The sequence below is a fragment of the Triticum dicoccoides genome, chromosome 3B (assembly GCF_002162155.2).
Source record: "Triticum dicoccoides isolate Atlit2015 ecotype Zavitan chromosome 3B, WEW_v2.0, whole genome shotgun sequence".
In the NCBI taxonomy this organism is placed as follows: Eukaryota; Viridiplantae; Streptophyta; class Magnoliopsida; order Poales; family Poaceae; genus Triticum; species Triticum dicoccoides.
In genome coordinates this window covers 423516564-423588652 of record NC_041385.1, presented here as the reverse complement: position 1 = coordinate 423588652, position 72089 = coordinate 423516564, and the positions used below count along the sequence as shown (strand labels likewise).

Genomic DNA, 72089 nt, shown 5'->3' with positions numbered 1-72089 from the left:
ACTCCGTGTACCCCCTGCAGAAGTCGACCGCGTCCTCGTCCTCGTCCTCGGCGCCGCCCTCAAGGTTATAGTACTCGTAGTAGTGGCTGCGCCAGAGCTCGCGTTGGTACTCCACCGCCAATTCCTCGACGGAGAAACTCTTTTCTACCTCGACCTCGGCCACGCGCAACTCCTCCTCCCAGCGCTCCTCGATCTCCGCCGCCTCCTGCATCTCCAGCTCCCACCCGGTGACCTCATGAGGAAGCAGGTGCCCATGGCCACCGCCGCCTTTTCGGACGTGGGTTGCATGCTGGATTCTGAGGTGGCCTGGAATATCTTGGCGTGTGCATCCTCGATCTTGGCGTGGATGGCCTCGACCTGGGCCAGGGCGACATTGGCAGTACAGACGGCAGCTCGGGTGCTCTCGGCGTTCGCAGCCGCCGTCGCAGCAGCAGCTGCAGCCGTCTCGGGTACTGCAGCTGCCCTGTCGGCTACCGCAGATGCCCTCTCGGTGGAACCAGTCGCACTCAATGCGTATGCGTCGGCACTCTTGGCGTAGGCGGACGCGCCCAGGGGGGACGTGGCCATCATACGGGCCTTCACAAAGCGTTTCCACGGCATCATCTTTGCAAGAAGGGGGTGCAGGAATGGGGATTGAGATTCGAGGATTCGGGAGTTGCCGGCACTAGAACAGACGAGCCGACGAAGCTTAGGGAGGAAGACTTAAATAGAACCAGATATTTTCATAGCAAATAGTTCCTACAAAACAACTGTGTGTGATGTTGTAGATATTTTTTATTAGCTGTGAAAGACGAATTTGGAGTAAAGTGGCAACGGATGGTGTTTTAAATGTACAAGAAATTATTTAGTACTAATACAACTACCATGTCAAATTTTGGAAAATTTCAGGGGTCATTTGACCTTTTAAGAAATTTAAGTGATTTTCTAGCCATTTAATGACCGTAATTGAAATTTGAACTACATGTACATGCAATAGCTAACCATAACGGTTTGAAAAGTCATATTTTGTGTACTCATATGCGGTTTAATTCCATCTGCAGTAAATTGGAAGGAATTTTCAGACATATTGGTCTCACGGCTATGACACAATTAAGCATGGAGTGCCATGGCATTTACATTCCAAAAAATAAAAAAATATCAGAAACACATGAAACCTTGGTTGATGTAATGTCATGCCACCAAGACGACGTGGTAAAAAATTTGGCATGTATGACGAAAGTTTGGACACACACCCCTCACAAACCGGAGCAACTCACTAGAAGGCTCGTGGTTCCGAGAGGGAACAATGCATGTTTGATGACGAATGGGAGATAACTTCCTCTTACGGCCTTCAATTTTTTTCTACGTGTAACATGCACTAAGACAACTGTCGTGTGAAAATTTGGAAAATTTCAGGGGTCATTTGACCTTTTGAAGACATTTAAGTGATTTTCTAGCCATTTAATGACCGTAATTCAAATTTGAACTACATGTACATGCAACGGCTAACCATAACGGTTTGAAAAATCATATTTGTGTACTTGTGTGCGAGTTAATTCCATGTGCAGTAAATTAGAAGGAATTTTCAAACATATTGGTCTCGCGACATGGACACATGGATATGTATGCATGGAGTGCCATGGCATCTTAATTCCAAAAAATTAAAAAAATGATCAGAAAACAAGAAACCTTGCTTGATGTAATGCCATGCCATCAAGATGATGTGGTAACAAAATTGGCATATTTGACGAAAGTTTGGACATACACCCCTCACAAACCGGAGCAACTCACTAGAAGGCTCGTGGTTCCGAGAGGGAACAATGCATGTTTGATGACGAACAAGAGATAGCTTCCTCTTACGGCCTTCAAATTTTTTCTACGTTTAACGTGCACTACTGCAACTGTCATGTGAAAATTTGGAAAATTCTAGGGGTCATTTGATCTTTTAAAGACATTTAAGTGATTTTCTAGCCATTTAATGACCGTAATTCAAATTTGAACTACATCTACATGCAATGGCTAACCATAACGGTTTTAAAAAATCATATTTGTTTACTTGTTTGCGAGTTAATTCCATGTAGTAAATTAGGAGTTTTCAAACATATTGGTCTTACGGCTTGGACACATGCATGGAGTGCCATGGCATTCTAATTCCAAAAAATTAAAAAATGATCAGAAAAACATGAAACCTTGCTTGATGTAATGTCATGCCATCAAGATGATGTGTGGTAAAAAATTGGGCTGTTTGATGAAAGTTTGGACACACACCCCACACAAACCAGAGCAACTCACTAGAAGGCTCGTGGTTCCGAGAGGGAACAATGCATGTTTGATGACGAACGGGAGATAGCTTCTTCTTATGGTCTTCAAACTTTTTCTACGTTTAACGTGCACTACTGCAACTGTCAGGTGAAAATTTGGAAAATTCTAGGGGTCATTTGATCTTTTAAAGACATTTAAGCGATTTTCTAGCCATTTAATGACCGTAATTCAAATTTGAGCCAGATCTACATGAAACGGCTAACCATAACGGTTTGGAAAATCATATTTGTGTACTTGTTTGTGAGTTAATTCCATGTGCAGTAAATTAGAAGGAATTTTCAAACATATTGGTCTCACGGCATGGACACGTGCATGGAGTGCCACGACATTTTAATTCCAAAAAATTAAAAAATGATCAGAAGAACATGAAACCTTGCTTGATGTAATGTCATGCCACCAAGATGATGTGGTAAAATATTGGCATGTTTGACGAAAGTTTGGACACCCCCCCCCCTCACAAACCGGAGCAACTCACTAGAAGGCTCGTGGTTCCGAGAGGGAACAATGCATGTTTGATGACGAATAGGAGATAACTTCCTCTTACGGCCTTTAATTTTTTTCTACATTTAACGTGCACTGATACGTCTCCAGGGTATCTATAATTTTTGATTGTTTCATGCTATTATATTACCCGTTTTGGATGTTTATGGGCTTTACTTAACACTTCTATATCATTTTTGGGACTAACCTACTAACCGGAGGCCCAACCCGAATTGCTGTTTTTTGCCTATTTCAGTGTTTCGAAGAAAAGGAATATCAAACGGAGTCCAAACGCGATGAAACCTTCGGGAGCGATCTTTTTGGAATAAATGCAAACCTGGAGACTTGGAGTGGAAGTCAAGCAACAAGCAAGGCGGCCACGAGGGTGCCCGGCGCGCCCCCTACAGGTGGGCGCGCCCCTCACCCTCATGGGCCCCTCGGGCATCTACCGACCTACTTCTTCCTCCTATATATACCCACGTACCCCGAGAACATCAGAATAGACCACGAAAACCTAATTCCACCGCCGCAACCTTCTGTATCTGCGAGATCCCATCTTGGAGCCTTCGTCGGCGCTCCGCCGGAGCGGGAATCGACCACGGAGGGCCTCTACATCATCTCCAAGGCCCTTCCAATGAGTTCTGAGTAGTTTACCACAGACCCTTCGGGTCCATAGTTATTAGCTAGATGGCTTCTTCTCTCTCTTTGATTCTCAATACCAAGTTCTCCTTGATCTTCTTGGAGATCAATGATACGTCTCCAACGTATCTATAATTTATGAAGCATTCATGCTATTTTATTATCTGTTTTGAATGATTACGGGCTTTATTATACAGTTTCATATTGCTTTTAGGACTAACCTATTAACCGGAGGCCCAACCCATATTGTTGTTTTATTGCCTATTTCAGTGTTTCGAGGAAAAGGAATATCAAATGAGTCCAAACGGAATGAAACTTTGGGAGCATAATTTTTGGAAATGTGATTCGGGAGACTTGGAGTTGAAGTAAAGGAAGCTTCTAGGTGGCCATGAGGGTGCCCCCCCTACTAGGCACGCCCCCTATCTCGTGGGCCCCTCGAGGCTCCCCTGACCGACTTCTTTTGCCTATATATTCCCATATACCCTAAAAACATCAAAACACACAATAGATCGGGAGTTCCGCTGCCGCAAGCCTCTGTAGCCACCAAAAACCTCTCGGGAGCCCGTTCCGGCACCCTGCCGGAGGGGGATCTCCCACCGGTGGCCATCTTCATCATCCCGGCGCTCTCCATGACGAGGAGGGAGTAGTTCACCCTCGAGGCTGAGGGTATGTACCAATAGCTATGTGTTTGATCTCTCTCTCTCTCTCTCTCTCTCTCTCGTGTTCTCTCTATGGCACGATCTTGATGTATCGCGAGCTTTGCTATTATAGTTGGATCTTATGATGTTTCTCCCCCTCTACTCTCTTGTGATGAATTGAGTTTTCCTCTTGAAGTTATCTTATCAGATTGAGTTTTTAAGGATTTGAGAACACTTTATGTATGTCTTGATGTGCTTATCTGTGGTGACAATGGGATATCACGTGAACCACTTGATGTTGTTTGGTGATCAACTTGCGGGTTCCGCCCATGAACCTATGCATAGGGGTTGGCACATGTTTTCATCTTGACTCTCCGATAGAAACTTTGGGGCACTCTTTGAAGTACTTTGTGTTGGTTGAATAGGTGAATCTGAGATTGTGTGATGCATATCGTATAATCATGCCCGTGGATACTTGAGGTGACAATGGAGTATCTAGGTGACTTTAGGGTTTTGGTTGATTTGTGTCTTAAGGTGTTATTCTAGTATGAACTCTATGATAGATTGAACGAAAAGAATAGCTTCATGTTATTTTACTACGAACTCTTGAATAGACAGAGCAGGAATGATAACTTTGAGGTGGTTTCGTACCCTACCATAATCTCTTCATTTGTTCTCCGCTATTAGTGGCTTTGGAGTGACTCTTTGTTGCATGTCGAGGGATAGTTATATGATCCAAGTATGTTATTATTGTTGAGAGAACTTGCACTAGTGAAAGTATGAACCCTATGCCTTGTTTCCAACCATTGCAATATCATTTACGCTCACTTTTATCATCAGTTACCTTGCTGTTTTTATAATTTCAGATTATAAAAACATATATCTACTATCCATATTGCACTTGTATCACCATCTCTTCGCCGAACTAGTGCACCTATACAATTTACCATTGTATTGGGTGTGTTGGGGACACAAGAGACTCTTTGTTATTTGGTTGCAGTGTTGCTTGAGAGAGACCATCTTCATCCTACGCCTCCCACGGGTTGATAAACCTTAGGTCATCCACTTGAGGGAAATTTGCTACTGTCCTACAAACCTCTGCACTTGGAGGCCCAACAACGTCTACAAGAAGAAGGTTGTGTAGTAGACATCAAGCCCTTTTCTGGCGCCATTGCCGGGGAGGTGAGTGCTTGAAGGTATATCTTTAGATCTTGCAATCGAGTCTTTTTGTTTCTAGTTTTATCACTAGTTTAGTCTATAAAATAAAACTACAAAAGAAATGGATTTGAGTTTGTCTCATACGCTTCATCTTTTTAATATCTTTCGTGAGTATGATGAGAAGGAAAATTGTGCTCAAGTGCTAGAAGAAGAATTACATAGAATGCTTGGCATGAAATATGTGAATGATGAGCATGATTCCAATGTTGTTAGTATGAATTCCTTGAATATCCATGATGCTAATGATATGCAAAGCCACAAGCTTGGGGAAGCTATGTTTGATAAAGATGATATTTTTCGTCCCCCAAGTTTTGATGAGCAAATTTATTATGATGTTAGCATGCCTCTTACCTATGATGATTATATTGATGAAAGTGGGTTTGGAAGAGTGTCGACTTTAGGAAGTAGTTATCCCACTATTTTGGAGGATGTTGAATCTTATTATGATGAATATGAAAGTGGATTTGGAAGAGTGTCAACTTTATTTAGTGATGATTCCACTATCTTGGAAGAGGTTCCAATTGATTATGAGAACAAAGTTGCTATCTATGATGATTATTGTGATGACTTGTATGCTACTAGGAATAATGATAACCATGAAACTTGTCATCATGATTTTAGTTTTCAATTGGGTTATGCCTCACATGATAATTTTTTTGTTGAGTTTGCTCCAACTACTATTCATGAGAAGAAATTTGCTTATGTGAAGAGTAGTAAATTTTCTATGCTTGTAGATCATGAAAAGAATGCTTTAGGTGCTGGTTATATTGTTGAGTTCATTCATGATGCTATTGAAAATTATTATGAGGGAGGAACATATGCTTGTAGGAATTGCAATAATGTCAAGTTTTCTCTCTATGTGCTCTTGAAGTTATGCTTGTTACCTTCCTATGCTAGTTGATTATTGTTCCCATAAGTTGTTTGCTCATAAAATCCCTATGCATAGGAAGTGGGTTAGGCTTGAATGTGCTAGTAATATGCTTCATGATGCTCCCGTTATGTTTCAATTCTTATCTTTTATGTGAGCATCATTGTCATCATCATACCTAGCTAGAAAGGCATTAAAGAAAAGCGCTTGTTGGGAGACAACCCAATATTTATCCCTACTATTTTCGTGTGTTCACATGATTAAGCTACTGTAGTAATCATGTTTTATAGCTTTTGTTTCAATAAAGTGCCAAGTAAGCCTTTAGGATGTTGGGGAACGTAGCAGAAATTCAAAATTTTCCTACGTGTCACCAAGATCTATCTATGGAGAGACCAGCAACGAGTAGAAAGAGAGTGCATCTACATACCCTTGTAGATCGCTAAGCGGAAGCGTTCAAGTGAACGGGGTTGATGGAGTCGTACTCGTCGTGATTCAAATCACCGATGATCAAGTGCCGAACGCACGGCACCTCCGCGTTCAACACACATACAGCCCGGTGACGTCTCCCAAGCCTTGATCCAGCAAGGAGAGAGGGAGAGGTTGAGGAAGACTCCATCCAGTAGCAGCACAACGGCGTGGTGGTGGTGGAGGAGCGTGGCAATCCTGTAGGGCTTCGCCAAGCACCGCGGGAGAGGAGGAGTACTTGTGAGAGGGGGAGGGCTGCGCCAGAACTTCGTCTATAGCTCCCATGCACCTCCCCACTATATATAGGGGTGGAGGGGCTGGTTTCTTGCCCTCCAAGTCCATTGGGGCGTTGGCCAAGGTGGGAGGAAAGAAATCTCATTATTTCCTTCCCCACCGATTGTTATCCCCCCTTTTTAGGGATCTTGATCTTATCCCTTCGGGATATGATCTTATTCCTTCTAAGGGGGGATCTTAGTGCGCCTTGACCAGGGGTGTGGGGCCTTGCCCCCACTACCCACGTCCATGTGGGTCCCCCCATGCAGGTGGGCCCCACTCCGGAACCTTCTAGAACCTTCCCGGTACAATACCGAAAAATCCTGAACATTTTCCGGTGGCCAAAATAGGACTTCCCATATATAAATCTTTACCTCCGGACCATTCCGGAACTCCTCGTGACGTCCGGGATCTCATCCGGGACTCCGAACAACATTCGGTAACCACATACAAACTTCCTTTATAACCCTAGCGTCATCGAACCTTAAGTGTGTAGACCCTACGGGTTCGGGAGACATGTAGACATGACCGAGACGTTCTCCGGTCAATAACCAACAGCGGGATCTGGATACCCATGATGGCTCCCACATGTTCCACGATGATCTCATCGGATGAACCACGATGTCAAGGACTTAATCAATCCCGTATTCAATTCCCTTTGTCTATTGGTATGTTACTTGCCCGAGATTCGATCGTCGGTATCCAATACCTTGTTCAATCTCGTTACCGGCAAGTCACTTTACTCGTTCCGTAACACATCATCCCGTGATCAACTCCTTGGTCACATTGCGCATATGATGATGTCCTACCGAGTGGGCCCAGAGATACCTCTCCGTTTACATGGAGTGACAAATCCCAGTCTCGATCCGCATAAAACAATAGATACTTTCGGAGATACCTGTAGTGCACCTTTATAGTCACCCAGTTACGTTGTGACGTTTGATACACCCAAAGCACTCCTACGGTATCCAGGAGTTACACGATCTCATGGTCGAAGGAAGAGATACTTGACATTGGCAAAGCTCTAGCAAATGAACTACACGATCTATTGTGCTAGTCTTAGGATTGGGTCTTGTCCATCACATCATTCTCCTAATGATGTGATCCCGTTATCAACGACATCCAATGTCCATAGCCAGGAAACCATGACTATCTGTTGATCACAACGAGCTAGTCAACTAGAGGCTCACTAGGGACATATTGTGGTCTATGTATTCACACGTGTATTACGATTTCCGGATAATACAGTTATAGCATGAATAAAGGACAATTATCATGAACAAGGAAATATAATAATAATACTTTTATTATTGCCTCTAGGGCATATTTCCAACAGTCTCCCACTTGCACTAGAGTCAATAATCCAGTTCACATCGCCATGTGATTAACACTCACAGGTCACATCGCCATGTGACTAATACCCAAGAGTTTACTAGAGTCAGTAGTCTAGTTCACATCACTATGTGATTAACACTCAATGAGTTTTATGTTTGATCATGTTGCTTGTGAGAGAGGTTTTAGTCAACGGGTCTGAACCTTTCAGATCCGTGTGTGCTTTACAAATCTCTATGTCATCTCCTAGATGCAGCTACCACGCTCTATTTGGAGCTATTCCAAACAACTGTTCTACTTGGAGCTATTCTAAATTATTGCTCCATTATATGTATCCGGTCTCTCTACTCAGAGCTATCCGGATAGGTGTCAAGCTTGCATTGTCGTAACCTTTACGACGAACTCTTTTACCACCTCCATAATCGAGAAAATTCCTTAGTCCACTAGTTACTAAGGATAACTTTGACCGTTGTCATGTGAGCCATTCTTGGATCACTCTTGTACCCCTTGACTGACTCATGGCAAGGCACACTTCAGGTGCGGTACACAGCATAGCATACTGAAGAGCCTACGTCTTAAGCATAGGGGACGACCTTCGTCCTTTCTCTCTATTCTGCCGTGGTCGAGCTTTAAGTCTTAACTTCGTACCTTACAACTCAGGCAAGAACTCCTTCTTTGACTGGTCCATCTTGAACACCTTCAAGATCATGTCAAGGTATGTGCTCATTTGAAAGTATTATTAAGCATTTTGATCTATCCTTATAGATCTTGATGCTCAATGTTCAAGTAGCTTAATCCAGGCTTTCCATTGAAAAACACTTTCAAAATAACCCTATATGCTTTCCAGAAATTCTACGTCATTTCTGATCAACAATATGTCAACAACATATACTCATCAGAAATTCTATAGTGCTCCCACTCACTTCTTTGGAAATACAAGTTTCTCATAAACTTTGTACAAACCCAAAATTTTTGATCATCATCAAAGCATACATTCCAACTCCGAGATGCTCACTCTAGTCATTAGAAGGATTGCTGGAGCTTTGCATACTTATTAGCATCTTTCGGGATTGACAAAACCTTCCGGTTGTATCACATACAACCTTTCCTCATTAAAATCGTCGAGGAAACAATGTTTTGACATCCTATCTGCAAGATTTCATAAATAATGCAGTAATCGCTAATATAATTCCAACAGACTCTTAGCATCGCTACGAGTGAGAAAATCTCATCGTAGTCAACTCCTTGAACTTGTCGGAAAACATCTTAACGACAAGTCGAGCTTTCTTAATGGTGACATTTACCATCATTGTCCGTCTTCCTTTTGAAATCCATCTGTACTCATTAGCCTTACGACCATCGAGCCGTTCTGCCAAAGTCTACACTTTGTTTTCATACATGGATCCTCTCTCGGATTTTATGGCTTCAAGCCATTTATCGGAATCCGGGCCCACCATCGCTTCTCCATAGCTCGTAGGTTCATTGTTGTCTAGCAACATGACCTTCAAGACAGGATTACGTACCACTCTGAAGTAGTACGCATCCTTGTCATCCTACGAGGTTTGGGAGTGACTTGATCCGAAGTTTCATGATCAATATCATAAGCTTCCACTTCAATTGGTGTAGGTGCCACAGGAACAACTCCCTGTGCCCTGTCACACACTAGTTGAAGAGACGGTTCAATAACCTCATCAAGTCTCCACCATCCTCCCACTCAATTCTTTCGAGAGAAACTTTTCCTTGAGAAAGGACCCGATTCTAGAAACAATCCATATTGCTTTCGGATCTGAATTAGGAGGTATACCCAACTGTTTTGGGTTTCCTATGAAGATGCATTTTATCCGCTTTGGGTTCGAGCTTATCAACCTGAAACTTTTTCATATAAGCGTCGCAGCCCCAAACTTTTAAGAAACGACAACTTAGGTTTCTCTAAACCATAATTCATACGGTGTCATCTCATCGGAATTACGTGGTGCCCTATTTAAAGTTAATGTGGTTGTCTCTAATGCCTAACCCATGAACGATAGTGGTAATTCGATAAGAGACATCATGGTACGCACCATATCCAATAGGGTGCAACTATGATGTTCGGACACACCATCACATTATGGTGTTCCAGGCGGTATTAATTGCGAAACAATTTCCACAATGTCTTAATTGTGTGCCAAAACTCGTAACTCAGATATTCATCTCTATGATCATATCATAGACATTTTATCCTCTTGTCACAATGATCTGCTACTTCACTCTGAAATTACTTGAACCATTCAATAATTCAGACTTGTGTTTCATCAAGTAAATATACTCAACATTTACTCGAATCATCTGTGAAGTAAGAACATAATGATATTCACTGCATGCCTCAGCACTCATTCGACTGCACACATCAAAATGTGTTACTTCCAACAAGTTGCTATCTTGTTCCATCTTACTGAAAATGAGGCTTTTCAGTCATCTTGCCCATGTGGTATGATTTGCATATCTCAAGTGATTCAAAATCAAGTGAGTCCGAACGATCCATTTGCATGGAGTTTCTTCATGCATATACACCAATAGACATGGTTCGCATGTCTCAAACTTTTCAAAAACAAGTGAGTCCAAAGATCCATCAACATGGAGCTTCTTCATGCGTTTTATACCATTATGACTTACATGGCAGTGCCACAAGTAAGTGGTACTATCATTACTATCTTATATCTTTTGGCATGAAAATGTGTATCACTACGACCGAGATCCAATAAACCATTCCTTTAGGTGCAAGACCATTGAAGGTATTATTCAAAAATAGAGTAACCATTATTCTCCTTAAATGAATAACCGTATTGCGATAGTCATAATCCAATCATGTCTATGCTCAACGCAAACACCAATCTCGGTGGTAGAGGGAGCGTGCGATGCTTGATCATATCAACCTTGGAAACACTTCCAACATATATCGTCAGCTCACCTTTAGCTAGTCTCCGTTTATTCCGTAGCTTTTATTTCGAGTTACTAACACTTAGCAACCGAACCGGTATCCAATACCCTGGTGCTACTAGGAGTACTAGTAAAGTACACATTAACATAATGTATATCCAATATACTTCTATCGACCTTGCCAGCCTTCTCATCTACCAAGTATCTAGGGTAATGCTGCTCCAGTGGTTGTTCCCCTTATTACAGAAGCACTTAGTCTCGGGTTTGGGTTCAACCTTGGGTTTCTTCACTAGAGCAGCAGCTGAATTGCCGTTTCATGAAGTATCCCTTTGTTCCCTTGCCCTTCTTGAAACTAGTGGTTTCACCAACCATCAACAATTGATGCTCCTTCTTGATTTCTACTTTCACGGTGTCAAACATCATGAATATTTCAAGGATCATCATATCTATCCCTGATATGTTATAGTTAATCACGAAGCTCTAGCAGCTTCGTGGCAATGACTTTGGGGAAACATCACTATCTCATCTGGAGGATCAACTCCCACTCGATTCAAGTGATTGTTGTGCTCAGACAATCTGAGCACAAGCTCAACGATTGAGCTTTTCTCCCTTAGTTTGCAGGCTAAGAAAATCGTCGGAGGTCTTATACCTCTTGACGTGGGCACGAGCCTGAAATCCCAATTTCAGCCCTCGAAACATCTCATATGTTCCGCGATGTTTCGAAAACGTCTTTGGTGCCTCTACTTAAACCATTTAATTGAACTATCACGTAGTTATCAAAACGTGTATGTCCGATGTTCGCAACATCGACAAACGACGTTGGGGTTCAGCACACTGAGCGGTGCATTAAGGACATAAGCTTTCTACTGATCGCATAATCGCTACTATCAACTTTCAACTATATTTTCTCTAGGAACATATCTAAACAGTAGAACTATAGCGCGAGCTACGACATAATTTGCAAAAGGTCTTTTGACTATGTTCAGGATAATTAAGTTCATCTTATGAACTCCCACTCAGATAGACATCCCTCTAGTCATCTAAGTGATTACATGATCCGAGTCAACTAGCCCGTGTCCGATCATCACGTGAGACGGACTAGTTAACGTCGGTGAACATCTTCATGTTGATCGTATCTACCATACGACTCATGCTCGACCTTTCGGTCTCCGTGTTCCGAGGCCATGTCTGCACATGCTAGGCTCGTCAAGTTAACCCTAAGTGTTTTCGCTGTGTAAAACTGTCTTACACCCGTTGTATGTGAACGTAAGAATCCATCACACCCGATCATCACGTGGTGCTTAGAAGCGACGAACTGTAGCAACGGTGCACAGTTAGGGGAGAACACTTCTTGAAATTTTGTAAGGGATCATCTTATTTACTACCGTCGTCCTAAGTAAACAAGATGCATAAACATGATAAACATCACATGCAATCAAATAGTGACATGATATGGCCAATATCATTTTTGCTCCTTTTGATCTTCATCTTCGGGGCTCCATGATCATCATCGTCACTGGCATGACACCATGATCTCCATCATCGTGTCTTCATGAAGTTGTCACGCCAACGACTACTTCTACTTCTATGGCTAACGCGTTTAGCAATAAAGTAAAGTAAGTTACATGGCGTTCTTCAATGACACGCAGGTCATACAAAAAATAAAGACAACTCCTATGGCTCCTGCCGGTTGTCATACTCATCGACATGCAAGTCGTGAATCCTATTACAAGAACATGATCAATCTCATACATCACATATCATTCATCACATTCTTCTGGCCATATCACATCACAAAGCATACCCTGCAAAAACAAGTTAGACGTCCTCTAATTGTTGTTGCATGTTTTACGTGGCTGCTATGGGTTTCTAGCAAGAACGTTTCTTACCTACGCAAGACCACAACGTGATATGCCAATTGCTATTTACCCTTCATAAGGACCCTTTTCATCGAATCCGTTCCGACTAAAGTGGGAGAGACTGGCACCCGCTAGCCACCTTATGCACCAAGTGCATGTCAATCAGTGGAACCTGTCTCACGTAAGAGTACGTGTAAGGTCGGTCCGGGCCGCTTCATCCCACAATACCGTCGAAACAAGATTGGACTAGTAACGGTAAGCATATTGAACAACATCAACGCCCACAACTACTTTGTGTTCTACTCGTGCAAAGAATCTACGCAATAAACCTGGCTCTGATACCACTGTTGGGGAACGTAGCAGAAATTCAAAATTTTCCTACGTGTCACCAAGATCTATCTATGGAGAGACCAGCAACGAGTAGAAAGAGAGTGCATCTACATACCCTTGTAGATCGCTAAGCGGAAGCGTTCAAGTGAACGGGGTTGATGGAGTCGTACTCGTCGTGATTCAAATCACCGATGATCAAGTGCCGAACGCACGGCACCTCCGCGTTCAACACACATACAGCCCGGTGACGTCTCCCAAGCCTTGATCCAGCAAGGAGAGAGGGAGAGGTTGAGGAAGACTCCATCCAGTAGCAGCACAACGGCGTGGTGGTGGTGGAGGAGCGTGGCAATCCTGTAGGGCTTCGCCAAGCACCGCGGGAGAGGAGGAGTACTTGTGAGAGGGGGAGGGCTGCACCAGAACTTCGTCTATAGCTCCCATGCACCTCCCCACTATATATAGGGGTGGAGGGGCTGGTTTCTTGCCCTCCAAGTCCATTGGGGCGTTGGCCAAGGTGGGAGGAAAGAAATCTCATTATTTCCTTCCCCACCGATTGTTATCCCCCCTTTTTAGGGATCTTGATCTTATCCCTTCGGGATATGATCTTATTCCTTCTAAGGGGGATCTTGGTGCGCCTTGACCAGGGGTGTGGGGCCTTGCCCCCACTACCCACGTCCATGTGGGTCCCCCCATGCAGGTGGGCCCCACTCCGGAACCTTCTAGAACCTTCCCGGTACAATACCGAAAAATCCCGAACATTTTTCGGTGGCCAAAATAGGACTTCCCATATATAAATCTTTACCTCCGGACCATTCCGGAACTCCTCGTGACGTCCGGGATCTCATCCAGGACTCCGAACAACATTCGGTAACCACATACAAACTTCCTTTATAACCCTAGCGTCATCGAACCTTAAGTGTGTAGACCCTACGGGTTCGGGAGACATGTAGACATGACCGAGACGTTCTCCGGTCAATAACCAACAGCGGGATCTGGATACCCATGATGGCTCCCACATGTTCCACGATGATCTCATCGGATGAACCACGATGTCAAGGACTTAATCAATCCCGTATTCAATTCCCTTTGTCTATCGGTATGTTACTTGCCCGAGATTCGATCGTCGGTATCCAATACCTTGTTCAATCTCGTTACCGGCAAGTCACTTTACTTGTTCCGTAACACATCATCCCGTGATCAACTCCTTGGTCACATTGCGCATATGATGATGTCCTACCGAGTGGGCCCAGAGATACCTCTCCGTTTACACGGAGTGACAAATCCCAGTCTCGATCCGCATAAAATAATAGATACTTTCGGAGATACCTGTAGTGCACCTTTATAGTCACCCAGTTACGTTGTGACGTTTGATACACCCAAAGCACTCCTACGGTATCCAGGAGTTACACGCTCTCATGGTCGAAGGAAGAGATACTTGACATTGGCAAAGCTCTAGCAAATGAACTACACGATCTTTTGTGCTAGTCTTAGGATTGGGTCTTGTCCATCACATCATTCTCCTAATGATGTGATCCCGTTATCAACGACATCCAATGTCCATAGCCAGGAAACCATGACTATCTGTTGATCACAACGAGCTAGTCAACTAGAGGCTCACTAGGGACATATTGTGGTCTATGTATTCACACGTGTATTACGATTTCCGGATAATACAATTATAGCATGAATAAAAGACAATTATCATGAACAAGGAAATATAATAATAATACTTTTATTATTGCCTCTAGGGCATATTTCCGGATAATACAGTGGAAAGTTTTCTCTCTATGTGCTCTTGAAGTTATGCTTGTTACCTTCCTATGCTAGTTGATTATTGTTCCCATAAGTTGTTTGCTCATAAAATCCCTATGCATAGGAAGTGGGTTAGGCTTGAATGTGCTAGTAATATGCTTCATGATGCTCCCGTTATTTTTCAATTCTTATCTTTTATGTGAGCATCATTGTCATCATCATACCTAGCTAGAAAGGCATTAAAGAAAAGCGCTTGTTGGAAGACAACCCAATATTTATCCCTACTGTTTTCGTGTGTTCACATGATTAAGCTACTGCAGTAATCATGTTTTATAGCTTTTGTTTCAATAAAGTGCCAAGTAAGCCTTTAGGATAGCTTACGGTGATAGTTGTGTTGATCCTGCTGAAAATCAGAAACTTTTTCTCCCAGTAAATTGGTTTTGGTAATTCACAGAAACGTGTTATTGATCTGATTATTTTTTATATGGATTAGTACACAAATTTCTTAGGACTTCCTAATTTGGTAGGATTTTTGGAGTTCCAGAAGTATACGTTTGATACAGATTACTACAGACTGTCCTGTTTTTGACAGATTCTGTTTTCTATAGGTTGTTTGCTTATTTTGATGAATCTAGGAGTAGTATCGGAGGGTATGAACCATAGAGAAGTTGTAATACAGTAGATATTACACCAATATGAATTTAGAATGAGTTCATTACAGTACCTAAGTGGTGGTTTTATTTTCTTATACTAACGGAGCTTACGAGTTTTCTGTTGAGTTTTGTGTTGTGAAGTTTTCAAGTTTTGGGTAAAGATTCAATGGACTATGGAATAAGGAGTGGCAGGAGCCTAAGCTTTGGGATGCCTAAGTCACCCCAAGGTAATACTCAAGGACAACCAAAAGCCTAAGCTTGGGGATGCCCCGGAAGGCATCCCCTCTTTCGTCTTTGTTCATCGGTAACTTTACTTGGAGCTATATTTTTATTCGCCACATGATATGTGTTTTGCTTGGAGCGTCATTTTATTTTGTTATTATTTGCTTGATGTTATCTAGAATAATGTTTTGCATCTTTATTTTCAATAAAAATGTCAAGGATAGCCTTTACCATGCTTATTTTGCTAGTATACATGTTGCTATTTGAAAACAGAAAGTTTACCGCTATTGCAAAAATTCCCTAGAAGAGTCAGAGAATGGTATAATGTTGATTTTTTTTTTGCATATTTAGCTCTGATAAATCTTATACAGCTTAGTATTTTTCTCATAATTTTTGGAGTTAGGGTAGTATGATGAATCTTGCATTCTTTACAGACTATACTGTTTTGGCAGATTGCTGTTATGGTTGCATTGTTTGCATATGTTTGCTTGTTTAATGATTCTAGGATAGGAGTATTAAATATGCAGAGGCATTTAGTATGCAATGTTGAATAATAATTTTAGTGATTTGTTACAGTAGAAAAAGATAAGGTTTTGCATTGGTTTATACTAACCTATCTCACGAGTTCTTGTTGAGTTTGGTGTGGATGAAGCATTTGATAAAAAGAGAAACCATGATATGAGAGGAATTAAGGAGACACAAAAGTTCAAGATTGGGGATGACCAAGGCACCCCAAGAATACACTTCAAGAAGTCTCAAGAATCTAAGCTTGGAGAGGCCTCGTTAGGCATCCCACCTTTCTTCTTCAACAATTATCGGTTAGTATCGGTTGAACCTAATTTTGCTTCTTCACATGAGTTGTGCTATACTTGCAATGCCGTTTTATTTTGTTTTGCTTGTTGTTTGAATAAAATACCTAGATCTGAAATTCTTAAATGAGAGAGAGTCTTCACATAGTTACATAATTATTTAGCTACTCATTGATCTTCATTTATATCTTTTTGGAGTAGTTTTTCATTTACTCGTGTGCTTCACTTATATCCTATGAGTAAATTGTTGAATGAGTTGATTGTCATAAATCTGAAATTATATATGTCTCATTTGCTTATCCCATGGGGAGTAATGACTTCACATCTAAGAAGTAGAGGTTGTAAATTTATTGAAGATTAGCAAACATTGTATTGGTCATTTGAACAATTCATGAAAGAATATTGAAGGAAGAGAGATTTCACATATAAATATACTATCCTAGACATCTTTTATAATTGTGAGCACTCATTAAGTATGACATGCTAAAGATTTGATGTTGGACAAAGAAGACAACGCAATGGGTTATGTTTTCTCACATCCCAATTAAAGTATATTGTCATGAATCATTCAAACATGTTGAGCTTTCCTTTCCCCCGCATGCTAGCCAAAATTCCTTGCACCAAGTAGAGATACTACTTGTGCTTCAAAATATCCTTAAACCCAGTTTTTGCCATGAGAGTCCACCATACCTACCTATGGATTGAGTAAGATCCTTCAAGTAAGTTGTCATCGGAGTAAGCAATAAAAATTGCTCTCTAAATATGTATGATCTATTAGTGTGAAGAAAATAAGCTTTATACGACCTTGTTATGGAAGCAATAAAAGCGATGGACTGCATAATAAAGGTCCATATACAAGTGGCAATATAAAGTGACGTTCTTTTGCATTAAGATTTTGTGCATCCAACCCTAAAAGCACATGACAACCTCTGCTTCCCTCTGCGAAGGGCCTATCTTTTACTTTATGTCTTTTACTTTATGCAAGAGTCAAGGTGATCTTCACCTTTCCCTTTTTCATTTTATCCTTTGGCAAGCACCTCGTGTTGGAAAGATCCTGATATATACATATATCCAATTGGATGTAAGTTAGCATGAACTATTATTGTTGACATCACCCAAAGGTGAATACGTTGGGAGGCAACACTATAAGCCCCTATCTTTCCCAGTGTCTGATTAAAACTCCATAACCATAAGTATTGCGTGAGTGTTAGTAATTGTAGAAGACTATATGATAGTTGAGTATGTGGAGTTTGCTAAATCGAAGCTCTGACATAGACTCTTCCTGAAAATAAGATGAATTGTAATTGTTTGATGACTAAGAATGAAGTTTGCTAGTTTTCAAGAGAAAGTTTATGGTCTATGCTTTAACATGTGGATTGTTTGTTACTTGATCTTGAGAAGTTTTACGAGATGAACTACTGTTATGACGTAAAATCATGCTAGGAAAGGTGACTGAAATTATCATTGATCAAACTTGTGCACCTGCTAGCATTCACACTTCATAAATTCTTTCTTTTATCATTTACCTACTCGAGGACGAGCAGGAATTAAGCTTGGGCACGCTGATACGTCTCCAACGTATCTATAATTTATGAAGCATTCATGCTATTTTATTATCTGTTTTGAATGATCATGAGCTTTATTATACACTTTTATATTACCTTTGGGACTAACCTATTAACCGGAGGCCAAGCCCATATTGTTGTTTTATTGCCTATTTCAGTGTTTCAAAGAAAAGGAATATCAAACGGAGTCCAAACGGAATGAAACCTTCGGGAGCCTTATTTTTGGAACGGATGTGATCCAGGAGACTTGGAGTTGAAGTAAAGGAAGCTTCGAGGTGGCCATGAGGGTGCCCCCCTACTAGGTGTGCCCCCTGTCTCGTGGGCCCCTTGAGGCTCCCCCGACCGACTTCTTTCGCCTATATATTCCCATATACCCTAAAAACATCAAAACACACAATAGATCGGGAGTTCCGCCGCCGCAAGCTTCTGTAGCCACCAAAAACCTCTCGGGAGCCTGTTCCGGCACCCTGCCGGAGGGGGATCCCTCACCGGTGGCCATCTTCATCATCCCGGCGCTCTCCATGACGAGGAGGGAGTAGTTCACCCTCGGGGCTGAGGGTATGTACCAGTAGCTATGTGTTTGATCTCTCTCTCTCTCGTGTTCTCTCTATGGCACGATCTTGATGTATCGCGAGCTTTGCTATTATAGTTGGATCTTATGATGTTTCTCCCCCTCTACTCTCTTGTGATGAATTGACTTTTCCTCTTGAAGTTATCTTATCGGATTGAGTCTTTAAGGATTTGAGAACACTTTATGTATGTCTTGCCGTGCTTATCTGTGGTGACAATGAGATATCACGTGATCCACTTGATGTATGTTTTGGTGATCAACTTGCGCGTTCCGCCCATGAACCTATGCATAGGGGTTGGCACATGTTTTCGTCTTGCCTCTCTGGTAGAAACTTTGGGGAACTCCTTGAAGTACTTTGTGTTGGTTGAATAGATGAATTTGAGATTGTGTGATGCATATCATATAATCATGCCCACGGATACTTGAGGTGACAATGGAGTATCTAGGTGACATTATGGTTTTGGTTGATTTGTGTCTTAAGGTGTTATTCTAGTATGAACTCTATGAAAGATTGAACGGAAAGAATAGCTTCATGTTATTTTACTACGGACTCTTGAATAGATAGAACAGAAAGGATAACTTTGAGGTGGTTTCATACCCTACCATAATCTCTTCGTTTGTTCTCCGCTATTAGTGGCTTTGGAGTGACTCTTTGTTGCATGTTGAGGGATAGTTATATGATCCAAGTATGTTATTATTGTTGAGAGGACTTGCACTAGTGAAAGTATGAACCCTATGCCTTGTTTCCTACCATTGCAATACCGTTTACGCTCACTTTTATCATTAGTTACCTTGCTGTTTTTATAATTTCAGATTACAAAAACCTATATCTACTATCCATATTGCACTTGTATCACCATATCTTCGCCGAACTAGTGCACCTATACAATTTACCATTGTATTGGGTGTGTTGGGGACACAAGAGACTCTTTGTTATTTGGTTGCAGGGTTGCTTGAGAGAGACCATCTTCATCCTACACCTCCCACGGATTGATAAACCTTAGGTCATCCACTTGAGGGAAATTTGCTACTGTCCTACAAACCTCTGCACTTGGAGGCCCAACAACGTCTACAAGAAGAAGGTTGTGTAGTAGACATCAATCTATTCGATGTAACTCTTTTTGTGGTGTGTTTGTCGAGATCCGGTGAATTTTGGGTTTATGATCAAGTTTATCTATGAGAAATATTTGAATCTCCTCTGAATTCTTTTATGTGTGATTAAGTTATCTTTGCAAGTCTCTTCGAATTATTAGTTTGGTTTGGCCTACTAGATTGATCTTTCTTGCAATGGGAGAAGTGCTTAGCTTTGGGTTCAATCTTGCGGTGTCCTTTCCCACTGACAGCAGGGGCAGCAAGGCATGTATTGTATTGTTGCCATCGAGGATAAAAAGATGGGGTTTATATCATATTGCATGAGTTTATCCCTCTACATCATGTCATCTTTCTTAATGCGTCACTCTGTTATTTATGAACTTAATACTCTAGATGCAGGCAGGAGTCGGTCGATGTGTGGAGTAATAGTAGTAGATGCAGGCAGGAGTCGATCTACTTGTCATGGACATGATGCCTATATACATGATCATGCCTAGATAATCTCATAATTATTCGCTTTTCTATCAATTGCTCGACAGTAATTTGTTCACCCACTGTAATACTTATGCTATCTTGAGAGAAGCCACTAGTTAAACCTATGGCCCCTGGGTCTATCTTTTATCATATAAGTTTCCATCTGCTTTTATTTGCATCTTTACTTTTCCAATCTATATCATAAAAATACCAAAAAATATTTATCTTATCATATTATCTCTATCAGATCTCACTTTTGCAAGTGGCCGTGAAGGGATTGACAACCCCTGTATTGCGTAGGTTGCGAGGTTCTTGTTTGTTTGTGTAGGTGTGTGGGACTTTTGAGGAGCATCCTACTTGATTAATACCTTGGTTCTCAAAAATTGAGGGAAATACTTACGCTACTTTGCTGCATCACCCTTTCCTCTTCACGGAAAACCAACGCAAGCTCAAGAGGTAGCAATAAGGATTTCTAGCGCCGTTGCCGGGGAGGTCTTCGCTCAAGTCAAGACATACCAAGTACCCATCACAAACTCATCTCCCTCGCATTGCATTATTTTCCATTTGCCTATCTTTTTCCTCTCCCCCACTTCACCCTTGCTGCTTTATTCGCCCTTCTTCTGTTCGTCTTTTCATTTGCTTTGATGTCTTGGCTCGTTTGGTTATTTAGTTGGAATAGTTGTTTATTTATTGCTAAATATAGAAGCTAAGATCTATGGATCCTCATCCGCTTGCTAATCTTTTTAAGAGATCCAATTATGATGAACCAATTGCTAGTGAGTTTTGTGCACTAGATTATCTTTATGAAGCTTTGCTTGAAATTCGTGAGTCTGAAAATTATGATGAAGAAATTTATGAAGAGATTCACGATAACTCTTTGAATAAAAAGCATGATTGCAATGATGTTACTATAAATTCTCTTGATGTCAATTGTGCTAATAATATGCAAAACCCTAAGCTTGGGGATGCTAGTTTTGCTATGTCTACTTTTTGTTGCAATGATCATGATTGGGGTGATTCTTCTCTTGATCTTGAAAATTTATTTAACCCCCATGATGAATATGAGATTGATAATGGTGTTTGCAATATTATTGAAAGTGGGTTTGGAAGAGTGTCAACTTTAGATCCCACATATTTGGATTTTGCTCAATCTTATGAAATTTTAGATAAAAGTGGGCTTGGAGAGGTCATGACTTTAGTTAATGTTAATCCCACTATTTTGGAAGAGTGTCAACTTCGCATGCATGTTGATCGTGTTGAAAATATTTTATGTGATAGCTATTTTGTTGAATTTGCTTATGATCATACATGTAATTATTATGAGAGAGGAAAATATGGTTGTATAAATTTTCATGTTACTAAATTACCTCTCTTCATGCTAGATTGCTATCATCTCTTTGTTCTTCCTTGCATATGCTAGTTTTTGCTTGCCTTGATAATTTGTTTGCTTACAAGATGCCTATGCATAGGAAGTATGTTAGACTTAAGTGTGTTTGTCACATGTTTTATGATGCTCTCTTTGTGCTTCAATTCTTGTCTTTCATGTGAGCATCATTGAAATCTCAATGCCTAGCTAAAAAGTCTTTAAAGAAAAGCGCTTGTTTGGAGACAACCCAATATTTTTCCTTGCTGTTATTTAATAAATTTTTCATCTATCTTCTGTTTAGATGTGTTTTTATGTTTTAATTAGTGTTTGTGCCAAGTAGAACCTATAGGATAACCTACGGTGATAGTTAATTTGATTCTGCTGAAAAACTGAAACTTTTGCGCGCACGAAAATAAGTTTGGTAATTCACAGAAACGTGCTTTTGCGTTGATTCTTTTTTCTGTAGATCAATAGACAAATTTCCGAGGACTTCCTATTTTGGTGGATTTTTAGAGTTCCAGAAGTATTCGAGAGTTACAGATTTATACAGACTGTTCTGTTTTTGACTAATTCTGTTTTTCATGTGTTGTTTGCTTGATGAATCTATGGCTAGTATCGGTGGGTATGAACCATAGAGAAGTTGGAATACAGTAGGTTTAACACCAATATAAATAAAGAATGAGTTCATTACAGTACCTTATGTGGTGGTTTTTCTTTCTTGCACTAACGAAGCTTATGAGATTTCCTGTTGAGTTTTGTGTTGTGAAGTTTTCAAGTTTTGGGTAAAGATTTGATGGATTATGGAATAAGGAGTGGCAAGAGCCTAAGCTTGGGGATGCCCATGGCACCCCAAGATATTCAAGGATAACCAAGAGCCTAAGCTTGGGGATTCCCCGAAAGGCATCTCCTCTTTCGTCTTCGTCTATCGGTAACTTTACTTGGAGCTATATTTTTATTCGCCACATGATATGTGTTTTGCTTGGAGCGTCTTGTATGATATTAGTCTTTGATTTTTAGTTTGCCACAATCATCCTTGCTGTACACACCTTTTGGGAGAAGCCCACTTGATTTAGGATTTATTAGAATACACTATGTGCTTCACTTATATCTTTTGAGCTAGATAATCTTTGCTCTAGTGCTTCACTTATATCTTTTAGAGCACGGCGGTGGTTTAATTTTGTAGAAATTGTTGATCTCTCATGCTTCACTTATATTATTTTGAGAGTCTTTTAGAACAGCATGGTATTTGCTATGGTTATAAAATTGGTCCTAGAATGATGGGCATCCAAGTTGGGTATAATAAAAACTATCATAGAAAGTGAATTGGATGCTATGATTAATTTGATACTTGATAATTGTTTTGAGATATAGAGGTGGTAATATTAGAGTCATGCTAGTTGGGTGATTATGAATTTAAAGAACACTTGTGTTGAAGTTTGTGATTCTCGTAGCATGCACCTATGGTGAACCACTTTGTGATGAAGTTGGAGCACAGTTTTATTTATTGATTGTCTTCCTTATGAGTGGCGGTCAGGGACGAGCGATGGTATTTTCCTACCAATCTATCCACCTAGGAGCATGCGCATAGTACTTTGTTTTCAATGACTTGTAGATTTTTGCAATAAGTATATGAGTTCTTTCTGACTAATGTTGAGTCCATGGATTATACGCACTCTCACCTTCCACCATTGCTAGCCTCTCTTGTGCCGCGCAACTTTCGCCGGTACCACACACCCACCATATACCTTCCTCAAAACAGCCACCATACCTACCTATTATGGCATTTCCATAGCCATTCCGAGATATATTGCCATGCAACTTTCCACCGTTCCGTTTATATGACACGCATCATCATTGTCATATTGCTCTTTGCATGATCATGTAGTGGACATCGTATTTGTGGCAAGGCCACCTTCATAATTTTCATACATGTCACTCTTGATTCATTGCATATCCCGGTACACCGCCGGAGTCATTCATATAGAGTCATATCTTGTTCTAAGTATCGAGTTGTAATCTTGAGTTGTAAGTAAATAAAAGTGTGATGATCTTCATTATTAGAGCATTGTCCCAGTGAGGAAAGGATGATGGAGACTATGATTCCCCCACAAGTCGGGATGAGAATTCGGACTTTATATAAAAAAGGAAAGGCCAAATAAAAAGAAAGAAGAGAAAGGCCAAATAAAAAAATGAGAGAAAAAGAGAGAAGGGAAAATGCTACTATCCTTTTTACCACACTTTTGCTTCAAGCTAGCTCCATGATCTTCATGATAGAGAGTCTCCTATGTTGTCACTTTCATATACTACTAGGAATTTTTCATTATAAGAACTTGGATTGTATATTCCAATGATGGGCTTCCTCAAAATGCCCTAGGTCTTCGTGAGCAAGTGAGTTGGATGCACACCCACTTAGTTTCTTTTGTTGAGCTTTCATACATTTATAGCTCTAGTGCATCTGTTGCATGGCAATCCCTACTCACTCGCATTGATATCTATTAATGGGCATCTCTATAGCCCGTTGATACTCCTAGTTGATGTGAGACTATCTTCTCCTTTCTGTCTACTCCACAACCACCATTCTATTCCACATATAGTGATATGTCCATGGCTCACGCTCATGTATTGCGTGAAAGTTGAAAACGTTTGAGATTACTAAAGTATGAAACAATTGCTTGGCTTGTCATCGGGGTTGTGCATGATTAAATACTTTGTGTGATGAAGATAGAGCAACAGCCAGACTATATGATTTTGTAGGGATAACTTTCTTTATCCATGTTATTTCTTATGTCAATATGAACTTTTATTTTGAATCATTTGGATCTGAACATTCATGCCACAATAAAGAAAATTACATTGAGAGTTATGCTAGGTAGCATTCCACATCAAAAATTCTGTTTTTATCATTTACCTACTCGAGGACGAGCATGAATTAAGCTTGGGGATACTTGATACGTCTCCAACGTATCTATATTTTTTTGATTGTTCCATGCTATTATATTACCCGTTTTGGATGTTTATGGGCTTTACTTTACACTTTTATATCATTTTCGGGACTAACCTACTAGCCCAACCCGAATTGCTGTTTTTTTGCCTATTTCAGTGTTTCGAAGAAAAGGAATATCAAACAGAGTCCAAACGTGATGAAACCTTCGGGAGCGATCTTTTTGGAACAAATGCAAACTTGGAGACTTGGAGTGGAAGTCAAGCAACAAGCGAGGCGGCCACGAGGGTGCCCGGCGCGCCCCCTACAAGTGGGCGCCCCCACCCTCGTGGGCCCTTGGGCGCCCACCGACCTACTTCTTCCTCCTATATACCCATGTACCCTGAGAACATCAGAACAAACCACGAAAACCTAATTCCACCGCTTCAACCTTCTGTATCTGCGAGATCCCATCTTCGAGCCTTTGCTGGCTCTGCCGGAGGGGGAATCGACCACAAAGGGCCTCTACATCATCTCCAAGGCCCTTCCGATGAGTTCTGAGTAGTTTACCACAGACCTTCGGGTCCATAGTTATTAGCTAGATGGCTTCTTCTCTCTCTCTTTGATTCTCAATACCAAGTTCTCCTTGATCTTCTTGGAGATCTATTCGATGTAACTCTTTTTGTGGTGTGTTTGTCGAGATCCGATGAATTTTGGGTTCATGATCAAGTTTATCTATGAGAAATATTTGAATCTCCTTTGAATTCTTTTATGTGTGATTAAGTTATATTTGCAAGTCTCTTCGAAATATCAGTTTGGTTTGGCCTACTAGATTGATCTTTCTTGCAATGGGAGAAGTGCTTAGCTTTGGGTTCAATCTTGCGGTGTACTTTCCCAGTGACAACAGGGGCAGCAAGGCACGTATTGTATTGTTTCCATCGAGGATAAAAAGATGGGGTTTATATCATATTGCATGAGTTTATCCCTCTACATCATGTCATCTTTCTTAATGTGTTACTCTATTCTTTATGAACTTAATACTCAAGATGCAGGCAGGAGTCAGTCGATGTGTGGAGTAATAGTAGTAGATGCAGGCAGGAGTCGATCTACTTGTCATGGACGTGATGCCTATATACATGATCATGCCTAGATAATCTCATAATTATTCGCTTTTCTATCATTTGCTCGACAGTAATTTGTTCACCCACCGTAATACTTATGCTATCTTGAGAGAAGCCACTAGTGAAACCTATGGCCCCCGGGTCTATCTTTTATCATATAAGTTTACCATCTACTTTTATTTGCATCTTTACTTTTCCAATCTATATCCTAAAAATACCAATATTCATCTTATCATATTATCTCTATCAGATCTCACTTTCGCAAGTGGCCGTGAAGGGATTGATAACCCCTTTTTTGCGTTGGTTGCGAGGTTCTTGTTTGTTTGTGTAGGTGCGTGGGACTTTTGAGGAGCCTCCTACTGGATTGATACCTTGGTTCTCAAAAACCGAGGGACATACTTATGCTACTTTGCTGCATCACCCTTTCCTCTTCAAGCAAAACCAACGCAAGCTCAAGACGTAGCATGCACTAATACAATTGCCATGTGAAAATTTGAAAAATTTCAGGGGTCATTTTACCTTTTAAAGACATTTAATTGATTTTCTAGCCATTTAATGACCGTAATTCAAATTTAAACTACCTCTACATGCAACGGCTAACCATAACGGGTTGAAAAATCATTTTTGTGTACTTATGTGTGAGTTAATTCCATGTGCAGTAAATTAGAAGGAATTTTCAAACATATTGGTCTCACGGCATGGGCACATGCATGGAGTGCCATGGCATTTTAATTCTGAAAAATTAAAAAATGATCAGAAAAACATGAACCTTGCTTGATGTAATGTCATTCTATCAAGATGATGTGGTAAAAAAATTGGCCTGTTTGGCGAAAGTTTGGACACCCCCCTCACAAAGCGGAGCAACTCACTAGAAGACTCGTGGTTCCGAGAGGGAACAATGCTTGTTTGATGACAAACGGGAGATAGCTTCCTCTTACGGCCTTCAATTTTTTTCTACATTTAACGTGCACTAATACAACTCTCATGTGAAAATTTGGAAAACTTCAGGGGTCATTTGACCTTTTAAAGACATTTAAGTGATTTTCTAGCCATTTAATGACCGTAATTCAAATTTGAACTACATCTACATGCAAGAGCTAACCATAACGTATTGAAAAATCATATTTGTGTACTTGTGTGCGAGTTAATTCCATGTGCAGTAAATTAGAAGGAATTTTCAAACATATTGGTATCACGGCATGGGCACATGCATGGAGTGCCATGGCATTTTAATTCCAAAAGATTTAAAAAATTGATCAGAAAAACATGAAACCTTGCTTGATGTAATGTCATGCCACCAAGATGATGTGGTAAAAAAATTGGCCTATTTGAAGAAAGTTTGGACACACCCCCTCATAAACCGGAGCAACTCACTAGAAGGCTCGTAGTTCCGAGAGGGAACAATGCATGTTTGATGACGAACGGGAGATAACTTCCTCTTACGGCCTTCAATTTTTTTTCTACATTTAACGTGCACTAATACAACTGTCATATGAAAATTTGGAAAATTTCATGGGTCATTTGACCTTTTAAAGACATTTAAGTGATTTTCTAGCCATTTAATGACTGTAATTCAAATTTGAACTACATCTACATGCAACGGCTAACCATAACGGTTTGAAAAATCATATTTTTGTGTACTTGTGTGCGAGTTAAAAAATCATCAGACGATGTAAATATCTGGTGTTCAAAAAGGAAAATGTAAAGATCTGGCAAGACAACCGCCCCCCACAAGATTGGCACTCTATCTTGCGGGTCATTAATCAGACACAGTTCTATATTGCAAACCGCCAGCTATTATGTTCACACACGGATTTTGCTGCGGGAATCGTGTGTAATTCAAACTACAGTACTCATAAATTTTGGCGACCGGCGTGTGTACTGTTCCCGTTGATCTAGACTCCGGCCGCCAATAAATACTACCTTGCTCATGTCATCCTGCATGTATTCTCATCTACATCCTCCCCTCGCTCCCTCTCTCTCTCTCTCTCAAATATCTGTCGTGGCACCGCCTTTCAGCCCACGCGCTGACGAGGAGTCGCCGCCCCCCAAGGACGCTCACTCGAATAGCAGCGACGAGGACCCCTACGCGCCACCGGACGAGGTTGCGCCGGACCCCCCAACTTTGGATTGGTTTTGGGGTCAGTACAATCTTTGTCTGTGGAAGTCGCTGCCGCCGGCTGAGAAAGCCAGGCAAGTGGCGTTCAAGAAGGAGATGGCAGAGGAGGAAGCCAGGTACCAGGCGGCCAATGAAGTCCGTGATGCCGCCTAGAAAAAGGAGGCGACGGAGCTTTGGGGGCGGGCGTGTCGTCGCGCGGAGGAGGTGTACGAAGACGGGTACTTCGCGAGGAAGGTCAAAGGCGTTGGGCACCTCGTCACTGCATGGAGGTGGGCCGATGAGCTCCAGCGTGCCACCGATGAGGAGCTCTGGTTGGCGCCCAACGAAATGGCAAGATCGTTCGCGCTCGTCCACCAGCAAGAGGAAGATTGGTACTGTGATAGCCTGGCTTATTAGGGATGATAGACTACTCATATCAATAAGGAATTTCTTCTTTTCCGGGAGCCCGTTCGGTCAGAACTCCAAAGTTAAGTGTGCTCAGCTTGGAGTAGTTTCAGGACGGGCGACCGACCGGGAAGTTGCTCCCGGGTGCGCACGAGTGATGACAAAGTGCGCAGAAAAGACTGGTATTGATTTGTGGGGCCAATCTAGATCCCGCCAGGACTAACGACCACCGGCGGGTGTGTCCGAGGCGTTACAAGTGGGTATCAGAGCTAGGTTCTCGCGGTTACACGGATGTTTGCGGACAGGTGCGCGGTCATGTTGTTCATGACGTTTGTGACCCATTATGGCACACGACATGGCACATGTACCGGACTGTATGCGCAGACATATGTGCCAAGAGGGAATGTTCCTGTGGCCCAACGAGGACGTCGGTTCCTCTGAGTGGGGGTGTATGTGATAGCCTGGCTTATTAGGGATGATAGACTACTCATATCAATAAGGAATTCCTTCTTTTCCGGGAGCCCATTCAGTCAAAACTCCAAAGTTAAGCGTGCTCAGCTTGGAGTAGTTTCAGGATGGGTGATCGACCGGGAAGTTGCTCCCGGATGCGCACGAGTGAGGACAAAGTGCGCAGAAAAGACTGGTATTGATCTGTGGGGCCAGTCTAGATCCCGCCAGGAGTAACGACCACCGGCGGGTGTGTTCGGGGCGTTACAGGTACGTCAAGCGATGCAAGGCGGAGGAGGCGGAGTACTGCCTCCGCACTGGGAAGACGCCGCGCACCAGGGAGCTGCTGGCGAGGGGCTGCCGGAATACTGGCCCCAGGAGGGATTATTAGTTTTAGTATTGTTTGTTTTCAATTTTATGCATTGTACGTAGTAGTTAATTATCATCATGTATATGTGATGATATTATATATATATTCTGTGATGAACTGATGAACAATTAATATATATATATATATATGAGGTATTATTAGTTTTATTATTGTTTGTTTTCAATTTTATGCATTGTACCTAGTAGTTAAGTTTCATCATGTATATGTGATGATATTATATATATTTATATATATATATATATATATATATATATATATATTCATCACATAATATATATATATATATATATAGTGTTACTATTCATCATCTAGGGTGCAGAATATGTTATTCTTCATCCGAGGTAATCTTACGATCATTTCATAAAAAAATTATGTTTCAAATACAAATAGTTACAGTCATATTGATTCACTTCGTAAAATTTGGCATAAAAAAAGTCAGAAGACCAGAAAAATTACATTTTATGTACATTTTACACTATGTTTTTACATTTCAAATTTACGTAACATAAAATATATTTTACTGCGATTATATATTTTCTTACGTTCTCTTTTTACGTCTGAAATAAGACAAAATTTACAGAACGTAAAATTATGGTGCATTGATGTTAAAATAGAGGAGGGTGAAGAATAAATATTCCTCACCCAGGGTGACGAATAGCGCGACCCTATATATATTATGAATTCCATTTTTTATCTGTTTTTATATACTAATTTGAATCTGGCTATTATCATCCACATATACAGAATGGAAAGCGTATATACACACATTGAAATAGAACATATAAGAACGGAAAACAGAGTACACACATTGAAACAATGCAATAAACAGAGCAATACTATGATTGTTGTGAATACATAACTATCCATGTCGAAATGACTCAACAAAATAAAATGCGTCCATGAGACCATGACCAGCAGCCATTGCCTACGGTAGCTCTTGGCTCTGCCTGAACTCGTGAAGGCCTTGGTCCAAGCGGTCGACACGCTCGCGATACATCTAGAGCGTGATCTCGAGCTCCAAGTTGGCTATTTCATCGGAGATCACCAGCTCAAGGATGCGATGGCCATGTTCCTCTACTGCGCCTAGGTGGACACCTGGGCCAATGAGGTGGTCGAGCCTACCGACCAGCGTGTTGGCATCGAGCGGGCCGCAGACAAGGCGAACGGCGTGACCCATGCAAACGGCACAATGGGCGTTCGGTGCAAGTACGACGTGGCCGGCCTCTGGTGCAAGTACGGCGCAGAGGGCCTCTGCCCACTCCTGGCGAGGAATGGGGGTACTGACGGGACGTGTACCCAGTTGCGATGCCGTGTCGACAGCAGGCAAGGGCCGATGGATCCGCTCTTGACGTGCGGCGCGCCGCGCCTCTCGCTCTGCAGCGCTCCAACGGTCTCGCCGTGTGGTGAGCTGCAGCCTAGTGTGGACGCGCCTAGCTTGCTCTGCGGCGCGCCATCGATCATGTTGTGCAGCGAGCTGCAGCCTGTCGGCGCTGACATGCCTATCTTGATTTGCGGCGCTGAAGCGCCGTGCGCCAAGGGTCTGCTCAACCCTGGCAATGATGCGCATCACGGCGTCGTCCATCGCGTTGCCGGGCAGCGCCGCGGCCTAGACGGGTCGTGGCGCCTTCTGGTTTTCCTCGTCGACGAGGTTGATGGCAGAGGCGGCGCTTTGGTGGGTTGGCATACTTGGAAAAGGTGGATGTGCTACAGGCTGCGCTTGTTGCCTCCGTCGCGCGTCGCCTAGGTTTATGTGCAATATCGGTGGGTGGCGGGAAACAGGTGGGGAAATGGCGGGAAAGGGTGGCATGTTCATAAAACACCATCAATTAATTGAAACTTAGCATATAAGGAACATCGAGGTAGCACAAGAAGTAGATGATGATGATATGAACACGGACCACACTAGGGAACCCGTTTATGATGAATTCATCAATCGCAAACGGTTGTACACTAGCAAGCGTTTTCCCACAACACATACAGCTTATTCCATCACAAACAGGTCGGATGGATCAACTGTATGCCACATATCGCACATTGTCAAAAAGTAATGCGGTAGACCTTCTTTAACATGTGTTAAAAAAACAAGGACCTCGAGGTTAAATTAACTCATGGGATGGGTCATATCAGTCATTTAATTTGACAGATAGGACCCATCCTATCAGTTAATTTAACATCAACACAACTTCCCATCCAGTCACCCATCTGATGGCTGCTCCAGCCTGAGCATATTTAACTTGAGAGTTCTTTTACATGAGCTACTGGTGGAACAACTAGTCCTTGCTGATATAGAATGCCTCTTCGCATCCTTATGGCGTATCGGAATGACCACCCGTCCCCCAGTGGCCAATAGATATTGTGTAGATAGAGCATATCACATACGTCTTATTAGAAGCAATCGTCTGTGTTATTATCGGTCTCCACACACATTTCTGATTATAAACCTGTTTGTCGCGTATCACACACATCTTGTTATATTGAACCATTTTTGTTCTCTTGTCTCAACGCAAACAGTTCGTCCGAGTGAACCGCATGTCGTATATCGCACACACCTTGATCTGGCTGACCATTTCTTTTGTGTTGCCTAATCACAAATAGTTCATCCGAGTGAAGCGTATGCTGCATATCACACACACCTTCATCTGGCAGCCTGTTTCTTTTGTTCCTCCTCATCGCAAATAGTTAATTTAACTAAACAATATACCCTAAATCGCACATGCAACCAAAATCTGAACCATGTTTGATGCATACGTCATTGCAAACGTTTTGCACCTTTTTTTGACGGTTTTTTACACCATCGTTTGCAATTATTGCATCGCACACAGTTTCGTCGAAGGGTCTCTGATTGTAGTGTCGCGTTAGCAGCATCCTGCAGTACTGAGGTAATAGACGATGTGTTGATGACGAACTCCTTGCTCTTGTGCTTCAAATGATAGACTCCCCAACACTCAACTCTCTCTCACAGATTTGGCTATGGTGGAAGAAGGATTTGAGTGGAAAGCAATTTGGGAAAGGCTAGAAATCAATGTTCAAATGGTGGGAATGGAATCTTTTGATCTCAACACATGAGTAGGTGGTTCTCTCTGAGAAAATGAATGGTGGGAGTGTAGGCACGTTCTGATGGCTCTCCTCAATGAGGAAGAGGGGGTGGAGGGGTACATATAGCCTCCATAGAAAATTCAACTGTCACACACTTTTGACCCATCTCGGTGGCACCGATCAGAAAACTCGGTGGCACCGATCAGTACAAAAATATGAATGTTAGGAATCTTGTTGGGACTGGCGGGAACAACTCGGTGGGACTAATGTGCTAAGGCTTAGGGCAAACCTCATCTCGGTGGGACCGAAATGATGCAATAAGGCAACATAGAATCAGTCAAGCCATCTCGGTGGGACCGATTGCAACTTCTCAGTGAGACCAATATGATTACAACAAGTCACAGAGAGCTGGCAAGGCCATCTCGGTGGGACCGAGATCCGTATTGGTGAGACCAAATTGTTAGGGTTTTTGCTGTGGCTAAGTCCATAAGAACTCGGTGGCTCCGGATGGGAAATATCGGTGGGGCCGAGTTGGGAATTAGAGCTTGGACATATTTGGATAGAGAAAGTGGCTGAGGATTTTGGAGCGATACCACTAAGCACTTGAGCAAATAGATCATTAAGCAACATCTCATCCCCTTTTAATAGTATTGGCTTTCCTATGGACTCAATGCGATATTGGATCACTTAAACAAAAATGTAGAGTCTTGAGATTTTGCCAATCCTTGTCCTTATCATTTTGAGGGGTCCACATCTCTCGTCCATGCCATGCCAATCATTGAACATCCTGAAATATTTATCTTGAATGGACATTAGTTCAATGAGACATATGTTGTTATGAATTACCAAAACCACCCGGGGATTAGTTGCACTTTCACTGGAACCAAGTGTCCCAGAGCAGCGAGTCGATGTCATACCACCTGTCGGCTGGCACGTGATGTGGGCGCGCTGACGGTTGATCTCCTCTAGGCGGGCATGGCTGCTCGCCGGCACGGGGGAGGGGGGGAGGAGGAGGATCGGCACCCGATCCGGGCTCAAATTCAACCCATTGGGGAGGTGGGCATCGGACTACGGCAATGGGGTGCATGTTTGCTAGTACCGACAGTAGACGTCCACCTTGACGTACGCTCGCAAGCAGGCTGGAGCCGCGGGAGGGGAGATCGAGAATGCCACCGGCGAGGTGGAGTGGGTGGTCGCGCTTCCCGATGAGGTGGACGACGAGCCTGCCTCGTGGTCGTGCTTGGCCTTCTTGCACGGCACCCACTTCCAGAAGCCAATCGTGATGGCCGACGGTGAGCGAGGCGGCGCGGCGCGGCTAGGGTTTGGTGTCGGGCATGGAGGGAGCAATGTTGTGGGGACGGTGTGGGGAAGTGGACTTCCTAGTCCATGGCTTCGCCATAAAAAAGGATGCGGCCGGGGCGGCTGGGTGGCTGACCGGTGGGCCCATCCACACATGTGATTAAATGGGGGTCGGTGGGAGGCAACTACGGCCGACACGCGGGCCCAAGGCAGACGGCGAGAGGATGTGTGCACTTCCGTTCGGTGTCTGTTTGATCGCAAAGACCGATCAAAATTGCGCCCAAGATGGGTCGAGACGGATCAGAAACGGACATTATTTGCGGATGCAGTCGCGTGTTGGGCTGTGTCGTCTGCTGTTTGTGCATAAAAAGACACGTTCAGACCAGATGGGGCCTAAGAGCATCTACAGCCGGGCGCCACAAACCGGCCTCAAAAGCCCGGGCGGCCCGCCCGGTCACTGACGGGTCACGAAAATCTGACCCAAACGGGCGCCTCAAACGGGCCACAAACACCCGGCTGACCGGCACCCCTCATATCCAACACAAATATGGGGCGGATATGTGGGCGCCCAGACGTGTTCGCCACGTAGGACTGACGATGGGGTCCCACACGGAATCGCCTGGAAACCCGACGGTCCGACGGACGCCTCCTCCGTCGCCGCGGTGTGAACGCCGCGTGGCGCCGCTCTGGGTCGCCGCCCGAGGCGAAATCCGGCTATTTAAGCCGGCCGACGTCCCCCAACCCTAACCCATCCACCTCCTCCCTCTCTGCGCCGCAACCTAAGCCCATCCGCCTCCTCTCTCCCGCTCTCCGGCATCTCCATGGTCCGACAGAAGATCACCACATACCCTATGCTCACGCCGGAGCGCCGGAGGCAGATCGCGGAGGAGATCCAGGCTAGGCGCGCTGCCTGCATCGCTGCCGGCTGCCTTCAGACTCCCCAAAGCCGGAGGAGGAGGAGTAGCAGCCGGAGGAGGGAGAGCAGCTGCCGGAGCCGATGGAGGTGGCAGATCCGGAGGAGGACGAGGCGGAGTAGCCTCCTCCGGGGTTCAACATGGAGGAGGCGGAGTTCGCCGTCGCCCAAGCCGCGGAGATGGCGGAGCAATAGGCCATCCTGGACTCCATCCAGAATGAGGCATATGTGGAGGCCAATCGACAGTTCCTCCGGCAGGAGCGGATAGCGACCGCCGCGCTCTTCGCCGAACCCGACATGGAGATAGAGGAGGAGGAGGAGGAGGCCGGAGCTGCAGCTGCCACCCATGTACCCGGAGCTGGGTACGGAGATGATCGACATCTCCGACGAAGAATAGCAAGGTGATCTATGTAGTACGATAGGTTTTGCATGAATTTAAAATTTTAGTACAGTATGAGATGTTGTGATGTAGTTGACGGTCATATTTATCATGGCGGCGGTAGATGCTCTAACCTGTAACGAAACGACGAACCCCTAGCAACGTCGACGAATACTCGAAGCAACGCGTTGGCGGGTGGACTTGAAATTTGAAACAAAGCCGCCGCCCAAGATGTGCTAACTTGAGACGGGAGGTCTTTTCAGCGCACAACACAGCACAGCAGAGCGCAGAGACAGAAGCGTGCATACATACTTGACAATCACAGGCAAACCCACATGCGGCACCAGTGCGTCTGCTATAAATTTGATTGGACCTCAGCGCCCGTTTCCTTTCACACGGCCCGTGTTGGGGTTAGGTTCCCGCTTAGATCAAACCCGAGTAGATGGCCGAGGCTAATCTGCAACGGAAAAGGAGTACACTTCGGCCCTCCTCTAAGAATGTCTAGGTGAGCACTTACGTGGTAGGAGAGCAGAGCATCTACCGTTAGGTCAAGTATTGACTCCGCGAGACCGTGGGAAAAAGACAGCGAGGGAGAATACCATCATCATCCATCACCTACTTTATCTGTTACCCGTCCGTGCAGCGTCGCGGTGCGTGTGCATGCTTTGCTGGGCGTTTCCGCCTTTCGGTAGAGGACCGAAAGCCGCGTGTTGGTGTGCGACATCTGGACTGGACACCTTTTTTTTCTTCCGTGCCTACCAAGGGGGACGAAATCACTGTTTTGACCTTGTCAGAGTTTTTAGTCGCAAACTGAACCCGACGTGAAAGTATTTCACGATTTGACCCTTTTAGAAACGCCAGGGCCCGCGGCGTTTCTGATGAACACGCAAACGCCGACCAAGCTAGCGTTCCCGGCCAACACAGAAACACCGTGGTAGCTTGCGTTTCTGCCCTGGCCCACAGTCAGTCTGAACCCGCTGTTTTCGCTGACGTGGCACATGTGAAACGCCAATGTCCCTGGCGTTTCTGGGCTAGATGAAGTAATGCGCGGTGGGCCGAGGGGGGCCTAACCCAGTCCACTCGCAGTCCCAGCCCCGGTCGGGCAGTTCTTGACGAACTGGCGGCCGCCCCTTCCCTCTTCTTCACCAAATCTCCCTCAGATCTGCTATATTGATCAGCAAAACGAGTAGATCGAAGCACCCCCGAGTTGCTTGAGGTATTCTCTTCCCAATCCTCCATTTATTTTCAGTCAAGATTGGCTATTGTAGATGCATTTTTTCAAACATGATGGAACCCTAAGATGAGTTATTAGTGATTTGTTTGATGAATATTTTGGGGATATACTGTTGAAGTATTCTTAGTTAACTTGTATAGTATTGGATTTATAGAGAGCCCATTTTTTAGGATTAGGTTGAACCTATCATTTGTTAATAATTAGTTGTGATAGATTCTTTAGGATAAAATAGGTTGAAAAGAATTGGTGTTGGTAATGTGGTTCGTGATTTATATCTTTGGGATAATTTGTAGTAGTTCTCACACAATTTTGTATATGATGTGGTCATAATTTTAACCATATATCATAACAAATCCATGTACCTTATTTTGTAGGATGTTTGAGCCGGATAAATATCCCGGCCTTGATGATTATTACGAGGAGAAGCATCGTGCTGTGCTTGTGGAAAGAGGCGAGGTAATTATGTATCTACATTGTCGATTATCATATTGTGAGTATATTGTGAGTAGTTTAGAGAAGTATATAAATTGTGCGTGTGATTTTTGTAGGTTCCTCCAGTACTTCGGTTGAGAAGCCACAACCCACGTGAGTCACTTGTGTATGACCGTCGCTACGAGCCTTATTTTAGAAGAATGGATCTTCTCCAGTTTGTGCTCAACTTTAAAGGCACACCACCATGGCTGAACTCGACGGCCATTACCGCCCTTACGGACCGTTGGAGGCCGGAGACACACTCTTTTCACCTTGCTCACATCATCTGCTAAGGTTTGGTTCAAGTCAAGACGAAAGAGAGGAGCCTTCACCACCTTACTTGCAAATACTTCAAGTGACTTGACTGCCGAGGATGCAACAACCTCCTTATATGCAACCCAATGCAAATTGGACTTGATAGGCATTGTCTTCATTCGACACTTGTGTGCCGACCCAACATCATATCTTCCTACTAATTCAACTTGGTCACTTGCATCCACCCACTTTAATCTTATCCGTGTTTCTTCCACAACCTCTTCATAACTAGGAGTCTCAAAAAATATCAATACTTCCTCATACTTGTCAACAATATCCACATTCATGAATGCCTCTTTGTCAACATAATGAATATTCACAATCTTGTCCATCTAAAAAAGGGGAACATAAGATTAAAAATGTACAATGCTAAATATACCACATTGCTAACAAAACCACTAACCCTAACCATAAATCTTAACATTAGGCATAACCCTCTCACAACTGCAATGTCTTGTCCTAAGAGCCACCTTAAATGAGCGAGCACCATATGATTGTCCATCTCTAGTTGTCCCACATGGCTCATCCACTTGGTATTTCATTTCTACATTATCGAAACAAGTGACTCGCTGGATGGCTGACTTGTCTCTTTGAAACTCCAGCCACTCGGCAACCTTCTTCGGATATATTTCATGGGAGGCTTCTCACTATCAGCAATCAACTTGTCGATTTCATCGGAGTGCCTCAAAAAATACTCATTTAGCTTGTAAAAGGTATATTCCGCTATTGCCGTCACCGGCAACTGACGGGCACCCTTCAAGACAAAGTTGAAGCACTCAACAAGATTGCTTGTCATGTCACCATATCTCATGCCTCCTTCGTCACATGCCCGTGACCACTTGTGTCTCTCATCAATATTCCTTTCTAATAATTCTTTCCCACCTTTGTTTGCCTTCTCATAGATTTTGTTCAAGCGTGTCGTGAATGACTTAACGGAGAAGGCTACACATGCGGAGTTAAGATCCTTGCAAAGATCCTTGTTTTTGCAAGCTCTGTAAAAGTTTGCAACGAAGTGCCTCATACACCATCGGTGGTGAAGCCTCGCATGCCCTGGAATATGAATATCCACGGCCTTCAATATGCCTTGGTGCCGATCGGATATGATGCATACCTCCCGGTTCGGAGGAATGACCGTGCTCCTAACAAGTCTCATGAACCATTCCCAGTTGTCTTGGTTCTCCACGGAGACCAAAGCAAATGCCACAGGCAACACCTGATCGTTAGCGTCATGTGCCATTGCTATCATGAGTGTGCCCTTGTATTTCCCTGTCAAGAATGTCCCATCTATAGACAGAACCGGTCGACAATGCTCAAAAGCTGCAATGCATGGGCCAAACGTCCAAAAGGCACGACGGAACACTCCTTCAATATCTTGGACATAGTGGTACATTCCTGGGTTTCCATAAGACATCGCTCCCAGCAACCTGGGTAGCATGTTGTAAGCCTCTTCCCATCCACCGTACAACATTCTGAGAGCGACTTGCTTGGCCTTCCATGTCTTCCCATACTTGACCTTATATCCGAACTTATCTTCAATCCAACTCATCAACAACTTCACTTTAATGGTTGGATCCTCGGCTATATGTTTCTGGTATTTATAACCAATGAATTCCGAGGTTAGTTGACAATGTGTCTTCCATGCTTCTACGGCCGGCGGTGTGCATTGGTGAATGGCTTTGCAACTAGTTATCTTCCACCAACCATCTTTCATGAGTCTTCCATTCACTTTCCATTTGCATCTTTCTACCTCACATTTCACGGTGTATCGCTTGTTGCAGTCCGAGTGAACAACTATGAAAGGCCTGTGGTGTTTGACAGCATACTCACACAACCACATCCTGAATTCTAGCATGTCCTCGAACATCAAACCTTTCCTCACGTACGTCATTGAAATCGCGTCGGGTGTACTACTTGGGAACTGTCTAGCCTCAATTGTCTTGCTCATGCCACCGTCAACTATAGCCTTATCTGCAAGGCTAACATCACAAAACAAGGGAACTTTGTGATCCCTACCGGTGAATTTTGTGTACCACTCTGCTTCTTTCTCAGTCAAGCCATCCTCGTCCAACTCATTCACCGGGCCTTCATCATCCGAGTCATCCACACAAGCACGCTGATAGATAATGTCAGGATCCATGTCCTGATGCCTTACTTCGGCCTCTACGTCACCAACAATGTTGTGATGCCTCTCATACTCTTCGTCGGAGTCATCACCATCATTTTTCATCGGTGCACTACCTCCGAACTCATATTGGGGATACTCATTGGCTTCAGCTTCAACTTTATGCTCAACAATAGGCGGCACACTACTAACCGGGCTCACATCATCTGCTAAGGTTTGGTTCAAGTCAAGACGAAAGAGAGGAGCCTTCACCACCTTACTTGCAAATACTTCAAGTGACTTGACTGCCGAGGATGCAACAACCTCCTTATATGCAACCCATTGCAAATTGGACTTGATAGGCATTGTCTTCATTCGACACTTGTGTGCCGACCAACATCATATCTTCCTACTAATTCAACTTGGTCACTTGCATCCACCCACTTTAATCTTATCCGTGTTTCTTCCACAACCTCTTCATAACTAGGAGTCTCAAGAAATATCAATACTTCCTCATACTTGTCAACAATATCCACATTCATGAATGCCTCTTTGTCAACATAATGAATATTCACAATCTTGTCCATCTAAAAAAGGGGAACATAAGATTAAAAATGTACAATGCTAAATATACCACATTGCTAACAAAACCACTAACCCTAACCATAAATCTTAACATTAGGCATAACCCTCTCACAACTGCAATGTCTTGTCCTAAGAGCCACCTTAAATGAGCGAGCACCATATGATTGTCCATCTCTAGTTGTACCACATGGCTCATCCACTTGGTATTTCATTTCTACATTATCGAAACAAGTGACTCGCTGGATGGCTGACTTGTCTCTCTGAAACTCCAGCCACTCGGCAACCTTCTTCGGATATATTTCATTGGGAGGCTTCTCACTATCAGCAATCAACTTGTCGATTTCATCGGAGTGCTTCAAAAAATACTCATTTAGCTTGTAAAAGGTATATTCCGCTATTGCCGTCACCGGCAACTGACGGGCACCCTTCAAGACAAAGTTGAAGCACTCAACAAGATTGCTTGTCATGTCACCATATCTCATGCCTCCTTCGTCACATGCCCGTGACCACTTGTGTCTCTCATCAATATTCCTTTCTAATAATTCTTTCCCACCTTTGTTTGCCTTCTCATAGATTTTGTTCAAGCGTGTCGTGAATGACTTAACGGAGAAGGCTACACATGCGGAGTTAAGATCCTTGCAAAGATCCTTGTTTTTGCAAGCTCTGTAAAAGTTTGCAACGAAGTGCCTCATACACCATCGGTGGTGAAGCCTCGCATGCCCTGGAATATGAATATCCACGGCCTTCAATATGCCTTGGTGCCGATCGGATATGATGCATACCTCCCGGTTCGGAGGAATGACCGTGCTCCTAACAAGTCTCATGAACCATTCCCAGTTGTCTTGGTTCTCCACGGAGACCAAAGCAAATGCCACAGGCAACACCTGATCGTTAGCGTCATGTGCCATTGCTATCATGAGTGTGCCCTTGTATTTCCCTGTCAAGAATGTCCCATCTATAGACAGAACCGGTCGACAATGCTCAAAAGCTGCAATGCATGGGCCAAACGTCCAAAAGGCACGACGGAACACTCCTTCAATATCTTGGACATAGTGGTACATTCCTGGGTTTCCATAAGACATCGCTCCCAGCAACCTGGGTAGCATGTTGTAAGCCTCTTCCCATCCACCGTACAACATTCTGAGAGCGACTTGCTTGGCCTTCCATGTCTTCCCATACTTGACCTTATATCCGAACTTATCTTCAATCCAACTCATCAACAACTTCACTTTAATGGTTGGATCCTCGGCTATATGTTTCTGGTATTTATAACCAATGAATTCCGAGGTTAGTTGACAATGTGTCTTCCGTGCTTCTACGGCCGGCGGTGTGCATTGGTGAGTGGCTTTGCAACTAGTTATCTTCCACCAACCATCTTTCATGAGTCTTCCATTCACTTTCCATTTGCATCTTTCTACCTCACATTTCACGGTGTATCGCTTGTTGCAGTCTGAGTGAACAACTATGAAAGGCCTGTGGTGTTTGACAGCATACTCACACAACCACATCCTGAATTCTAGCATGTCCTCGAACATCAAACCTTTCCTCACGTACGACATTGAAATCGCGTCGGGTGTACTACTTGGGAACTGTCTAGCCTCAATTGTCTTGCTCATGCCACCGTCAACTATAGCCTTATCTGCAAGGCTAACATCACAAAACAAGGGAACTTTGTGATCCCTACTGGTGAATTTTGTGTACCACTTTGCTTCTTTCTCAGTCAAGCCATCCTCGTCCAACTCATTCACCGGGCCTTCATCATCCGAGTCATCCACACAAGCACGCTGATAGATAATGTCAGGATCCATGTCCTGATGCCTTACTTCGGCCTCTACGTCACCAACAATGTTGTGATGCCTCTCATACTCTTCGTCGGAGTCATCACCATCATTTTTCATCGGTGCACTACCTCCGAACTCATATTGGGGATACTCATTGGCTTCAGCTTCAACTTTATGCTCAACAATAGGCGGCACACTACTAACCGGGCTCACATCATCTGCTAAGGTTTGGTTCAAGTCAAGACGAAAGAGAGGAGCCTTCACCACCTTACTTGCAAATACTTCAAGTGACTTGACTGCCGAGGATGCAACAACCTCCTTATATGCAACCCATTGCAAATTGGACTTGATAGGCATTGTCTTCATTCGACACTTGTGTGCCGACCCAACATCATATCTTCCTACTAATTCAACTTGGTCACTTGCATCCACCCACTTTAATCTTATCCGTGTTTTTTCCACAACCTCTTCATAACTAGGAGTCTCAAGAAATATCAATACTTCCTCATACTTGTGAACAATATCCACATTCATGAATGCCTCTTTGTCAACATAATGAATATTCACAATCTTGTCCATCTGAAAAAGGGGAACATAAGATTAAAAATGTACAATGCTAAATATACCACATTGCTAACAAAACCACTAACCCTAACCATAAATCTTAACATTAGGCATAACCCTAACCCTAAATCTTAACATTAGTCATAAACCAAACAATAAGGTATGCTCAACAACATCACAATGCAACACCATTGGAACAACAATACTAAAAAAATCACATTAGATATCCATGTTCAAAACTAGGGTTAGGAAACAACAAGACCAAATCAATCCAAATGGGCAAATCCAACCAATAAAAATTTGTGAGATGAAGGAGGTTAACTCAACGAACGAAAATGACACCGGATCCACGGACCAACCCAATCGATTTGCAAGGATTTGAGAGGGGCTAAGTGAGGGACACAAAGGGGGAAAAGGGCAAGAGCTCGGGATAGGCCAATGGGGAAGAAGAGATTGAGGAGTGAGTGGTGGGTGCAAGCCCCACGGCCACCTAAAATATCTGCACCAGAAACGCCACTGGTGCTGGCGTTTCTAGAAACGCTAGCTGGCTCGGCGTTTCAATCCCGCCACGTCAACAAGCAACGCCAACTCGGCCTGGCTGTGGGCCAGGGAAGAAACACTAGCTTGGTCGGCGTTTCAATGTTCATCAGAAACGCCGCGGGCTCTAGCGTTGCTAAAAGGGTCAAATCGTGAAATACTTTCACGTCGGGTTCAGTTTGCGACTAAAAACTCTAACAAGGTCAAAACAGTGATTTCATCCTACCAAGGAGGGTTTGGATGGTTTCTTGTCTCGCTTGATCACATCACATGTCACATGACTTTCTCTGGGTCGGCAGGTTCTATACCGAGATTCTGTCTAGAAATTACCACTACCACTACACTTGTTTTTACTAACTTTGCGGCATAAATCTCGTGACGTCCGGCCAGGCCAGATCAAAATGCAGTACTAGCAACCATAGGTTTCTTTTCCATGTTTCCTACTCGTATCTTTAAAGGCGCTTTCACCAATTCGTGGAAGCTTGTGGTGCTCGCTCGAAGCGTTCGGACAAAATGTTTCAACAAAGTAGGCTTCCTTTTACGCGGAGCCGACTCTGTACTACTCTACTATTCTTGCTTTGCTTGCTTCTCCCTTTTCTTGTCTTGCCGATTGTTCCTGTCCCGAAAGCTACACGCCTGCTGCTTTGGAGTGCGTGGATCCAACCACGGCCGCAGCATCTCACACCGATGGGAACACGGGAAATTTCCGGTCCCCAGATGATTTGGTTAGCCGAGACCCGAGAGAGAGGATGACAGCTTGAATGTAGATCAAACTTCTAGATGCAACGGCACGTAAAAAGGGCAATGATAATAAAAAGTAGAGTGTACTAGGCGTACGCATGTTTTATAACCTTTGCTTTTGGCGAATTTTGGATAAATTGCGGAACGTATGTTCCGTTGGCAAAAAAAAATGTATTCTTTTGTCGCAATGTTTGGAGTATTATGAAAAGGACCATTTAGGACTAACTGCATTAGATTTGCACGACGAGCACGTGATTAATTACTTGGTTAAGCAGCATCTAGTGCTGGCCACAAAACAAGAGGGAAAATGCTTTTTTTAGAAAGGGAAGGCCACACCCACACGCCCGGTTCCCACCAGCTGTACCCACCCAGGCCGCTCGCCGCCACGTGGGCCCAGCTCTTTGACCCCCTGCGTCAGCGGCGCAGCCAGAAGGACCGCATCCATACGCCACCCCACCGCCCACCGCGCTCGAGCCCCCCGAGGAATCTCGATATCGCAAAACGGTCCCTCCGGACACCTCCGGAGCCCGCTCAAATATAACCAACCACTACTCCTCTTTTCCCTTGTCGTCTCCGTTACCGCTCGCACTTGCCACTCAAGTACCGCCCCCATTCTCTCTCATGGCGGACTCCTCCTGCTGCCCAGCCAAACCCTAATGTCGAACCGGCGGCGCCGCCACGCCCCCCGCGCCGTAGCCTCGCCGCCACGAGCTCTCTTCGAAGGTAATCACCGACCGGCCTCCCGACATCGAACCCGCGGCGGATCTTACTCACCCATTTCCCACCGCTCGTCGGATCCGCCGCGCTGATCTGTTATTCCTCAACTGCTGTAATCCCTTCCCGCAGATTGGAAGCTCTCGGCCCGGCGAGGAAACTAGGAGACGTAACGCCTCCGGGAGGGAGGCGCCATGGGCGATCTGAAGGAGATGAAGTACAGGCGGAGGATTGGGCTCCAGGAGCGCGCGCAATGCAGCGACCAGAGGGCCGTCGACTGGGGCGTGCTCAAGCAGGACCCCGTGGAGCTGCTGCGCAAGCTGGACGAGCTGAGGGACCAAATCACGCGGTCCTGCCAGGTCGCCGAGCAGCCACGGGAGCACCGTCGGGCGGGCCGCCGGCCGCCCTTGCTCCCTGACCTTCCCGAGCCGGTACCTCTGCCCGGGTATCACCGCCCACGCTATGGTGCCCGGTATGGGCCTGGCTTGCCGCTGAGCCCATGTGAGCCGCAGCACTCTGATCATGGGGAGAGGTACGCGAGGCAGTCAAGTGGGCGGTATCGCCAGTACCCAGGGAGGCAGTGGGACAACGGTGGGATTGGACATGGGAATTACCATCAGTATGCGTGTGCTAGTCCGCATTATCTGCATGGACAGGGGGCTGCGCCACAAGAAGAGCACATACCAATGGCCAGATACTTCGCTGGGCAGCATGAATGCTACCGATTTGAAAGGTCACCATCTATTTCATCAGATTATGACCAAAGGTCTGTGGCATCATCGCTGTACTCGCATCGCTCGGTGTCAAAGAAAAGGGCCGAGTATTTTAGGAAGAAGGCAGAACATCTCTGCCGGCCAATGCATGGCGCTGCGCCATTTGTTGTTTGCAGTTCTTGTTATAATCTCTTGCAGCTGCCAATGGAAAAATGCATGGGGTGGAAACAAAACAGGCTACAGTGTGGGTCTTGCTCTGAGATAATCAGTGTGAAGCGCATGAAAGGAAAGGCTATTCCCTACACATCCTCACCGTCCTTCAGTTTGTCCAAAACTGAGCAAAGCTCACATGATCGAATGAGACGAGATTTTGAGCATCAGCATCATGATGATGTCACTTCTGCGTTTTATAATTTGAATGAGCACAGCAGCATGCAAATCAACATAGATTTTGGTGATGATAATTCAGTTTCTTCCACCATTAGTCATGAAAGGACTGACAAAGAATGTGGCTCAAACAGGAGCATTCAGTCGAAAGCAGATGGTATCTCTCTGTCTCCAGGCAGGTCTGGAGATATTGAAAGCCCAAAGGATATATTATGTGAAAGAGATGCAGATTGTCAGGATGAACATTCAGTAGATGGTCCAGTCAGCCCGTGTTCCCCAATTTTAGAGGACAAACTTGTTGATCCACTGTGCAGCCAAGAAAAACACAATAGTTCAGAGGACTTAGGTATGGATAATGGATCTGACCTAAATTGCAAAGGAGAATACAATGTTAATGATGATGAGAGTGTCAGCATGGGAAGCGAACAAAAGGTCAATGAAGCTGAACTTGTAGAGGAAAGCATGTGCAGAAAGCATGATCAAAAGAACAAGGAAGATCACTGTTCTAGCCTTGAAGATGTCAGCAAATTGCATGGGCAGAATAGTGCAAAAGTTGACCCTGATAGTCTTGAGAATGGAAATGAAAAGCATGAGTGGACAAGCAAAACCGATGTCACAAGCAGTCCTGAAAGTGAAGGTACATGCAAGAAATATGACCACAACAGCAAAGAAGATGAAACAAGCGGTCTGAAAGTTGAGAACACAAGTAATGAGTTTGACAAGAACACAGCGGACAGCAACAGTGCCCTCGAACATGCGAACACTGCCATTGAATTTGAAGGTACAAGCACAAGTGAGAGATATGAAGAAAACCTAATGGAACAAGATAATGGAAAATTGCATGAGCCATGTGCTGAGGATGCCAATGCCCTAACGGAGAGTGGGTCATCAGTTAATGGGCGCACAAATTCTGGTTTTTCTCGTGGTTCTTCTGAGGCTGGTTTAGATGAAGATCAATCCTCAACTGGTAAGAGTGGGGATTCATCATTTTTTGCTGGTTTCTTGAAGAAGGGGTTCAAGGACCTTTCTTTATTTAACCAGTCCATGGATAGTGTTAAGGTTTCAATCAATGGCCATCCAATCTCTGAAAGAGCTCTTAAGAAGGCAGAAAAGAAAGCTGGTCCTGTTGAACCTGGCTCATACTGGTAAGTAATTTCTGTAGCGCCAGCAGCAATTAAATTGTTGAACAGCTGCTGCACTTGTACTAGTTTGCACTGTGCAGACTGGTTTACTTTGTTCATTGTTCACTTTGATAAGGACAAACAAATGCTTGTCTTATAGCAGTAACCTGGCTTAGTGAAATTATGATAGACAAGCCATAATTATTTTTCAGTATCTCTAGATGGTAAAGCAGAAAATGCTCTGGTGACTATTATGAGTATGTGTTCTAGAAGGCTAGCAGATCTCTATGGAATTCTCTTCCATGACTCATATTTTTTGCTTTTAGCTCCGTGTGCAGACGTGCCCCGTCTTTTTCTAAACAATAAACTATTTTCGGCATATCATATCTGATAGCTAGAAACCAAATTCATGGGCGTGCTCATGATTGAGGCTCAATAACTTTTGGCCCAGCACACACATCTCACACAGATTGCACTTCACAGCTATTCTGTAACCCATTATTGATTGTGGTGAGCAATAAGAAAGTGAAGGCCTTGCAAATTGCAATGTCATAGCAGTGCTGCAAAAAAGCATTCCTCTTAAGTTTTAACCAAGCATATTTTTTTTAAATAGTGCTTGATGTGAGATACAATCATTTACAACAACACTCTTAGTGTAAGGATAAAGTATTTTTACTCGTACCTCCTCCCCATCATCTGTTAATTTCTTCATAAGAAACTGAAATAATGGCTGATAAGTTTAATGTTCCATATCTTTAGTTAGGTAATCATGGTGGTAACTAGTATGTTTCTTTTGCACCCGTATAGAATTCATATTGTTACTGTTATGATTATCATCACGCCAATTACTGAACTTCTTACCTTTCAACTTGCATGAACATAAATGCTGTTTATTGTTGGATTTGTGGTGGATTTTTACCTTCATTTCCCTCTCATATCATTCATTTTTCACTTGGCCTGGGGCTTTTATTTTGTAACGGATACTAGAGAGCCATCAATTAGATAATCTGGCCTAGTATTATCTAGCTAATTAGTTTGATACATGCCGCTCTATGATGAACTTCTATTGGTTCAGGGGGATTTCTTTTAAGTCAACATTAACAGTTCTGTTTGTTGTGTTCGTGGTGCAGGTATGACTGCCGTGCTGGATTTTGGGGCATCATGGGTAGAGAATGTATTGGCATTATTCCTGTAAGATCTAGATCCTGTTCTTCTTTCTAACCAAGGGTGCTTTCATGAAATTGTGTTCTCATGGTTTCTACTTTGCAGCCATATATAAGAGAATTCAATTATCCAATGCCCAGAAATTGTGCTGGTGGAGACACTGATGTCATTGTCAATGGCAGAGAACTTCATCAGAGAGATTTAGATTTGCTTGTAGGAAGAGGACTTCCACGTATCTCTGGCAAATCATATTCCATTGAGATTTCTGGAAATATTACCGATGATGCTGGAAATAAGCTACGCAGTCTTGGCAAACTTGCCCCCACGTAAGTTCCTTTACATTCTGTGCATGGCTGCATGTCCTTGCTGCTCAGATATTTAGGGCATGTTTGTCCGCCCTCCACAGACTACCACACTTTTGCTCACGCCACAAGTGTGGCAAACCACAGCTTTTGTGGCTGTCAAATTGGTCTCCATGCTTGTTGTAAAAGTTGCTAGGGAGTCTGACATGTGGAGTTAAATCCTGATATTATTTGTTGAAAAAATTACTCCCTCCGTCCCATAATGTAAGACATTTTTTGACTCTAGAGTAGTGTCAAAAAACGTCTTACATTATGGGACGAAGGGAGTAGTTAAAAATATATGTGAATGTACAACCCAGAGTTGTTGAAATATATTGCCCGCCCTTCTCCACCAGTTCAGACATTTGTATGAACTGGCCGGAGCATTAATTTAGTATGGTATCAGGGCCAATAAAATATCAATCCCGCATCTAAGGCCTGGAGTAGCCTAGACGTGAGAGGGATTGTTGAAATATATTGCCCATCCTTCTCCATCAGTTAGGATTTTGGTATGAACATAGAGCATCATCAGTCCAAGCCCCACAAGCTTCATTTGTGCTCCATCATATTATTACCGAGTCCAATGTACTACTCCCTCCGTCCCATAATGTAGGACGTTTTTTGACACTAGTGTAGTGTCAAAAAACGTCTTACATTACGGGACGGAGGGAGTATGTCTTTTTTTTTTGATATAAATAACCCCATTAGTCAAGCCAATAGGAAATGTGGTAAATAACCCCACTGGGGTCAGAAGGTAGCTTGTTTTCAAAACAAGCAGTGTTTGTGGTTTCCAGTGTCCAAAACATTGCAGCTAAACTAGTGTCCAAAACATTGCACCCTGCTTTCTTTAAGCCGGTTCCCCTACCTACCCAACTCCACTGTGAGGTTTAGGTGAAGAAAAAGCACATTGAACAATGCTCCATACAGATGTGTCCAGGGCAACTGAAGAAGAGATGGTCAATGCTTTCATCTATTATGCAAAAAGAGCAGAGCAATGATAGTCACCGATCCATTCCCTTTTCCTAAGGGGTTGTCTCTAGTTAAAATTCTTCCCGCGTAACTAACCATAAGAAGATTTTAACTTTTAAAGGGAGTTTCAAGCACCACAATTGTCTAAAAACTTTCTCATGGCAAACATCCTTTAGGAAGTGTATATAGATATAACACTGAACCCTCCTTCCCCTAGCATCCTGCATCCACACCTTCATCAGTCAATGTGGTGGAGTGGCAAACATCCAGCAGATCTTGCCATTGCACAGTCAATTCCCCCCCGCAAGCATCTATGAGATTGGAGACATGTCTCTTGCGAGTGAACAACTTATGAACATTGACATTTTTGCCAATTGTAAGGTTATATAGACTTTTAAATCTGGAAGCAAGAGATGGTATCTATGTGATTGGCAATTAAACCATTTTCGCTTGGATTTGAGTCCATGTATTCTCGGTGGTGTGAGCTCATGCTGCAGTTTGAGATTGTGTACGTAAGAGCCATGGCTTTTGACTGTGTGTAAGAGGCAGGAGGAGCTGGGTAGACCCATGGATAGCTTAAGGTGGAGAAACAAGTGAACGTCCTAGGAAATCATGTACCAGCCAAGTGAGTGTAATGGAAGATAAATTCCACACTTAAGGTGGAGAAACAAGTGAACATCCTAGGAAATCATGTACCAGCTAAGTGAATGTAATGGAAGATAAATTCCACACAGTTTGCCATGGATTTTGAGTCACGTCCTGAGCTATGCATACTCGACATGCCTCCTGGCTTTCTGTTGGAAATTATATTTTTGGTTTCTGGGAATTGCTGAGTTAGAAGAACTGGGTTAAGTGCTAACGTAGGATATATTATCAGCCATCCTTGTTAAGTAAAGTGCCATTTGGAGCACCACTTTGAGCCATAACACACTTTTACCTATTTCAATGACTTACTTCTCCTAGTCACAACCCTCCAATCTTTAGCATGAACTCACCTTATTAGATACTCCACTTTAACTGTGAACTTTATTTGAGAAGGTTACTTTCTCCAATCCAAAATGTAGGTTCTTTTAGAGTTGGGCACAAGATTAAGGGTATAGGTAGCAATGTTCATTTATTTATTTCTAAAATAAGCACCAGAGTTTTTCTTTGGGCAGTACAATCAGATACTAGAGTTATTTCAATACTTGATGAAATTAATGAGAGGCTAAATAGGAACAACATGGCTTGCATTTTGGACCGGGGGAGTAAACAATAATTTTCTGTATTTGTCAGTAGTTGCTGCTAAATCTTATTGGACTAAATTATCAATTCGACTATATGTGCAACTCCAGCTTTCAAGTTCCAGACCTTATCTAGTGTACTGCTCATCTAGATTAGTATTCAGCTCACCCGCAAAAAAAAAAGATTAGTATTCAGCTGCCACATTTTGGTTCTTCAATTGTTAACAAGTCCAAGTTTATGCAGCCATTTTGATAGCATTTGGATCTAGCAATTTCAGTTATAGTCTTAATTATATTGCTTCCAATATGGTTATTGCATGTACTCACAGTCATCTCCCTTTTGCTGAATAGAATTGAGAAGCTGAAGCGTGGTTTTGGTATGCACGTCCCTGAAGGGTTTAGGTAGCTGGATATAATGCTGGGTTCCTGCATTTTTAATAATCAGTTTAATCACCTCCCTCACAGCTACCTATTGGAGGGCAAGTTTGTGATTTCTACTGAACCTGACATGGACGCTTTTTAAGTAGTACTTGGGAGTGCTGGTGTGCAGCAGATGTAGTACTCAAGAAGCTATGATCACATGATCTTGTGGTTTTACTATTGATGACCTTGGTCCTACTAATTCAGTTTATTTGCTGAAAGCAATGTTTGAAAATGATGCAATCTGCTAGGCAGCGCTAATTTCTCTGCAGCTTTTTCTTATGAGTGTTATTGTCTTTATGTATTTTCTCACCACGGGAAGCATTAGGTATATGTGCAATTATCGGCTTGTAATATGTTCCTAGCGCTATACCTTCTCTAATATATTTATATATGTAAATATGTTACTATTTGATCACCTCTTCCTAGTATTGGGCATGTACCTGGTGAACCGGGGCAATTGGTGCTACCGGTGCACCGGTCCTTCGTTGCACATTTTAAAATGTTTGAAAAAATTTGAAAAAAAAGTTAGTGCATTGACATAACATCAATGCATGTTGTCATAAAAATTCAAATCAAAATTCGTAACATTGCTCGAGATACAAAAATGACAAATTTGCACAGGTTGGGCTTGTGTCATGGCGCTCTGCTCCCGTGAGCTTTTGTATTAGAAGTTGTTGAATATCCATGGCTGGTACGCCGGTCCTTCGTTGCACATTTTAAAATGTTTGAAAAAATTTGAAAAAAAAGTTAGTGCATTGACATAACATCAATGCATGTTGTCATAAAAATTCAAATCAAAATTCGTAACATTGCTCGAGATACAAAAATGACAAATTTGCACAGGTTGGGCTTGTGTCATGGCGCTCTGCTCCCGTGAGCTTTTGTATTAGAAGTTGTTGAATATCCATGGCTGGTACGCTTGTTATCTGTAACCAAGAACCAAATCCTGACTGAGCTTGTTACTAGCTGCATGGATTTGACAGTGCTTGTGCACTCATGTCCATATTTTGCGTTCTATACTACTGTAACTACGTCAGTGGTTTCTGTAACCCTGCATTATGCATACGGCGTACCTGAGGGGGTCGGCTCCTCCAACTTAGCTCTTGCTGGTTGTGTTTGGTACAATTTCAGCTGCCAATTTTTCGGTCCAAAAGTTATAAGCTGAACCAAAGGGGGTGGGAGTTTCCAGCAAACCAACTTCATAAGAAGCTGAAAGTTATTGTAGTGCAATTTCCACAGCTGACATACCCTAACTTTTGTGATCCGAGGCTAGCTCCGATGGTTAGGTTCTTTGCGGGAACCAGCCCATGAAAGTTCTAAGTCCTCTCCGGCTGCGGTGCGGTCCTCTCCGATTCGGTCCCCTTCTTCTACGGCTCGCAAGAGTGGCCGGATCCGTGATAGTGGCATGAGGGTGCTCGACAAGGCGGCACGGCGCGCTGCAGCTCGGGACCTTCCCGCTTCAGGTATCCCTCTTTCCCCTTCTCAGTTGGTCCATAATACTCCCTCACGTACTAGGCTTGTTCTACCCTCCTTCTCCGATGAACACTTGACTAAGGTACTCGCATATGCGGGTATTGCTCTTGATCATAATTTTGGCTCTCCTTCCTCTCCGATTGCCCTCATTAGGGCCAATGAAGTGGCTCAGGCGGCTTTGGCTAAGGCTAAGGCTAAGGAAGCCGCCGCAACGTCTCCTGCCCCTCTAGTTGTGGCTGCTGGGGCTTCGGAGGCGGGGGGCGAGGTTGGTGGGGATGGTCCCCTGGTGAAAAAGGGTGCTTCTAAACGGCCTAAATCCTGCTTGGCTCCTTGCAGGTCGAGTTTGCGCATTAAAAACATCTCTTATAAATGAAAGCCCTCTTCTGGAACATCAGAGGTTTCGGCGCTCGGGGACGCCGAGACCAAATTAAAGATATTGTCAGGGGGGACAATATTGACCTGATAGGCTTGATCGAAACTTTTTAATCATCCTTCTCTCCTCATGAGCTTTCTTCTATCGCGGGGGCGGATCGTTTTGACTAGAACTTCCTTCCCTCCTCGGGCCATTCTGGTGGCATTCTATTAGGGTCAAAACGGGATGTTTTTGATTTTGTCGCTTTTGATCATGGAATCTTTTGGGCCAGCACTGTGCTTTTCCATCGTCAGCTCAATTCTCTTTGGGAATTTATGGTTGTGTACGGTCCGGCTGACCACTCCCTCTCTCCCATATTTCTGGACGAAATTTCGAATAAAGTTGAAGCCTGTTCTCTCCCCTTGGTGATTGGTGGTGATTTTAATTTGCTTCGTTCTCCTGCGGACAAGAACACAAATAATTTTTCGTGGGCGTTGGCTGACGCTTTCAATGACTTCATCAGTTCCTGTGCCCTTCATGAGATTCCTAGGGTGGGATCCAGATACACTTGGACCAACCACCAACCATCTCCTATCCGCTCCGTCTTGGACCGTGTCCTTGTCTGCTCGAACTGGGATTCGCTCTTCCCGCTAGCTACGCTTAAATCTAAGGCCATTGTCGGCTCGGACCATGCCCCTCTTATTCTTGACGTTGGGAGCCGCTCTATTTCTTCCCCTTCTAGATTTCAGTTTGACGCTTCTTGGCTCCTTATTGAGGGTTTTTGTGATCTCCTTAGCTCTAAAATTAGTGCCATCCTTTCTGCTCCCCATCGTTCCTTTGGACCCATGGATGATTGGCATAACTGCTCGGCCCTACTTCGCAAATTTCTTCGGGGATGGTCCCGGAATCACTCGGCCCAGGAGCGCAGAGATAAGGCCCTTCTCCTGGCCCAGATTGAGGCCCTTGATTCTCGGGCTGATGTCTCGGGCCTCTCCGATTCTGATTGGTCCCTTCGGTTTTCCCTTGAACATGCGTTGATGCATCTGCACCGGCTTAATGAAATTTACTGGCGCCAGAGGGGTTCGTCCAACTGGCTACTAAAAGGAGACTCCCCCACTGCTTATTTCTTTGCGATTGCAAATGGGAGACGATGTAGATGTCTTATTGATAGCCTGATTATTGATGGGGTGCGAACTTCTGACCAGGGCGTCATACTTAACCATGTGGTCTCTTTCTTTTCTTCCCTTCTCTCCGCCAAGCCTGACCAGGGGTTCAGGCTATCTCCTAACTTCTGGATCCAGGGGTCTTTGGTTTCTTCGGAGGAAAACTCAGATATGATGATCCCCTATTCTAAAGAGGAGATCTTTTCTGCTATTAGGAAGGCTAATCCTAACTCTGCCTCTGGCTCGGATGGGTTCTCTATCCCCTTCTTTAAAAAGTTTTGGCCTATTCTTAAAAACCTGATCTGCGAAGTCATTCAAGGCTACTGCCTGGGGACAGTTGATATCTCCAGGCTTAATTATGCGGTTATTTCTCTTATCCCTAAGATTAAGGGTGCTGATTTAATTTCTCAGTTTAGACCTATCGCGCTCATCAATAACTTTGCCAAGTTTCCTGCTAAATGTCTGGCTACTCGCCTTACCCCGATGGCCCCATCGCACCCTCTCTCATACTCAGTCTGCTTTTATCAAGGGTCGCTTCATCCTGGATGGAGTTCTCTGTCTCCACGAAATCGTTCATGATATTCACAAATCTGGGAACAAGGCAGTTATTCTCAAATTAGATTTTGAAAAGGCCTACGATTCGGTAAGCTGGGGCTTCCTGAGACAAGTCCTCCTAGCTAAAGGCTTTGACAGTGGGGTGGTGCACCGAATCATGCAGTTGGTCATGGGGGGCCATACTGCCATTAATGTTAATGGTCATATTAGTAACTTCTTTAAGAACTCTAGGGGTCTGTGGCAAGGCGACCCGGCCTCGCCCATCCTTTTTAACTTCGTTGCGGACGCCCTCTCTAACATCCTATCTAAAGCTGCGGAGGCCGGCCATATTTTCTCCGGTTAGTTCCCACCTCATTCCGGAAGGTGTTACACACCTTCAGTACGCTGACGACACAATCATCTTGGTGGAACTAAAAGATCTCTGCATCGGCCACCTCAAATTTCTTCTCCTTTGTTTTGAAGCTCTCTCGGGGCTTAATATTAACTTTTCTAAACGAAGTTATTGTCACCGGTGTCTCAGGCACCGAAGCTTTAAGGGTGGCTCGCTTACTAAATTGCTCTTTGGGTTCTTTCCCTATTAAGTATTTGGGTATGCCTATTACTTCTGACAAACTCTATGCCAAGGACTTCGCCCCTGTGGTGACCAAGGTAGGTAATCGTGTGATGCCCTGGAGGGGCAGATATAACACTCAGGCGGGCAAAGTGGCCTTAATTAATGCCTGTCTCTCCTCCCTCCCTATGTTCTTGATGGGATTCTACCTCCTTTCAATGGGCACTCATGCTGGTTTTGACAAACATAGAGGGGCCTTTTATTGGAACGCGACTGATAACAAGCGCAAGTATCGCTTGGTTAAATGGGACCTCATATGTAAGCCCAAATGCCTTGGGGGGCTGGGCATCATTAACACTCTTGTTATGAACAAATGTCTGATCATCAAATGGTGGTGGAAAATCATGACCATCCCCCAGGACAAGCCTCTATGGTTCAGCATCCTAAAGGCGAAATACTTCTCCTCCTGTAGTCCTATGTTTGCCCGTGCCTCCGGGGCATCTCAGTTTTGGCGGGACCTTGTGAGACTCCGGCCTATCTTTCAAGGCCTTGTCAAGTTTGTCGTTCGTAACGGTAAGTCTACCAGGTTCTGGATCGACTGGTGGTGCGGGTCTTCCTCGCTGGCCAGTACTTTCCCTGTTCTTTTCTCCTACTGTCCGAACCCTGAGATCTCTATCTTTGAGCTTGCGTCGAATAATTGGGATCTACAGCTGCGCTGTTCTCTCTCTCACGAAGAGTTGGAAGATTGGCAGCGCCTTGCTGCCCTCTTCCCTTCGCTCTCGGAGGAGGAAGACACAGTTGTGTGGCCCCACTCCCCCTCAGCCCGCTTCTCGGTTAAATCTCTCTATAGCAAGCTCATTGCGGGATCCACCACCACCAAATTCAAGTGGATTTGGAGAGCTCATATCCCCCCTAAGATTAAGGTGTTCCTCTGGCAAGCCTCTCGTGGGCATTTACCTACGGGTGATCAAATTCGTAAACGTAATGGTCCGGGCTCTGACTGTTGTGCTCTTTGTGGAATGAGAGAAGATACACCTCATATTTTCTTTAACTGTGTCTTGGCTAAGTTGTTCTGGTGTTGCATCAGATCCTGGATGCATGTGTCCTGGGCTCCAACCTCCTTTCCTGACTTGCGCGCCTCGGCTAATTCTTTGGTTGGGGCCCAGAGGAGATTGTTTTGGGTTGGCTTTTCTGCCATGTGCTGGTCCTTGTGGACGACAAGGAATAAATTTACTATCGAACATGTTTTCCCTACTAAGCCTGCTGATTGCTTATTTAAGACTTGTATATTTCTGCAGCAGTGGAGATTATTGACTAAGGAGGAGGACAGGGATGCTTTTGACGCCATGTTGGCCAAGATCCGAAATTCTGCTATCTCCATCTCTCCAGTCCAAGCGGGCCCGTAGGCGTTGCTGCTTTGCTTCGTTATCTGTTCTTCCCCGGCCTGCGTGCTGTGTACTGGCTTGGGAGCCATGTACTTAGACATTCCTCTTGGTGTTCTCGGTTGATACTTTGTGGTCGTGTGCTGGTTGTTTGGGTCTATGTTAACTCTGCCTGGTGGCTTTATCTATAAAGTCGGGCTAAGGCCTTTTATCTAAAAAAAGAAAGTTCTAAGTCAGTGCTCACATTTTCTTGAATTTATTCCGGACTTTCTATTCATTCAGTGAGAGGAGACATTCCCGTCGACTATAGAGGCGTCTGTGATGACTTCGTCAATCTCAAGATGATGTGTCGACTCAGTCTCTTGAAGGTGCACATATGGGTAGAATGTGCGTGCGTTAGTTCAATCTAAATGAGCGTTTGCGTTTGTATCGTGTTTAAAATAACAAAGATACATACCCCTACCTTTTCAACATCATTGAAGAGTATTTACCCACTTATGCCACCCATAAGTAAAATTCACTTCAGTCTATTCTTGAGCGAGTGAATCAGATAGCCTTCCGCATGAAATGAGCGGCCAGGAGAGCCTTCCATTCCCAGAAATCTCCTTGTCCTAGTTCGGGTTCCTAGCGTTCCGAAACGAGCGACGAGGAGGGCCTTCCGTCCCCAGAAATCCCCTTGTCCCAGTTAGAGTTTCTAGCGTTCCACACATTGGGGCCATATAAGGGGAAGAAAACCCTTTGGCAAGAGGAGGCGCTCATCCATCAAATCACCTCTTCACAACCGCCGTCACTATCATCTATAGGAGCCATCTTCATCTCTATAGCCACCTCCTTCGTAGTCTTCACCCCCATAGCCATAAATTATAATCAAGAGTACTTCGCACACAACGATGCTACTCCTACAGGAGTTGTTGGATTTTCCCGAAGAGGAAGGGTGATATACCATGATAGCAGATAGTATTTTCCTCAGTTAAGAAACAAGATTTATCGAACTAGTAGGAGTCACTAAGCTAAAAACTTTAGCAGTACCTGAACACAAACAAATCATTTGCTTGCACCCAACAAAGGAAAGGGGGTCATCACTCCCCTTGTTCTTGCTAGTTACAATATTAAAAGCAAAGAGTGATAGGGCAAAGTAGAAAAACAATAAAAGAAAGTAAAAAGCAATTGTAGGACTTTTTGTGTTGATAGGAAATAGACATGGGGGCCATATGTTCACTAGAGGCATCTCTCTCGAAAGCATATATAGTGGCATGATAGATAAATTACTATTGGGAAATTGACAGAATAATATAAATTATAACTATTATCATTCATGGCATAATCTCACATAGGCATGTGATGCCCGGATAATTAAGCTACAGTAAGTCCCTGCTAATGATGCCATCTCATCATTTTCACTGTTGCTAGATCCCACGTTGATTCAAACTAATTCTAAATTCAAATTTAAATTAAAGTTAAACAATTAAAGTTTTCAAATGTCACAACAAAAAATGTTCAAGTTGTTGCAAATAATCATTTGGTAATATTAGTGGAGAAATCAACTTTTTGCAAATTGTTTAAGTGCCTTAAAATAAAAGAAAACAGAAATGTTTTTAAAAGAAAAACAAAACAAAATTAAGAAAAAGGCCAATCCCCTCCCCCTCCCATGGGCCTCTTGGCCCAGCTGGCCACCAGCCGGCCCACCCCGCACCAATCTGGCCTAGAAGGCCATCCCGACCCAAACCCTAGCGCTAACCACCCCCACACCCCCACTCCTCGTTCCCCACTCCCCCTCCCTCACCCGATCCCTTTTGGATCGAGATCGGGGCAGCGAGCCCGATCCCATCGTCGCCGTCGCCCCGTCCCACTTGTTTTCGCCCCGCGGCGCCTCACCGCCAGCGCCACCGCAACGGCGCCGCTCGGTTGTCGCCGCCTCACCGCGTCGCCTCGTCCGCGACCGCGACGTCGCCGGACTGCGTCGTCCCCGACCCCGACGCCCATCGCCCGAAGGCCTCCCTCGTCGGACTGCCTCCTCATCGGACTGCCCCTCCTCGATCTCCGGCGCCTCCTCGAGCCCACTTTAGCACCTCTATAGGGCTCCGAGAGCACGCTCCCCCTCTCCCTATCTTCCCTCGTCATACGACACCATCGCCGCGTTCCGCCCGCTCCTGGCCGTGCACGGCCACGCCGCCGGCGTGCGCCCGCGTCCGCCACGACCGCTCCCGGCCTCTGCTTCCCCCTTGGCGCTGCTCACCACTGCCCGTCGACCCACACGCCCCGCTGCTACATTCTGCCGCACCTCCATGGCCCCGCCCACCTCCGTCGACTGCGCCTCGCCTCCGCCGCCCGTCGTTTCCCCCCTCACTCGCGGCCCTCCTCGCCGGCGGCCACCCGCCCGGGACCGCCACCGGCCGTGGCCATGGCCCTCATCGGCCCTGCTGGGCGAGCACCCGCTCGGGGCCTGCGCCCGACCCCAGGGGCTCCGCCCGTTAACCCGTTTCGCCCGTCGCCCGGTTGGCCATAGTGGGCCACTGACCGCTGGGCCCGGCCCCCTGTTAAAAAAAGGATTTAAAAAAAATAAATAAATATAAAAAAAATTAATTAATTAGATAGTTAATTAATTAACTTAATTAACCTTGCTTAGTTAGCCTAATGAACTAGTTTAGTTAATTTTAAATCTGCTAATTAGTTAGGTCAATGACAGACGGGCCCCACTGCCCTGTTTGACCAGTCAACGACCAGTGTTGACCGCTGACATCATGATGACATCATGCTGATGCAATAACCCCATTTTCGAATTAATAATAATTTCAGAAAATGTTTAAAACTTTGAAACTTAATATAAAATAATCCGTAGCTCGGATCGAAAAACTTTGTACACGAAAGTTGCTTAGAACAACGAGACGAATCCGAAAACGCGGCCCGTTTGTCCGCCACACGTCCCTAGCATAGCAAACATGCAACTTTTCCCCTCCGGTTCATCTGTCTGACAGACGTCCGGAACCGGGAATACTTTCCCGGATGTTTTCCCCCTTCGCCAGTAACGCCTAGCACTGCGTTAGAACACCTCTAGCCCCGCTTATAATCATGTTGTGCATATGTTTGCGTGTATTTACTGTTTCTCCCCCCTCTTCCCTCTGGTAGACCCCGAAACCGCTGCTGATGCCGCTGAGATCGACTACGTCGGCGACGACCATCCTTCTTGTCTGAGCAACCAGGTAAGCCCCCCCCTTTGATCATCCCGATATCGCCCATTCTATACTCTCATGCTTGCATTAGATTTTGCTACTGTTATTGTTTGCTCCTATTCTGATGCATAGCCTGCTTTTGTACCTGTTATGTTGCCTACATGCTTATCCTAAACTACTTAGTATAGGTTGGTTAGTGATCCATCAGTGACCCCCACCTTGTCCTTGTTGCCCCTGCTTCATCATCGACACCTCGATCGATGTGATCGACGACCAGAGCCCAACACCTCACATCACATCACGCCCCTTTAGTTGCTCGACTTTGCAGAGCTACTATCGAGTGCCGAGGGTGATCCCTCATAACGCACTCCTGATGATAATTCTGTAGTGTAGCTATTCGGTCGTGGTCATCAAGGGTGATTTCCTCTTTCACCATTCCCGATACGGCTCGGTCGTTCAACACCTCAAGTGTGAACCTCGAGGGTGGTCCCTCTTACGTTCAACTTGATGATTACATTGAGTGGAATCCACCGGGGGTGATTCCTCGGGTTTTCCCCTTGATGTCTGGACACACGGTTACAATGACTTTACTCGAGACCTTGGTGAAAGTCGGGCGGGCCCGGAGAGCACCCGCGAGATAATGACGTGGCACAGCCGGGCATTCTAGGCCCTTGTCGTAAGTCCACGAGACGGGGCGACGGGGTCACTTTTGATCGTGAGTCTCTGCTCGTCTCCGCAAGCTAATAATACACTATGGTTTGGGTATTTGTTCTGAGTTGGCCTTTGGCCTTTACGCACGAACCACCACGTGAGAATAGTTATGGGCCTCGACGTCGCAATATCAGCCGAAGCTTTGTCAGACGTCCAGTTCAGCATTGTGGGCCTGTCGGGCCAGTGCCATCCAGTATGAGGTGGTGCTCGTCCCGGCTCGTCGCACAACGACCCGGAGTGCAACGGGCGATGGGCCCAGACCCTGGAGTGCTTAGGATGTAGACCGGCGGGGACCTCTCAGCTGAGCCTAGGTCGGGCTGCGACGTGTTGATCTTCCAAGGGCGGGCATTGACCCCAGAAAGGTGTGTCCGACCAGAGTGATCGAGCGTGTTGGGTAACGTGGTGCACCCCTCTAGGGAAGTTATATATTTGAATACCGTGTCCACGGTATGGACGTTCAAACTTATATCCTGATCTTATACAACTACAAATGGATACTTGAGATATGTGGCTCCGGGATTGCTTTCTCGCAGGGAGTCGAGGAAGGATCTCTGGGCATTAATGTTACAACATGCTTGTTAAATATAAACTGCTATCTTTACTCTTCTACATGCTGCAAGATGCTCGGAGCTGTGTGAAGATGCTAGTCTTTGATAGGCTAGGCTTTCCCCCTCTATTCTAGCATTCTGTAGTTCAGTCCACAGATACAACCCTTCCATTTGACAAATGCATACCTAGTATAGATCTGATGCTTGCGAGTACTTTGGATGAGTACTCACGATTGCTTTGCTACCCCCTTTCCCCCTTCTTTCTTCTTTCCGGTTGATGCAACCAGATGGTGGATCCTTGGAGCCAAATGCCACCGCTGATGGATGCTACTGCGTGAAGACCGTCGACGTCCAGGAGTAGTTAGGAGGTCCCAGGCAGGAGGCCTTGCCTCTTCGATCGTTGATGTTTGTGCTAGCCTTCTTAAGGCATCTTTGTTTAACTTATGTCTGTACTCAGATATTGTTGCTTCCTCTGACTCTTGTGTACCGAGCTATGTATTCGAGCCCTCGAGGCCCCTGGCTTGTAATATAAAGCTTGTATTATTTTGATTTGTGTCTAGAGTTGTGTTGTGATATCTTCCCGTGAGTCCCTGATCTTGATCGTACACATTTGAGTGTATGATTAGTGTACGATTGAATTAGGGGCGTCACAAGTTGGTATCAGAGCCGACTGCCTGTAGGTTCCCACTTTCCAACTCCTTGACCGAAGTTGAGTCTAGTCTTTTAAAACTTGTTTTACTAACATGGCTATGTGGCTTACAGGCCCACGTCGCCAATTGGGTGGTATTAGGATCTTTTATTCCTCGTCTATACTCTGGGAATCTGATCTCTCTCCCATTCGGGTTAAATGGTTTTTGCAAACTGTAACTCTAGGTTCTCGTAAATACTTCTACCGGAGAGCCCCTTCATTCCAGATGATGGCCCGCTTCACCAGAAGATTCTGAAAATACTCTTCGATGTTCCGATGATCCTTTATGCTTGCTGCCCTGTAGCCCTTGCCGCATGAATACCCCTTCGGATAATTACTCGCTCTTATCGAGTATCCATTCACCCCATTTATTCTTATGCTTCAGATACTTGGTAATACAATCCGAGCTTTCGATGACCTCTATCGCCTATTGCTCTAGAAAGTCTTACCTGCCTACACTCTGGTTAATTCCATATGCCTAGCAGTATCCTTTTGACGTCCTTTGTCATTATCATATTGAGTCTTTTGATTTGATATGTGTGTGTCGCAATCATCAGTTGATCTTTATAGATTATCTTTCCGGCTCAGACGTCTTCCCGAACATGAGCTGGTTCTCGGCCAATCAGATTGCCATCGATTGTGCCCTAAGTCTATTCAACTTAACCATCCTTGGTCAGAGCGTTTGCTTCTGATCCCTTGATTTTGGAAATCATAATTCCTTTGCATTTCAACTCTGAATTAGTCAGTTGCTTCTATAACCTGATATCCTTGCATTCTTTCTACTTCTGGTTGAGTACTGATGCTCACATCAGATCCCTTGTGAACCACTAGATCCCTTGTGGGGTTCTATCCGACAACGTCCTTCAAATTCAATCACCTTGTGAGCCTTTCCTCGGATACATAATGCCTTTGGTAAATTGTATCCTCTGCTTCCTCAACCATGCTCTACTTTCGAGCTTGAGTTACTTATTCCTAAAGTTGCGATATATGTTCCTAAGATTTCCCTATGGGTTGAACCTACGCCTTCCCTGGTTTGTGTGAACCCGAAGATTATGCGAGTTATATCTACTGGCATTTCTTCGGATAAAATTTTCAATTCTACAACTTCGTCGAAAACGAGATGTAAATGGAAAGTTGTGCATTAGAGAAGTGGGAGTCGACCTTGAGCCTTTGTGTTCATGCCCATGGACCCGATGTGGAACTTATCATGGAAGCTTCTTGTTATAATAATAATCCTCTTGTGATAAGTTCATCTTGTATCTATGTTTGGTCCTTCGCAACCGTGGTTTCGACCATATTATTCTCCTTTGATTCCATTTCTCGGACAAGTTAAAGTACTTGTCTTCTGTAGAGCTTTTCATCTGTCCAACCTCTATCCGGTTCTACCTTCGAGTATTACCCTCTGGTATCTCGAGAATATCACAGAACTACATAACTTCTTATGAGTTCTTCATCAACTATTATTTCTCGCCAATTCAAATTTTCCACGGGTTCTGAGTATTTAGACACTCGAGAACACCGATAACTGATTCGAGCCTACACTTTCCTTTCCATTGTTTTGTTCAACCTTTCTTGTAACCCATCATACATGAGCAGTGATAATTCCTGCTTATGTAAACACCTCGGTGTACATTCTCTGTCAGTAAGACCTTGTTACTATTGTTGATGACATTCTGGTAGCCGCCGATGGACGAGAACTTTGCCTATTGGTCCGCCTCGTCTTAACGAGCAGGAAAATGGTTCTCTTCATCCCTCGCCCTTGGTACCAACGTTGTTGCTAACATAACTGACATGCTATCCTCTGACCTACCTTGCTATCACGACCGTGCATACGTTAGCGCCCTTCCTACCTTTAACCCACATGGTGGGCCCATAACCCACAGTTCCACAGGATCAAAACCTGACTCTCATGTACATCTCTGTCTTCCAAAAATTGTTCCTCACGCTCGACTTCGTATGTAATTCACGAGCCACCTTCCCGTGATCTGTTCTGCTATCAGATGCAATACTTAATTTTTGGATGCACTGAACCCCTTTCACACTCTGTTTCAGACATTGAACGATTGCCTACCCGCTTGAAGCTTCTTATTACTCCTCCTTACCTTGCTCTCGATGACTTTCTTGAATTCAACTCGAGAGGTGCCTCTATGCCACGTTCACCGAGATAGCCCCCAGGTACCTATCTTGTGTTGAGCTCTTTCCTTCCCGAGTCTTTCCCCCTTACTCCACCCCCTTAAATCTCGGGACGAGATTTCTTGTAGTGGAGGAGAATTGTGACGCCCGGATAATTACAGTAATTCCCTGCTAATGATGCCATCTCATCATTTTTACTGTTGATAGATCCCACGTTGATTCAAACTAATTCTAAATTCAAATTTAAATTAAAGTTTTCAAATGTCAAAACAAAAAATGTTCAAGTTGTTGCAAATAATCATTTGGTAATATTAGTGGAGAAATCATCTTTTTGCAAATTGTTTAAGTTCCTTAAAATAAAAGAAAACAGAAATGTTTTTAAAAGAAAAACAAAACAAAATTAAGAAAAAGGCCAATCCCCTCCCCCTCCCATGGGCCTCTCGGCCCAGCTGGCCACCAGCCGGCCCACCCCGCACCAATCTTGCCTACAAGGCCACCCGACCCAAACCCTAGCGCTAACCACCCCCACACCCCCACTCCTCGTTCCCCACTCCCCCTCCCTCACCCGATCCCATTTGGATCGAGATTGGGGCAGCGAGCCCGATCCCATCGTCGCCGTCGCCCCGTCCCCCTTGTTGTCGCCCCGCGGCGCCTCACTGCCGGCGCCACCGCAACGGCGCCGCTCGGTTGTCGCCGCCTCACGGCGTCGCCTCGTCCGCGACCGCGACGTCGCCGGACTGCGTCGTCCCCGACCCCGACACCCACCGCCTGAAGGCCTCCCTCGTCGGACTGCCTCCTCATCGGACTACCCCTCCTCGAGCTCCGGCGCCTCCTCGAGCCCACTTTAGCACCTCTACATGGCTCCGTGAGCACGCTGCCCCCTCTCCCTCTCTTCCCTCGTCGTACGACACCGTCACCGCGTTCCGCCCGCGTCCGCCGCGACCGCTCCCGGCCTCTGCTTCTCCCTTGGCGCTGCTCACTGCTGCCCGTCGACCCACACGCCCCGCTGCTACATTCTGCCGCGCCTCCATGGCCCCGCCCACCTCCGCCGACTGCGCCCCGCCTCCGCCGCCCGCCGTTCCCCCCCTCACCCGCGGCCCTCCTCGCCGGCGGCCACCCGCCTGGGACCGCCACGGCCGTGGCCATGGCCCTCATCGGCCCTGCTGGGCGAGCACCCGCTCGGGGCCTGCGCCCGACCCCAGGTGCTCCGCCCGTTAACCCGTTTCGCCCATCGCCCGGTTGGCCCCAGTGGGCCACTGACCGCTGGGCCCGGCCCCCTGTTAAAAAAAGGATTTAAAAAAATAAATAAATATAAAAACAATTAATTAATTAGATAGTTAATTAATTAACTTAATTAACCTTGCTTAGTTAGGCTAATGAACTAGTTTAGTTAATTTTAAATCTGCTAATTAGTTAGGTCAATGACAGACGGGCCCCACTGCCCTGTTTGACCAGTCAATGGTCAGTGTTGACCGCTGACGTCATGATGACATCATGCTGATGCAATAACCCCATTTTCGAATTAATAATAATTTCAGAAAATGTTTAAAACTTTGAAAATTAATATAAAATAATCCGTAGCTCGGATCGAAAAACTTTGTACATGAAAGTTGCTAAGAACGACGAGACGAATCCGAATACGTGGCCCGTTCGTTCGCCACACGTCCGTAGCATAGCAAACATGCAACTTTTCCCCTCCGGTTCATCTGTCTGACAAACGTCCGGAACCGGGAATACTTTCCCGGATGTTTCCCCCTTCGCCAGTAATGCCTAGCACTGCGTTAGAACACCTCTAGCCCCGCTTATAATCATGTTGTGCATATGTTTGCGTGTATTTACTGTTTCTCCCCCCTCTTCCCTCTGGTAGACCCCGAAACCGCTGCTGATGCCGCTGAGATCGACTACGTCGGCGACGACCATCCTTCTTGTCTGAGCAACCAGGTAAGCCCCCCCCTTTGATCATCCCGATATCGCCCATTCTATACTCTCATGCTTGCATTAGATTTTGCTACTGTTATTGTTTGCTCCTATTCTGATGCATAGCCTGCTTTTGTACCTGTTATGTTGCCTACATGCTTATCCTAAACTACTTAGTATAGGTTGGTTAGTGATCCATCAGTGACCCCCACCTTGTCCTTGTTGCCCCTGCTTCATCGTCGACGCCTCGATCGACGTGATCGACGACCAGAGCCCAACACCTCACATCACATCACGCCCCTTTAGTTGCTCGACTTTGCAGAGCTACTATCGAGTGCCGAGGGTGATCCCTCATAATGCACTCCTGATGATAATTCTGTACTGTAGCTATTCGGTCGTGGTCATCAAGGGTGATTTCCTCTTTCACCATTCCCGATACGGCTCGGTCGTTCAACACCTCAAGTGTGAACCTCGAGGGTGGTCCCTCTTACGTTCAACTTGATGATTACATTGAGTGGAATCCACCGAGGGTGATTCCTCGGGTTTTCCCCTTGATGTCTGGACACACGGTTACAATGACTTTACTCGAGACCTTGGTGAAAGTCGGGCGGGCCCGGAGAGCACCCGCGAGATAATGACGTGGCACGGCCGGGCATTCTAGGCCCTTGTCGTAAGTCCACGAGACGGGGCGACGGGGTCACTTTTGATCGTGAGTCTCTGCTCGTCTCCGCAAGCTAATAATACACTATGGTTTGGGTATTTGTTCTGAGTTGGCCTTTGGCCTTTACGCACGAACCACCACGTGAGAATAGTTATGGGCCTCGACGTCGCAATATCAGCCGAAGCTTTGTCAGACGTCCAGTTCAGCATTGTGGGCCTGTCGGGCCAGTGCCATCCAGTATGAGGTGGAGCTCGTCCCGGCTCGTCGCACAACGACCCGGAGTGCAACGGGCGATGGGCCCAGACCCCGGAGTGCTTAGGATGAAGACCGGCGGGGACCACTCTGCTGAGCCTAGGTCGGGCTGCGACGTGTTGATCTTCCAAGGGCGGGCATTGACCCTAGAAAGGTGTGTCCGGCCAGAGTGATCGAGCGTGTTGGGTAACGTGGTGCACCCCTGCAGGGAAGTTATATATTCGAATACCGTGTCCACGGTAATGGACGTTCAAACTTATATCCTGATCTTATACAACTACAAATGGATACTTGAGATATGTGGCTCCGGGATTGCTTTCTCGCAGGGAGTCGAGGAAGGATCTCTGGGCATTAATGTTACAACATGCTTGTTAAATATAAACTGCTATTCTTTACTCTTCTACATGCTACAAGATGCTCGGAGCTGCGTGAAGATGCTAGTCTTTGATAGGCTAGGCTTTCCCCCTCTATTCTAGCATTCTGCAGTTCAGTCCACAGATACAACCCTTCCATTTGATACAAATGCATACTTAGTATAGATCTGATGCTTGCGAGTACTTTGGATGAGTACTCACGGTTGCTTTGCTACCCCTTTTCCCCCTTCTTTCTTCTTTCCGGTTGATGCAACCAGATGGTGGATCCTTGGAGCCAAATGCCACCACCGATGGATGCTACTGCGTGAAGACCGTCGACGTCCAGGAGTAGTTAGGAGGTCCCAGGCAGGAGGCCTTGCCTCTTCGATCGTTGATGTTTGTGCTAGCCTTCTTAAGGCATCTTTGTTTAACTTATGTCTGTACTCAGATATTGTTGCTTCCGCTGACTCCTGTGTACCGAGCTATGTATTCGAGCCCTCAAGGCCCCTGGCTTGTAATATAAAGCTTGTATTATTTTGATTTGTGTCTAGAGTTGTGTTGTGATATCTTCTCGTGAGTCCCTGATCTTGATCGTACACATTTGCGTGTATGATAAGTGTACGATTGAATCGGGGGCGTCACAAGGCATTATGTCCGTGACAAGTACTCCCTCCGTCCGAAAATTCTTGTCTTAGATTAGTCTAGATACAGATGTATCTAATACTAAAACGTGACTTGATACATCTGTATTTAGACAAATCTAAGACAAGAATTTTGGGAGGAAGGGAGTAGTTTGTTAATCCAACTGCATCTACTACTATTACTCCACCCCAAGACCGCTATCCAACATGCATCTCAAAGTGTTAAGTTCATAATAAACAGAGTAACACAATAAGAAAGATGACATAATGTAGACAGGAAGAGATAGTGACAACAATAAATACGTGCATTTGTCCCTTTATCACTGGATAAGATCACCACAAGATTGAACCCACTACTATGCACCACTCCATCTGAAGATCTACTCATCTATCTTGGTCAAAGAAAACTCATAGATCGGAAAATATACATAGTTAGAAAATTATGCAAGAGAGAAACTTCAAAAGATCCATATAAATTCAATGAACAATCTAACCATAAATTCACAATTCATCGGATCCCAACAAACATGCCATAAAAATTACATCGAATGGATCTCCGTAGAGATCGTTGTATTGAAGATCAAGAGAGAGAGAGAGAGAGAGGAGAGAGAGAGAGAGAGCCATCTAACTAATACTAAGGACTCGTAGGTCCTGAAAGAACTACTCGTACATCATCATGGAGGAAACAAAGTTGATAAAGATGGCCTCCCCAATGATCACCCCCTCCGGCAGAGTGCTGGAATAGGGCTCCAGATGGGATCCCGTCGATACAGAGCCTTGCGAAGATGATAAAATTGTTTCGGGGTCTCGCTTCGAGGGTTTTAGAATATGTGAGAATTTATAGACCAATAATTAGGTTAAACGGAGTTATGAGGGACCCACAAGCCAGGGTGGCACGCCCTACCCCCTAGGCATGCACCTGACTTGTGGGGCCCTCGTGGGTCTTTTGGTCCTTCCCCGAAGCTTCTAGGGTCTCTTATGTTCTAAAAAAGGGTCAATTTTTTTGTCGTGTTTGGGCTTTTGTAGGTATTGATTTTCTGAAAAACCAAAAACATGCAAAAAACAGGAACTCACACTGGACACTAAATTAATAGGTTAGTGCAGAAAAATAATATAAAATGACATGGAATGCATACAAAAGTGATAATATAATAGCATTTCAAAAAAATAATATAGATACGTTTGAGACATATTGACACACCAAGCTTAATTCCCGCTCGTCCTCGAGTAGGTAAATGATAAACAAAATAACTTTTGATGTTGAATGCTACGTAACATGTTCTTGACCAAATGATGTAGTCTTGGTATGAATATCGGGATACGGATGATTCAGACAATAGTCTATTAATTTGACATTAAAACAATAATACATAAACATGCAAGCAAACAATTATTTCCTTTCAAAATAAAGTTGCTAAAGAACCTAATCCCTACACACTTAATGACGGTATGCATGGCACACTTAGTCTTCCTAGCATAGAAATATCAAATCAAGAACAACCCCAATGCCAAACCAGGAAACTAGATCATGCCTTTTTCACTTCAGCTTTTTTAAATTTCACGCAATAATTGAGCATGAGCCAATTACTTAGCACTTTAGGTGGCAAAGAGAATGATGATGGGAGTTTATAAGGGAATACAAAAAGTATAAGAAAATCTGCATCAACGCGGCTTGATCGTTAGGCAATGGAGAGGTGTTAATGCAAGGAGTAAGGATTGCCATGCAATAGATGCACTAGAGTTACAAGTGTATGAAAGCTCTCTATATGAAACTAAGTGAGTGTGCATTCAACTTACTTGCTCATGAAGACCTCGAGCATTTTGAGGAAGCTCGTCATCGTGATATGCAAGTCGAGTTCTCATAATTATAAAAATACCACTAGTATATGGAAAATGAAGACCGTGAAGACTCTCCATATGAAGTGCATGGTGGTACTTTGAAGCACAAGTGTGGTAAGAGGATAGTATGCTCCCCTCTCCTTTTTCTATTTTTCCTTTTTATTTTTCTTTTTTCTTTTATTTTTCTCTCTCTCTTTTTCTTTTGTCTTATGCTCACAGGTAGGGGCTCACCCTAATAATGCATCACACTTTATTTTACTTACAATCAGAAATATGCAAAATTATGATGACTGTATATGAATGCCTTTGGCAGTGTACCAAGATGTGCAATGATCTAGCGTAACATCACTGGTACAGCGAGGTGCTATACAAACGGATTTTAACCCCTTTCCGTGATGGCATTTGGAACTGTCGCCTAGTGAGTGTGGGTGATAGGGGGTCCTTCCCACACAACCCAGAAACCGTCGGGGATGGGCGAGCGGCTACTGACGATCCCCATAGAACAAACGTATGAGAAGCCGCACCAGTCCCACACGTTACATCTTGACATTACGTTTCTGATCACACAGACATCCCAAATGATTAGGGCACTATAGTCGTGTGAAAAAGGTGGACATCAACATTTAATCTGCCGATATGTTTGTGATAGATACGTTATCAAACACGGTTCAAGAATGTAAAATGTGTGCAGTGCCTCTACTAACGCCAACGTGTACATTCTTGTAACTGTGTGAGATTGGTATTCCAATCACACACGCACACTGGTTTGTAATATTTGCCGTATTACCATGAATCGCACACACATATGAGACGAAACCATGTGTGCATCCGGCGGGCATCGCAAACGTTTCATATCAAAGAACGGTCTGTTTTCTTTTTTCATCGCACACGCTATTTTCTTTCTAACCGTGTGCACATTATTTTATTCGCTCTTGTACATTTTTTGGCTGTAATTTATTATTCGAATTGGAAATTTTGAAATATGAAATGTGCAATTCAAATTCTCAGCACAATGGTTCAACAACGAATCCATAAATGAAATTATCAGTACAATACGTTCAGTAATTACATGATTAGACAACAATTAAATATGATGAACCATAATATTTACAGGCGGTAAAGGTGAAGAGACAAGTGTAAATCATTTTGACTGCCGATGTTGTTGAAGAAACGGAATGCCCATAATGTTCATTCCTGCATGCCATAGGCAAGAACAACTTTTGTCCGACCCCTTGTGACGATCGCCCGCTCATCCTTCACCGCCTTCAGGAAGACTTCTAGAGCATTATCATGCTAGCATGAGTTATATACTTTAACCTTAGTTGCCTCCACTCCGGTCATGTAGTTTGCAAGGTAATCATCAGTAAATAGCTTTGGAAACAACTGAAAAGAGAAAAACATCAGTTCATGAGGTCTAATAAAGTAACTTGTTGTGGGCAGGGGAAAAAGGCAACAGATTACTTACCATCCTAAAGTTCACTGATGTCTTGGACAAAGTGTAAATAAAGAGCTTAATTTCCATCACCCATTTCTTTTGCCTAACAATCTTTCTTAGTTTCCTCACTTGACGCTTGTTCATGAATATCTCATTGCCCCATACACAAAAGGGATCGAAGTATGGATCAGTACCGCTCATATACGTACCTACAAGCAACCAGTAAATGTTAGAAGCTAAATGAGATTGCACAAATGATGTAAAATACAACTACCTACATTCCTAAGTACATGTATTTTTAGAAATTTCAATGTGAACTACATACGAATGTATATAGAATTATAGATATAGTTTAGATTAGAATCTAGATTCACTCATTTTGCTCCTTATGTAGTCTATATTGGAATCTCTAAAAATACTTAAATTTAGGAATAGATGGTGTATAAGACATGGGATGTAGCTAACCTCGACGGCAAACAACAACATCGCCCATTGTAGCCCTGTGTAAGTACATGGAAAGCCAATGTTAACTACAACAGAGTTAACATCCACCAAAAATAGCGAGTGGTACTAAAATGGCAGCATCTGTAGTGATACTTCATTGCAAAAGAGTAGCACGGTAGCAAATGGGGGATTAAAAAATTGATACAACTGTTAATTGCAACCGACTTAACAACATCCTAATTCATGTTTTGTAAGTTTATAGCCATTGAAATACTATTGTTTAAAAATGGATACAACTGTTAATTGCAACAGGCTTAATGGCCATTGAAACCGGTACTGATAAAAATGCAATTGGCAGAGTTAAACATCACAAGACAGGTGCTGCCAGAGCAGATAATGGCCCAGTTGTCTATCAAAAGGTAGGGAAAATAGCTAAAACGTGTTAGGCATGTTTACTATAAGATGCTTAAGACATCGACTGTACAAAACATAGCCATTTAATTGCAACTGGTATTGGTAAGATTGAATTGGTGAGTTCATACTTGGTAAGTCCTGAGAGGTAGTTGCCGGGGCACGTCATCTTGGCCAGAGCCCGCCCAAAGTCAGCGGCAGCGGAGGCGAGCTCTTTCTCCGGGTCGAAGCGTGGATCAGTGCCCCCGACATGTCTACCTACAAAAAGTAAGTAAATGTTAGAAGCCAAACTGCATTTGCACAAATGATGTAAAATACTGTAAGACATGGGATGCAGCTAACCTCAACGGCAAACAACAGCATTGCCCGTTATGGCCCGCGTAAGTACATGGATAGGCATGTTAAGTACAACAGGGTTAGCATCCACCAAAAATAGCAAATGGGCAGCATCTCTAGTATATCTTCATTGCGGAGAGTAGCATGGTAGCAAAGGAGTTAAAAATGGATACAACTGTTAATTGCAACAGTCTTAACAACATTCTAAGTCATGTTTTGTAAGTTTGTAGCCATTGAAATACAACTGTTCAAAAATGGATTCAACTGTTAATTGCAACATGCTTAATAGCCATTGAAACTAGTACTGATAAAAATGCAATTGGCAGAGTTAAACATCACAAGGCAGGTGCTGCCAGAGTAGATAATGGCATATTAAGTACAACATGGTTAGCATCCACTAAAAATAGCAAACAGGCAGCATCTCTAGTGATATCCTGAGTCATCTATTGTAAGTTTGTTGCTGGTATTGGTGAAATTGAACTGAACAGTTAATACCTGAACATCACACAGTGTGCAGTACTGAAATAAACAAGGCATGAACATGCTTAATACATCAATCGTACAAAATATAGCCATTGCAAGTGGTATTGGTAAGATTTAGCTGGTCAGATCATACCTGTTAAGTCCTGGGGGGTAGTCGCCAGGGCACTTCTTCTGGGCCAGAGTCTGCACCATGTCATCGGCGGCGTAGGCGAGGTGTTCCTCCGGGTCAACACGCACAGGGGCCATCGCGCCATGGACCGCCATCAGCTCCTCGACCTCCATGTGATATGTGGTTGGGCTTGCGCGGTGATGCTCTGGAGGTAGGGACGATGGGGATTTGGAGGCATGAGGATGTTTCGTAAGCGCCATTTAAGCAATG

At 44.2% G+C, this 72089-nt stretch overlaps 1 protein-coding gene across 1 annotated transcript; it reads left to right on the top strand.

The window, feature by feature from the left end:
- Nucleotides 1–43733: 43733 nt before the first annotated feature.
- LOC119276301 lies at nt 43734–50628 on the top strand. Its single transcript, XM_037557335.1, has 5 exons — nt 43734–43881; nt 44005–46117; nt 47224–47284; nt 47363–47583; nt 50142–50628. Exons 2-5 carry the CDS (start codon nt 44067–44069, stop codon nt 50194–50196), a joined length of 2388 nt encoding a protein of 795 aa, XP_037413232.1. The 5' UTR covers nt 43734–43881; nt 44005–44066; the 3' UTR covers nt 50197–50628.
- Nucleotides 50629–72089: the final 21461 nt, after the last annotated feature.

Bases quoted from the DNA above. Each gene is read 5' to 3' on its own strand.
- LOC119276301 (XM_037557335.1), top strand. From the start codon at position 44,067: ATGGGCGATCTGAAGGAGATGAAGTACAGGCGGAGGATTGGGCTCCAG. The intron at 47,285-47,362 runs GTAAGATCTAGA...TCTACTTTGCAG, and splicing joins AATGTATTGGCATTATTCCT to CCATATATAAGAGAATTCAA. The intron at 47,584-50,141 runs GTAAGTTCCTTT...TTTGCTGAATAG, and splicing joins CTTGGCAAACTTGCCCCCAC to AATTGAGAAGCTGAAGCGTG.